We start from the raw sequence: 72,089 nt of genomic DNA, 5'->3' as shown, positions 1-72,089 counted from the left end.
ATCGGTAACCAGGCAATTGGTTTGCCGGTTGTCTCGTTGCCCCCGCCGTTCATGGATCGCGGCAACCTTTCCAGCCTTTCCACTCTGACTCGCCGACTATCGGCCGGCAATTACTTCATTCCCTCCATAGTACAGCTTCGCTGGTCTTCCTTCTCACCAGAGTGGAAAGGCTGAAAGTTTGTTGAATAAGATTACGATGGAATAAGATATATTGTTGTTTTTCTCGGTCGATTAGTATATTGGTCATCGAATAACTTATGATATTTTAGATATTCTCCAACAACGGTGAATTGGAGTCAGATCCTCAGTAGTTGGTTTTCTACTTTAGATTCTGCATGTGGTCATAATGGCGTAGCAAAACTGAGGTGCATTTTGCACAGCCGCTTGACAGAGCGAGTTCGTCTAATAAAAACGTCTACCTTCTTTTCCCTGCTTTGTCAGCACAACACTCGTGGCCCTTTCTTCACCAAGCGAAAAACGATCTGCTTGCTAGTGAATTCACAAAGCAAAGTAGTTACGTCAATCCCCCAACCACTCCTTGGTAATGCAGTCGTCCTGGGGAAAAAAGACTAAATGTATCAACCTACACAACATACACTCCTCTGGGTATCTTTCTGTCTTGTTTCACTAGAGCGGCAAATGTATTTGAGCCTTTTATTGATCTCGTCAAAGAACCTGGCACGTTTTGTTCATGTAAAGCACAGGGTCGAAACATCGTCTGGCACTAAGCGGTGCTACATGTTTTATGAGAGCCAGAAGGCCGAACATGTCGACGTACCGAGAACTCCTGCTGCAGTATTGATTGTCACGTTATAAAGCCATTGCCCTGGATCCACTACAGGGAATCTTGATTTATTATCGGTTCGGTTTCCAAGTCTCTCTCACTCGGATGTAGTAAGCTACTGAACGCATTATCTATTCATTCCCATAAAGGCCGCGATTACTCAACTTCAACTTCCTTTTTACTTTCTAGAAGAAGAAAGGGAAGAAGAAAAATAAGAACTCAAACGAATGTCGCCCCACGAAGCTTGTTCCTTCCAGCAAGTAATTGAAATACCATACACCTCACTTCTTATTACCAATAAATTAAATTTAAAAAAAAACAGGAAACAGTATATGCAAACGAAAAAATAGTCAGAGTGCAGGCGAGTTGGTGTAATTTGAACATGATTGTAAACCTGAGACTGGGGCAGGAAGAGAACACAACAGAAGGTAGTAAAAGAGGAGGCAACGTCTCAAATGTGAGATAAAACACGAAACAATTTATTCCAAAATGGTCCTATGTAAAATGGACACATTTTTAACTAGGAAAACAAAAACACGAATATTGTGTCTGGCTGTATTTAAAACATATATTCCATGAATACGAATGGTATAAAACATTTGAAAAAAAATATTTGGCATTTTCATTTGGGTATTTTCTAGAGCGAGGCGTTGACCAAATGTTAACATGGCGGCTAGAATTGCTATACACCTTACACTTTATGATAATAATAGTCAGAAAAGCAAGCTGATTTTGTTTAACAGTCATTTGAAACACGAACTATCTATGAGCGTAATTTCCCTCACTGACAATATAGTATTTCTTATTTAATTCCAGCTGCCTATAAGTATTACGTTTCACAAGGCATATAATACGAATTACGATTTTCTTCTAAAGTTGTAAGTAGTGCATCATGTCACAGAGGTGTTCCGCATACACGGAAGCAGTAATTGTAGCATGAATAAAACAGAGCGATGTACAAAAATATTCTTAAAGTATTATAACATTTAAAAAAGGTATAAATTAAAAAAAAATCATACCAATCCATGTATTCATTAAACAAAACAGGTTTATTCACACTTTGCACAAGATCACTATCGTTTCCTCCTAAAAAAATGCAATTTGTTACAGGTAAAATGTATTTTTGGCATGAAAATGTACGGTCATTATCTTGTTTGTTTTGTCCGCTATAAAAGCTAATCACCGGGAAATTCCATCAACTTAAGCTACTTGTGCATTAACTGCAGGCGACATTTCAGCATTTGCTGAACTCAGCAGAACAATTACTGGCTTTTGCGAAGCGAGGAATCTCGCTTCGCAGAGGCCAGTAATTTTTAAGTTTTAATTTTTCTACGCCGAATCGGCGAAGAAAATTTTAATTATCCCGCTTAATATCTCTGCTTAAATAAATGCTAAAATTGGGTATTTCGGTGCCTGCGAAATATATTTATTTCATCGCTGCTTGTCTTTTTCGTGATCATAGCCCTGACTGAAATTATAACAGTTGACACATTCTGGAGTGTTCCGCCGGAAACTCTCCGGATTGGCTCATTTGGCATTCTGTATTTTGGTTTCCTTAGGACCAGACTGACCCTGTTATCTGTACAAGAACGTGAGTTCACCGAAAGTACGAAGGCTTCTTAAGCCAAAATTAAAGTTTCTTTTAATGATCGTGCGATATTTGAGTAACCAATTAGCGAGAGAGCAAACAACTTAAACACAACGTCTATTACCGAAAACCTGCGCTGATTGGACGCGACGGCCCCCTAAGCGTTCTGCTGCGTCTTGTATTCTCGGTGATTGGGCACGATTCCAAGCCGTACGTCGCGCAGCACAAACGACTAACCTGCGCCACACGCATGAGTACGGTAGGTGACATAAAAAAAAATCCGGTACTACAGTCTTGTTTTCAAGAAGAAAGCTTCTTCGTCCCGGTTACCCTGTTCCAAATGCGCTGTTTACCATGCGCAAAGCAATTTCATGCACTTCGAAAAGGCACTGGATATAATCTATCGCAAGCTATTGCTGCTAAAGCTGAAAAAAAAAAAGAAAAACCTACGCACTAAGAGGGCTGGAAGGCAGAGACAGAGTATAGACCCCGCAGTCGTCTTTATTCCGCCATATCTTTTGACGCTTTTAGCGCGGAACGAATCACTCGTTACGATGTTTTCTGTCTATCTATTCGCATTTTTAGCTGCGCAATATTATTCGTCTTGCGTTAAGCTCATCAATTATTTTTGTTCTCAGGAGTAATGTCAGGGCACCCGAGTTATTTCAAATTTATATCACCCTCCACTGACGTAATGTGTGATCAACTAAGTGACCCCTTGCAGATGTCACAAAATTTAACATAAGATACGACAATCTTAAACACGTGAAATGTGAGCCAACGATTCCACTATCATTTCTTATGCCTAATAAAAGTAAACATAAATAATTGCGAATAACGTATTTTCTAACGGAAATATGACGTTTATTTCAGTTTCCGTCGGTGCATTTTAAGCCTCCATGCGACTCATATGCAACTTTTTAGAGCACAGCAACTACGCGCCCGTCTCCGGCTTAAGTGGCGTCGCCGTCGGCGTAACCGCACGTTGCGTTACGGATAAATTTCCTCGCTAAATTTAGCGGAAAAATTTCCCCGTTATATTTACCGAAAAACATTCCCGCAAAAATTTTGAGAAAAATTGTACCCGCTAGCTTAAAAAGTTTCCCGCTAAATTTTGCGAAAAATTCCCCGCTAAATAGAGCGGAAACAATGACACGAAAAATTTTGCTAAAAATGTTTCCGCTAAATTTTTCTGTAAATTTTTGCCCCTAACTTTACAGAATAATTTCCCTATTAAATTTAGGAAACATTTTTTCCGCTGAGATTTGCGGAAAATTGGACCCGCTAAATCTAACGGAAAAGTTTTCACACTAAATTTAGCGGAAATATTTCCAAAACAAATTTAGCGGAAAAACGTCCCCGCTAAATTTAACGGGGAATTTCTTCCGCTAAATGGGAAAGGAGCAGGAGAGGAGGAGGGGAAGGTACGAAGGGGGAGGACGGGCATAATCTCCCCACCTACTCCTCAAGAGCTGCGCTCTAATTTGGCATTACAGAGAATTGTAAACGTCTTTCATTTTTTCTATAAGAATAGCCCTTAAAGGGGTACTCCGGCGTTTTTCGAGCTACCTCAACTAACTATATTTTCTGACTCCCCGGCCTTTACCCTTTCCGGTATGCTATTTCGTATTGTGAAATTTATAATAGTTATTGCGAAATCGGCAAATGAAAATGATGCAAAAACCAACATTCAAATATACCCGCAGTTTTCAGTGCCATAACGTCACTGGAAGGCAAGCTTGCCAGTCGAGCGAGCGGTCTAAAAAATAGAATATGCCAATCATTTGCTCCGTGCTGGAGCGCGGGAACTTGAGTGAGCTTCCAAAGCATTTATTTGACACCATGAAACTGCTTCGAATCAGTTGGGAACAAATTCTACAGTCCAAAGAGTGAACCCCTGCACTTCCACTGACGTCACTTTTTCGTTGTTGCCAGTAGAGACTTTGAGTTTGAAAAACACGGTGAGGACCAAAATTGTAAATTCAATAACTTCGTGAAAAAAAAATTATTTTGGCCCAATATTTTAGATACTATTTTGGCGATGTTGTTTGCGAGTTTAGCAAAGTTTCAAGCAAATCGGGGACCATGAAGAAATCGCCGGAGTCACCACGGGTTGTAATGCTTGTTCGATTCATTGACAAGAATGTTAAACTTGCTCTTGCTTGAGCATATACTGCAGTCAAAATACGCACGTACGGGCTTTATTCTGCACCGAATAGCACGAATAAGTAGGAGACACTTATTATCTTCGTACAGCCAGTGCAACATCCATGAAATCAAGCTTTGGTATTAGTATTGGTATTTATTGCGTGCCCCAAACACCGTGAAGGCTTTGATATTGGTGCCCATAAAATCACAATGAGTTGAACATGCAAAGACGTGAAATACAGGAGTCACACGTCAGTCATAATAAAACAAATGACAGACACAACTCGGTATTCAAAGTAAAATAAGGCATGGAAAAGAAATCATGCTGTAAAAGGCTATTACAAAAATGTTGAATTCCATGCATTGGTGACCCTTCAATCTACTTGTCAGGAAAAAACGTATCGCAGAGTCGCGTACGTTTAGCTGGCACACGTAAGCTTGTACTACTCAAAAGATGAGGTACGTCGGAACGACCTTGTATGAGTTTCTGTAAAAACACCACATCTCGACAATGCCTGCAGTCAATTAGGGTTCTGAAGTTAAAAACTTTAACAAGAAAATTATACTCGAAATAGAGTCTCCTGTTAAAATGCCTATCGTATCGTAGCTTATCTTTACTTTTTTATTATAATGCAATTAAATGCAAAGGTGCAAGCGAGCTGAACAAGGACGACGAAAATAATTCCTGGAGAAGGGGAACAGGAGGGACAAAGGACAAAGAGAAATCTCCAAACACAGCTAGGTGACTGGTGCGTGACCGAAAAAATCCGCCTGGTCCGGTTATAGAACCCGGGACCTCTTCATTTCCAGTTGAGCCCTCTACCGACTGAGCTAACCAGGGATTAGACGTCAGTAGAAGATGGTGGCAGCTGATAAAACCCGTTTGCTCTACTGACGTCGAACTCCTGGTTAGCTCAGTTACTAGAGCGCTCTACTGGAAATGGAGAGGTCCCGGGTTCTATAACCGGACCAGGCGGATTTTTTCGGTCGCGCGCCAGTCACCTAGCTGTGTTTGGAGATTTCTGTTTGCCCTTTGTCCCTCCTGTTTCCATTCTCCAGGGATTATTAACGTCCTCTATCTTTACCTCTTCTTTTGTTGCGCCGTAAATATTCTAGACTATGCCTCTCTTACAAAATAATCACCCCAAATCTAACCTAAGAGAAATACTACATTCTAAAAAAGACCTGCGCGTGTACTCACCCGCAAAACGCTCGAAGAGCCAATCTCTGCAATCTACGGAATCAGCTCAGCGAATGATGAGTCTGCGCTGTAGCATTACGCAATGCAAAGGGTCATGCTTACATTGTGTAATGCCACAGGGAAGACTTAATTTTGAGGTCTGAACTGACGTTCCGCCTCATTATTCGCTGAGCTGATTTTGTAGATCGCAGAGATTGGCCCTTCGAATATTTTGCAGGTAAGTAGACGTGCAGGCACTCCTCAGTCTACTCTTGAACCCATCTTACATTTCTTCACAAATCGATCATCAGTTTAAAGTTGAAGTCCCTTAGTGCCGTACTTCTGCCTATCTTGATTCCTTCATTCACAGAACATCAACAGAGCGGAACCTCTTACCAACATTTTTAACATCAATATCTTCATTTCATTTGTTTGAAACGACTATTACTAAGTATGTTTTTGAAAATGTCTCTTGACTTTCTATAGTTCTTTTGTGTATCCCTCTAGGTTTATGCTTTTGTTATGTTTTCTGTGTGTGTGATTATGTGCCCACACCTAGGTAATGCCCGTAAGGCCATGAGGGTATTGAAATAAAATAAATAAATATACCAATTTTTTCCTTTTAATCAGCCGCATATAGAATCTATTAATGAAACCACAGTGCTGCCAATAGACCGAAAGATGCGGTAATGTGTCTCGTCAACTGATGACAGTTCCAGTTTCTAGCTGATCGAAGCTCTTGAGAGCAAACATGTCTGGTCACTAAAGTTTAACCTTCTATGAAAACCGCACATTTAGTATGGCCTTGATCACTCTAAGTGAGTTAGAAAACAGAAACCGACATGTTCGTTTTTATTTCCCCAATTCTCTATACAAGTATTACGTGAGAACTTAGAAGATTTGTATGTTCATTTATTGATATTGTTAGTCCTACGTAAGGCTCTTAAAGATGTGGTAATATATGCACAAAAAAAAACATTCATGTAAACATGAAAAATCAGGCATCAATAGAGACGAGTAGCATATAATTCATATATTTGTGGCGTACTGTCAAGCCCTGTGCTCCTTATATCTTTAACAAAATCACTGATATTTGTAATGAAGTGGTCTAATTCGAAAGTTTCTACTATTACCTAATTGCCCTTGGAAAAAAAAATTTTTAAAAGTACTTTTTAACGGCTGGATTCCTAATGTACTATCCGGTATGAATAAAATGCAAACAGCCAAGTCCGTGGCCTTGGAAACATGTTGCGCAGCCCAGAGGCCACTAGGTACTTATAGAGCTACGCAGTGGAGAGGGTGACTACGGAGGCATGCACATCGGAGCAGGTGCGCAACCTCTCAGCCCTCTCCACCCCGTAGCTACATCACTTCTTAGTTGCCCCTTTACGTAGTTCAGCGCGTATCGTAGGGCTTGTGGTCTCCTGCTTGCTATTCATGCATATTCGATAGTACAGTTTATGACAGCGTCGCGTTTCGTTCCTCGGCGAGTAGAGAGTTCATTTGCAATTGCAGTCCCGATGCTCTCGTCAGTGCTTCAGGACATATCCGAAATGTGTGAGCTAAATGTTTGTTGCTTATAACGGCCCATTCACTTGAATATCAAGGAAAGCTAAATTGCTAATACCATCTATAGTTTAGCGAATAAAGACGCCACTTCCGTGTTCATTTAGTTATACTTATATTTTCATAAGCCCATGTTTTGCGGTCAAGAGATGACAACTTGTTCACGACTCCTCCCGCGATGACCAATTGGATTCAATTGAAGTATGAAGACAAACCTACTTATAAACGAGATGGAGAGGGCATCAAATGTATATCTTATTCTAGTGGTGTAAGCACAACCCTCACAAAAATAAAATGTTATCATTTGTGCCACTAACAATTTATAACACATTGATATTAATAACAGAACTAAACGAACTGGACTCGTGGCTTTCTCTAGTATTGTTCTCTTATGACTTACACAGTTTGTATTTACATCCTTATCATACACTGGTTTACGCACAGATATGTACCCACTTTTCACGTTCCTGCTCAAAAGACCCCCCAATGATACGTACCGACTCCTATCGTAGCATACGATATTTCGCGTCTCTCTGTTCCGCCTTGGTTTTAGTTTCGGAACGCTTTTTTTTCTGGTTCTTTTTACCTACTCGCTTTATTTAATTAGAAAAGGTCAGAAATGAGGGCATTCTTCCCAACATACCTATAATATGCAGTTCGTAAGAGCGTCTTCGTAATTCATTGCACATTTTGCTTTTATACCTGCAACTTAAATGGGCGGCCTTTCCAGCTGTCATGCCATGAGTCCAAATGGCTTGCAGACTTTAACTGACAAAGAAACATAAACAAAACAAAATTCGCGTACTCCAACGGAGCGAGGCGGAACAAGAAAGTTGAGAATACTCAACACAGTATATGTTGCTCAGTGATTAGGCTAGCTAGATACGTTGAAATTTTTCCTTATCTTATTTGTGCGTTTAAATTACCCCCAGAGCGAATGCGCGTCTTCACAAGAGCGCGCTGCTTAGACCCGCGCTCAAAACTTAGATTCCCTCCGTCATTAAGTGTAATTCGGTACATTTACCTCTTTCCCTTTCTTTCCTTTTCTTTCGCAGCCTAGCGTAATTACGTGATATTGAGAGTTAAAATCGCATTGAAAATAAATTATACGAAAAGAGCAAAGAAGACCTAAATGAACCCTAACTTACAAGCTATGTTCCCGTTAGGGTGCATTAGCGTTAGCAGAAAAGAGACAAAATCTCCACTGAGCGATATGCTGAACATGTAAAAAAGGCAAGTGATGCTCAATTATGCAGGAACTGCATCTTTGCTGGCTTTGATCCTGATGAGCCGAGCATTACTGAATTTGGCTTTGATCCCTTCGTTTAAGGACTTCAGAGCAAATATGAAAGCAGCCAAAAAGAGCAAATATGAAAACAACCTAAAAAGAAACACCGCAATTAAAAACAAAAATACCTTAGATTTGGTAATAAAAATATGGTTTTGCATAAATATCAAAGCCAGCTGACATGCAAACCTCCAAAAGACACGGGTTTAATATATTGATTGCTTTCATCAGAGGTCAGCAGGAAAAGGCTTAGTGCCTATCGTATTTCGCTGAATCGACCTTTTTGAATTGCTAGAAAAAATATGGCCGTATGCGTTATTGCATGTTCTGGCGATCATAGACTTTGGCTATGTTTTTTTTTTTTCTAGATCAGCTCTATGTTTGGTTTAAGCCAGGGTTAAAAGCAATACTATTATTTCTATATACCCTTTCTTTTTTGTTTATTGTAGCTGTCCCATTTATTGCAACCCAATTAATCTGTAAAATAACCAAGTCATTTTACACAACACTTATAAGAGTCCTAGTTCTGCCAAGCTAGCAGGCCGCAAACACATTTATGGTATATAAGAACGTTCTCAAATTGGCAAATCACCTAATACCTTAAACTAGAAGAATATCCTATTTTCTTTCAAAATGGAATATATCTGTGTTTTTTATTGAAAACATCCAGTGATGTTTTTGACTGTATATATCGCGGCTAATAATCAACAGAACATCATTTTGACAGACTCATGATCAACAACACCAATCAATGTAGGATTTAAGCACTTGAAAAGCTTGACGTTTAAGGTTTCTCATTCCCCCAATTGCACAGCTTGCCTGCCACCAGTCTCAAGATCTCAGTTTTAAAACTACATCAACTTTTCTTGAAGAACTCAAGAAAAAGGTATGAAGGTTACACATGAAACACACTTATGTCTGGGGAAAGATACAGCTATAAACACCACAAAGACTTTTTAATCATTTGTTTCCGGTTTATAAGCATTACTAGTTGCCTAGAATTTAAATAAAACCTGCATTTGAGACCAATCCGAGATGTTGTGTGAAATCGTAGTCGTGTTTTTTCATGCCTTGATCGTATCAATGCTCGAGCCCCAAACGCTTCAACCTACTCTGCTGTAATTATACAAAAATCGCTTATCGTTGCTTTGTTGTTCTTAAAGACATTTTCGTTTGTAAGGCAGATAATAATTTCAAAGGTAGGTTTTGAGTAGAAAGGCATTACTTAAATACTTTTGATCGGCTCATTATGAAGTATGACTGGAAGGAACTGTTATATGCATAAAACAACATGTAGATGCACTCTATGCTCATTAAAATTATTGGAAATTGCCGAACCCGAAATTTCTGAGCATCCTTGAAACTACCGCGCGGGTCAAATAAATATTTAGTCTTTCAAAAAAGGACCAATAGATGCTAATGTTTTTTCTTCATCAATTTAAAAAAAAACAAGCTAACTTATTTGAGTAAATACAAACAAAGTAAGGACATGAACTATCGACCAACGGCGGCCGTCTGCTAAAAAAAGATGTCTGAATGGCGCAACGGCCGATCGATTGAGGAAGGTAAGAGCGAGGGTGCAAACACTGATATCTGATAGAGGACGATGTTTCAGAGATAAATGCTGCTCGAGATTTTTTGGTGTACTTCATGTTTTTTTTTCATTTATAAAACATACTTAACGGGCGAAAAACCAACAAAAATTATTCTTTTGTTGAGTTACTTCGTCTATGTCAACATCTGCATCCACCTCTCGGCTGTTTTACCACACACAGATGTCTTACATCTGCAGACCGACATAGAAGGTAACGAATACGCCCTCCTAATGTTTTATTCTTTACCCATATAATTTCATTTATTGTAATCACTTAATGCACAATCTTCAGCCACATCTGTCTAAGCCCTTGCCTCAAATAACAAGTCGATTTATGAGCTTCATAACGTGAGGCTAAGCTTGAAAGAAAGTAAAAATAGTTTTTACTAGACAAATGAAGTAGAAGCTTCGCGTGATAATTTGAGCTCAATGAAAGTTCAAAACATAAGTCCACTGGATCTTTGAGTACTCCGTGATTATTCTTAGCGTTGTTAGATCGACCGTCAAACTGGGAACTATATTTTGTGGCCCTTATTGGCGGGTGCCGTTTTGTGTTAGTTGAAACACAGGTCATCCGTGAATGACAAACTTATTCAGTGCTGTTCATGTGTACCTGACATTTCTGTGAAATCGATAATTATGTCAGGTTAGTGCGCGGCTGTAAATTAAAGGTTCGCTAAAGCAAAGATTACTTATTTATTTATTTATTTCATTACCGTAAGGACCCACAGGGCATCACCCAGGTGGTGGGGCATACTATAATTCACTCAAAATACAACCTAGAAAGCAGTGATGAAAATACGCACAAATCGATGAGTATCGACAAAAGTGACTAGTTAGTGCTTTTTTAAGCAAGTCAAATGATGAGGTAGATACTAAATGTTCTTGAAAGTGGTTCCACTCCGAAGACATTCTTGCTATGAAGGCGTCGTTGTATGCTGATGTTTTACTCAAAGGAATGCTGACCTTCAAACGATGATCGATGCGTGAAGAAATTTATGATTGGTTAAGGAATAATTTATGTTTAGAGAAACGTTAGAATGACACATTTCGTGCAAAAGATAAGGACGAGATATTTTTCGTCGCAGAGACAATGAGGCTTCCATAGATGATACACTGGTGGTGCGATGATAGTTACAATAAATAAAACCTACTCTGCAATTTTGAAGGGCTTCTAGGTTGGTCACAAGCGTTGTATGTACGGGGTCCCAGATTGATGAGGTGTACTCTAAATATAATCGAACTAAAGTTTTGTACAAAAGTAACTTTAGTGATATTGGAGCTAAACGAAATTTTCTTTTTAAATCCGAGCATAGACTGAGCGTTAGCGATAATATGGCTTTTCTATGCGTTGACGATAGTATGGCTTTTCCATGAAAAGTTAAAAGCAATGTAAACACCAATATATTTATAAGACGTCACGGACTACAGAAGAGTGTTAGAAACTGAGAATGGTGAAATGGACGTGTTCCGACGTGAAACCCTTATGAATTTACATTTGTTCATGTCAAAAGTCAGTTTCCACAAGTTACGCCATTCGGATGCAGAACACAGGTCACGTTGAAGATCACATTGAAGGTCATATTGAAGGTCACGATAAATTAGACAGTCATCAGCAAAAACCTAATGGAGGATGATACACTTATTGCTAAGTCATTTATGTAAATAAGGAAAAAAAGAGGTTCCAAAATGGACCGCTCTGGAACACCAGAGGTGAGAGGACTAAGGGAAGAATTAGTTTCGTTAGCATTGGCATACTGGGATCGATTATTTAATAAACTTGCAATTGACGACAAGACGTTAGCATCGGTGTTGAGTTTGCCAAGTTTAATAAAGTAAGAGTTTATGGGAAACTATATTAAACGCCTTTTCGAAATGAAGAAAAACACAGTCAGCTGGAACCCACGGTCAGGAATGGAAGGTAGGTTGTAAGTGAGACAAAAGCTGGGCTCTACATGAAAGAGACGTGCGAAAACCATGTTTTGAAAGTGAAAAGAAAGAATTAGACTTTAAAAAGTTAACTAAATAAGAATAAATGATGTGTTCTAAAATTTTACACGCGGTGCTGGTTTTCCAAATGGGTCTGCAATTCGAGGATAGTGTTTGTTACTTGATTTGTGAAGTGGAACCACCTTTCCTTTTTTCCAACCATCCGGTAAGACACCAAGCTTCAGTGATTCCTCAAAAGTTTAGTGACAATAATTGACAGGTGATGTGTATTACTCTTAAGAAATTTAGCGGTAATGTTCTCAACTCCACACAAGGAAATCTTCAAATTATCGATCATCTTTAAAATCCCATCGTAATCAAAAACCACTGAATCCATGGGGAACAAGGCATAGGTTAAATACGAAGTGTGATCAGAAAGTTCCGGGACTGATTCTGTAGCGTAAAAAGAGAAGGCAGCACAGTCGAAGGAACGGATCTTTGTGTCTCATTTTACTAAAGGGCGCCGATCTATGAACATTTCGAGCTGTGTTTCACGAGTTTTCGTGACCACGTGCATGGGCACAATGGCGATTTCACTATAGACAACAAACCAGAGCGACAGCGAACATCAATTTTGCGTCAAACTCGACAAATATAAAGCAAAAACCTTCGATATAATTCAGCAGGCTTGTCTAAAAAAGCTATGAATTTCGCAAAGATTTATAAGTGGCACTGGCGCTTCAGGAACGGCAGAACATCGCTGGAAGACGAAGAGCGGTAGGGCGACTTTATCCGACCTCTCCTTGACTTAGGCGACGTTCTGCCATTCTCGAGGCACGGGTGCCACTCAAAACACCTCGCACACCTCACTTTTTTTTTTTTTACTAAATCCTTCTAAATTATATTAGTGGTGTCTGTTTTATGTTTGCTAAGCTTGACACTCCCAAAAAATTTAGCACTGTTGATAACACCGATGAAAGCGTAACATTAACACAAAAAAAAACAGTTTTGCTTCCTTGAAGGCTGTTTTATTAGCATTTGCAACAGATTTATAAAGCTCCCAGCGCTCAGTGAGGCCACAGAACGTTGCAGCACGAAAAGGCATTTTTGTTTTTGTTTTTAATTAGGATAACGTTTAAACGTTGTATTAAACTAAGGAGACGTGTTGTTGGATCCAATAAAAATACAAGGGTAGAGGAATTATTAAGATAAGTTATTTGTTTTTAACATGCTCCAATCGGTCTCGACAGTGCATCCTGAAAGCGCAGGCAGAAATTCGTCATGAAAGTAGGGCAACTCGTTATTTATTGCGTCAAAGTTTGCTTTGCTATAATCTAGAAAGTGTTTTGTAGATTTACTAGAAACACACGCTGTATTAAGCACGTTGAGATTCAAAATAGCATGGTAGCTAATACCAGGCAAATAAATTATAGAAGAAGCGAGATTCGGGTCAGTTGTAAGAATAAGGTCTAACAGATTGGCTGTTGTATCAGTTATCCGAGTCGGCTCAGTGACACATTTTCTAAAATAAAAATTGATACAAAGACTGAGAAAATCAGAGTAATCCGTAGAACTGCAAGATGAAACAGGAAGTAGTCCATAAAAGTTTATTAAAGGAAGATTAAAATCTCGTAGTAAAAACGTAGGTGCAAAAGGAAACCTTGAACAAATCATATTTAAAACATCATTCAGATCTGAGCAAAAATTTTGGAAGAGCGTTGGGAGGGCTGTAACAAGCGCACAAAATAATATTTTTATAAGCACATTGCAGACGTACACAAACAAATTCCAACGAGGAAACAATATTTACGTGATAACATTCAATAACTTTATTCACAGTGATAAGGACACCTCCCCAACGCCTATCTGCTCTGTCACACCGATAAAAGTTGCGGGTGGCAGACGCTGGGCATTGTCATTTGCTTTCATGAAACTTGTGTCCTCCGTGAATATCGATACTATCGCTCATTAATCGCCTTGGTAGAAAAAAAGAATTATCTCGAACCTCTTCAACAGAAGGTTTTTGTTGTTTTTAATCACATATTTTAATATTCAATGCGTCGCGCTGCTGTTAATATGTTTTAAATTTCCGCCGCACTCATGCGAGCAGTGCAGAGAGTTCATCGTATATCCACGTATTAGAAACGCCTTCCTCGGCGTGCCATTACAGTGACTTACAGCTGGAGAGGCGCAGGACATGGCGGACCTCGAGCAGCCAATGGGATTGCGACCTCAGCGCCGAACAACCAATTGCGAAGCCAGAACTTTGATCATATAATAGCCCTCCCTTTCTTGAACTCTCGGTGACTACAAAGCAAGCAACCTAAGAAAAGTAATTTACTCGAGTAATAGTCGCACTGTTTATGAAGAAAACCTAAGGGTTCGCTTTTCCGCGGAGCACGCAGATTGCCAATCATCGCGATCGACAGCATGATTACAGCTGTTTACCGGAAAGAGATGTCAGTTAATATTTCTGCGGAACACAAATGCAGCCAATCGTGACAAACAACAGAGGGATCAGAAAAACAATTACGAAAATCGTAATACGAATAGATCGAAAAACACCGCGATATACGCCGAGGCAATCAGCGAGGGAAACGTCATGCTCGTTTTCTCCACGCGCGTCGCTTTTTCGTTTGTTTTTTTGTTTTTCAGAGTCATATCTAGTGTTATTTTTATTAAATTTCAGTGGTATAGTTTCATTTCCAATATAATGCACTAGTACATAAGAAGGCATCCATAACTAGCTTGTATTATCAATCATATCAGGACAGTATTTACAATCTTTCAAAAGCACCTGCCGCATGTACTAGCTAAAGGCAAAATATATAAACATTGCATAAGACAGTAGTCCCTCGATTTTTCCGTCTGGCATTCGCCACCAAACTTAAAGGCGAAGATTTGAACATTTTACGGAAAATAAAAGTGGGGACTTCTCTCTTCGAATTGAACAAGAGCAACGCGGAATATCGTTTCGCAGCCGGGACGTGCGCCCCGAGACTGAGCTTGAGGCAGCACTGAATAAACAGCTCAGACAGAAGATAGCACGGCCGCTCCGTAAGAGACTCGGTGCAATAAAAATAATAAGGCCCGAACTTGGATGGAAATGTACTCTCACTACAAGATGGTGATCCCCCCGTTTAACTACCACGGTTTGACTCGCAGGTCGTTTCAGAAGGCGACGAAACCTAAAGCAGCAGAGTGCAAACTTTGAAAACAAAATTGAAGTTCCTTGCTGCGCTCTTGGACTAGGCACTGGTAGCAGCCATTTATCTTGCTATCATACGATTTTGAGTTTAAAAGAAAACTCCTCAGGGGGAACTAATTTCAGATTTGTCTTTAACCTCTTCGCCACGCTGGGTATGAATGTTCGCCTTTTTTATGCCATAAAGCAGGGGTCTTGAAACGTTTTCCCCGTGGCCAGATTGGGAGTGTGTTTCTGTTTCGAGGGCCGGAAAAAATAATAATATAAAAGAGGGAGTACTAAATAAATAAACCTAAATAAACATATAAATACACAAACTAAAATTATATAAAAAATTTAGAGAACGTAAGAGGGGTGACTACACATACGTCATTTTTAAAATCAATCTTGCGATAATTATGACAAAATAAAGTAATTGTTAACCAGAAACCGTACCAGGCGTAAATCAAAGTGCATAGAAACTTATCCATATACACACCGTGCAGAATACTCGTAAGAATGACAGACCTCGTCATGACATTACGCAATAATTATGATCGAGGGCACTAAGTCCGATACAGATGAAAACGCGAGGTACTTTTAACATGGCGACACATGCACAAAACAAGGGATCATGAATTTTACGTCGGTGACGGCAACGTAAAATAAATATCAGGGCAAGAAAAGCCGCATTTCGAGGTGCCAATTCTTTGTTTTTTCATTATTTTTGATATTTTACTTGAGCTTTTGCTGCGCGTCGCGGCGGCATTTTTTTTTTTTCAAACGCTTATACGGGGTGTCTCATATAGCGGTCAGGCTCTTTAAATCGACTGACAGAATCGTAGAACCTATCGTTCTACGATTCTGTGCAGCGTTGCCCACAGGTGTTGCATTTGTTCTATAAAATTTGCAAAGAGCGAACTTACCTGAGGAAAAAAATGAAAAAGGATTAACTCCTATTGCAACCAGCAAAGCCGCCGTACCGGAAGGCACTGCCCCCAGTGTCGTTGTACCAACGGAGCCAGAGACGCAAGACGATGACGCAAGTCAGCTGGTTACTATTAGGAACAAAAAATGACGCCGTACGATGGTAATGCAGGATTCAGAACGACATTATGACAGCGGAAAATAGAGGCGACAAACTGTCATCCTGAGATTAACCAACCGCACCAGCGCGGTGCAACTTCAAAACAATGTGTTGCGTGCCGCCATCACAGAGAGGCAAGGCAGCAACCCGTCTAGAGACAGCTATCGAATGGACCTACACCTGAGCGCCAAAATCTTCGACATTTATTTGAAGGAACGCTCGATCATACCGAGGCACTTAAAGCTCTAAACAGTCCACGCAGAAAGTATTGCGATGGAGATCTACGTATACGACGCCATTGAGAACTCACTGACTCGAGGCATCACCTACGAGATCGACGTTTTTGGAGAACCTAAAGACGATCCAGCAATGCCGAACAGACAAGGTCGTCAATGCCCGGTCATTAGACGTCAAAAAAAAAAAGGCAGCGCTCCACAAGTTTAAGAGCTCAGGATTTCCTGGTATGTCAAATGCTACGCTTGCCTCGCACAAATCATCCCATACTAACCCTGAGGCGTCATGTGGCGGTCTTGATATCAACTTGAACGAAAGCAAGACATCTGCCCGAAGCAAGAACAGTGCTGCTTGAAGTGCGGGCGGGTGCACTACGACGCTATGTAAGACTGCGCTGAAGACAACCCCCGTAAGTTCCGCAATTGTGGCTGTCCCCGCCTTGCACCGACAACATCACGCCACGGTCCGAAGCGAGCTTTACCCGTCACCGGAGAAGACGTCATGCATGGTTGTAGCCAACAAAAAAATACCCGCCAAGTCGCGGTTCTCGGACTTGCGAATGACGATGCCCACGCAGCGTCCTCCTAGTTCAACCAGCTATTCAAACGTGAGTATTAAAACAGCGCAAAGGACAAAAGACCGGATAAATAAAAACACAGCCCTGGTTCACAACTAATATATCTCTTATTGATCGCAAGATCGCAGCACATGTTTGTTCAGTCAATGGCGAAAAAGAAGAAAACCATATGCCTAAAAAACATATAACATGAAAAACACCAATATTGAGCCGTACATGGCGTGCGCACAAAACACGCAAGTTAATATACAACGAAATCATTCTCTTTGACAGGGTAATTTAAGGCCTGCTGACACACGCAGCACTTAATCTTGATATCTCTAGGGCATCGAGGGCTTATGAACCGCGCGCCGGCAAGCCACTGTTGTCCTTTGAGTTTGCACACTTAAAAGTTGTAAAACGGCCGGTTGCCACGCCTTTGTATACACATGTTCCGCTGTCTCAAAATTCAACGTAGCTTTTATAAGTAAACTGAACGCCTCACAGCGACTGGATTCCCTTCCCACGTGTTGATAGCGGTAACAAAGCCTCTCCTCAAATAAATGAAAATCGGTCCTGTGACGATCGGAAAAACTTCCAACAGCAAAAATATGATTGGAAAAAAGAAAGTTTGTTATCATTACCATATTCACGTGTTGGCCCATATCCTCTAACTAATAGCAGGCAAATGTGACCTGGACGTGTTTATTTTTTTTTCCGCGCCTGACGGAACTGTTAAGATTGGGCAGAGCCGTCAATCGCTCTGTTAGGGAGGCCAGGGTTTCCAAGACGAAAAGTCGTGATCGTTTCGTCACATGTGTTGAAGAGGTAGTTTATTCACTCCTGTATTGTGAGAAGCCTTATGTGGGCCAAACGAGCCTCTTTCTCGATGGGCAAGTTCCAGCGAATATAGAGGGCGCTATAGAAATCAAAGATGCTGGTGAAGAGAGAGATCGGTTCCTCTTGGGCATCACAATTCATCAGAATCGAAGGATTGTGATGCCCACGGCGTCAAAATTTATGATTCATTTAGCAGCGACATTGGTCTTTGCTAAATGAAAGAATGTGGATGTCCGTGAAAGTCTTTCGTGTTTTATTATTTCTATCTTAAGTATTCATAATCACAACACGATCGCCTTAACCAGTCGAATCAATCAACGTGCTTTGCGACATATAATACATTGCGATCGATTCAAGTATTTCATTAAACCGTTATTCTTTTGTTTCCTTTTTTTAGGATGAACGGGCAGTTAGTCACAGATTCGAAAACACCATTTAGCTAAAGGTCACGCAACGCAAGGATGCAAAATGTCGACACTGGCAAGGTCGAAAAGGGGATCGTATCGCTATGGGCACTGCGCTTCAGCACTCTCCCGACACGAAGTGTCAGGGGATGGGCAGTCGATTTTTGATTTATAACGCACAGCCATCCAGATAATTGAGGACACCCACCAGTGACTGGTCGCAGAGTGTAAGCATAAAAAATTAGCGCCGCGACCTTTTTGATACGATTCTATTTACCAGTGCCTCTCACGAATAATAAAAAAAGCCGCCGCTGAGTTAAAAGAGCTTTATATTATACCACGATTTGTTTTAAGTGGTAAGCATTGATGGCCAACGAGCAATAGAGTAGAAAAGACGACAAGCAGTCGCAGACATCGCGCGAGACGAGCGAACAAAGCTTAGTCAATGTCCTCTTCGGGTAAGCGCCGAAAACGTACAAAAGCAACGAACCGGACAACCAGGTTAAGGTCATTTTAATTTTGTGAATGTTTTTCAAATATTTATTTTGTTTACACACATATTACGATTCGATAGACCGAACCTCGGTCGCTACATGCCTACTTTGCAAAACACGAAAAGCTCTACAGAAGCCCTGAATCATTCGCGTACCTTTGGCTCGGTACCACAACCATTATGTGCGCTACGCACGGCCAAAGATTGGACTCATGTGAAGTCCTTGTACATTGGCCCAAAAATAACGAAGAATCAATTCGTAAAGAAAAGCCCTTTATTTAACGTCAAACAATAATTTCAAGTCTCTAGGGGGATAGTTATGCTACGCTCTGAATCGAGAGCGGCAGCGATAGCGCTTCGATCAATACGTTTCTGAACTCGTATGCAATCAAAATGAAACCCTAATAAAACAACGCCGGCAATCGCGAAATTAATTGAAAGAAACACGCCAGCTATAAGCTTACGGACAAAAGCGATGGAGCAGAATTGCACCAACTTAACCTGGATCCCAAATTTCTTATCTGGCTTTAACGGTTTCTGGCTAACCGTTAGCAGTTCATTGTAGCTAATAATCATCTCCCTCAGCCGAGTGGCGTTCACTCCGGTGCGCCACAAGGCTCTGTGCTCGGACTACTTCTTTTTCTTATATACATTAATGATCTACCCACTTCTATCTCTTCCTATATTCATTTGTTTACCGATGACTGTGCTGTATTTAGGAAAATAACTTGTGGAAATGACATTAACACGCTCCAGTCTGATCTTACCACTATTTCTGTTTGGTGCAGAACGTGGTTCGTCAAACTGAACATTAACAATCGTAAATTTATGCGCCTGTCCAGGAAAATTTATAATCTAGCTGTTTACCATCTTCATAACTCGCACCAAGACCCTGTGACGAGTTATACATATCTTGGTATTCTCATCACACCAAATCTCACTTGGACAGTTCATATCGCATATATAATTAATAACGCTAACCACATGTTGGGGTATTGGGGTTGTGTGTATGTTTATACAGCCTAGAACTTGGTCTGCCTCACAGGGGCGACGAGTCTCCTAGCTGTAGATGAGCAATTTAGTTAGTGCAGTACAACCGCTAGCCTAGGGTCTTTAACGTGCACCACACAGTAGTGATACACGACCGCACGCCGGTACGATGCTCATCCAGATCGAAACGGGCAGGGGTGGGGATTGATATGTTGGGGTATCTTCGACGTAATTTTGCAAAAGTTCCCCTCATCTCTTAAACTGCTACTTTACAAAGCAGTGATGTGACTGCTGCGCCAATCACGCCAAGCTGCGCAACTGGCTAACCCTGCTACATCCTGCTACATTTTGCCAAAATACAGATAACTTGCGCCAAGCATGCATAAAAAAAAAAAAAATTTCGTTCGCTTTTCAAAACCGAAACTAAACTTCGCAGCGTATTTAGCTTGCGTGTGTTGTGTGGCGCAAGTGGCCAACCGACACAAGTACCCTGCATCAATTGTCCATCCGGTCCTGCATGGTTTTCCCGCCATCTGGGGTTTCGCACTCTCGTCGTCCTGTGGATCTCGTCTCGCGTATTTTTTTATTATATATATATACATATATATATATATATATATATATATATATATATATATATATATATATATATATATATATATATATATATATTCAACTATAGACGCGGGTGCGTGCGAAGGCTCCGACGCTATAGCGTACCGGGTACCAGCCACGCCGTCCTGCTGTGAAACGAAACCGCGTTTTTGCGCGGCAAGAGTTACTTTGTGAACTGAAGCACTCGCTCCTGAAAGCAACAGTCGTGAGAAAACTATAGGAAGCGAGCAAGCCGGCCGTGTCGCGGCGGTCGCCTATTGTTCGCCGCGACCTGGCGGTAGCCGCCGCAGGAGCATCGGGCAGCAATGGCGACGAACAGCACGGCGGACAGCGTCCACGTCGTGATTACGACGGAATTTAAGGCAGTTACGAGTTCGGAAAGTTCCTTCGGAAGCCGGTGCCGCCGGCTCAGAATCATCGCGAAGTAATAGCAACGAACAGCACAGAGGACAGTGGGCGACTACGAATCCGGAAAGCTTCTTCGGTAGCCGGTGCAGAATCATCGGGGGGAAGCAGTGGCGATTAGCAGCACAGCGGACAGTGTTCCCGGGGTGATTACGACGGGGTTTAAGGCGGTTACGAATCCAGAAAGCTTCTTCCGTGGTGCCAATATGACGAAGAGAAAACTTTTTCATGAATCTGGCCGCGTGTACGACGTGAAGGAGGTCCGTTTCGACGGACAAGTGGATGTCACGGAGCGCCGTACTCTCCAAACAAAATTAAGCGCGCCCGCAAAAAAATTTAGTTGGCGTTGATTGGACTGCTGTAATTATGTACGTTTATTTCCGAATCAGCTTGACAATAACTGGGCGATTTTTTTTTCGCGCCGTTCCGCGATTCTCTTTACCATCTTCCTGTAGGCTGATGGAAACATCCAAGAGTAGGCTTAGGAGGGCGACCGCATTCCGCTTCTCGATTCCGGTGAAGTATTTGCTGCATAGAGTTTGCCGTCGGTGTCGATGCTGTTCTATCGTCGCTAGAAGAGAAAAGAAGGTAACTGTATTATACGTCAGCAGCTTAAACAAAGCACGAACTGGAAGGTAAGAAACACCACTAACCTGTATGGACGCACAAGTCGTACCCAGGTCGCGCAGTACTCCGCCTCGTACGGCTTCGAAGGGACGATGTAGTACTACGTGCCGTGCGCGATCTTCGACGTACTGTTTCAGCCGACCAGGCAGCACTTGTTGCGGCTTTCTTGGTGCGGAATAGTCATCTCAGAAATTACAGCGCTAACCGGCTAACCCACTACAACGCACAACCAACGCAGCGACTGGCAGAAGATGCCCGATGCAACGGACCCGTTTGCCGCTAGGGGCGCCCTGGTCGGGGCTTGAATTAGATTTGCACGGTTCCTATACATTTGGTCCCTGACTTCTAGTCACCGTGGTCGCACGACGTCGGGTGTTGCCATCCCCACGTCGCCGCAGATATGACGCTTTCTATAATGAAACTAAGCACCCCCGCATGTTAATCAAGATTCCTGTCCTTCTTTTAATCCTACATTGCTACGAAAATCCCTCTTCAACTCAGACTGCTGTGTTGAAGTATTGATTACCTAGGTTTCTCTCGGTGGGCTTTCTTTCGAGAGGGATTCCGGTACGTGAAAAATCTGCTGCGAAAAAAAGTTGGTGAAGAGAAGTAGCTAAAACAAGGAAGGCAATATATGCACGCTGAACTCGCACAACGCGCTTGTTTGACTCGAGTTCAGTCGTTGCGAAAAGCGCTCCAAAAACTTTTTGACCCTGGCTTGCGATGCGTTGCATCGATGCGTTCTGGTACCTTTTTTGCTTTTTTTATGTGTTTAGCTTGTGCCTTGTTTGCCTGCCTGACAAGAACGCGCGGCTGGCATGTTTCTCGTCGTATGCTCGACACTTTTATTTTGCATAAACTTTCGGGAACGAGTAGGTGACGGAGCGGAGTGACATGATTTCGGTTTCGATCAAACAGCCGTTGTCTCCGCTCGCGCGACGATGCACGCGCAACTGCAAGCCTGCTGAAGTTGCCCTCACGTGTTTGTGAACTTGATTGCACGGCAGAGGCACCAGCCAAAACGCTTGCAATCCATTTTTTTTTTTACGTTTGCTTTTTTTAGACAAAAATCTGGTACGCCGGGAACCAGTAAACGGTAACAAGCGTTTTTTTTTGTTTGTTTGTTTTTTTTGTTTCGGGGGGGGGGGGGGGGGGGGGGATTTGCTCGTCAACGCCTACAGCACTGTACACTTGTTGGATGTCTCAGCAGTAAAAACACAAGCAGGAACTTCCTTCACAACACGTCACATTAGAAGACTACAGAAGTCAAAACGCAAAGTGCCCTCCATTTGTACAGCGTTTTAAACATATATTTTTATTCTTCTAAGAATATCTGCTCCAAAAGCCACTTTTGCTGCTCCAAAACACTGTTTTGGCTGCTCCGAAAGGTGCTCCGAAATGGCTTAGGCCAATCACATCACTGAAAGCACTAAAAATTGTTCAGAAAAACTCTGTTCGTTTTATTTTGTCCAACTATAACAGAACATCGAGCATAACCCCAATCAAATCCAGCCTCGACTTACCGTCTTTGGCATGTCGTCGTAAAAACTTTCGTCTTTGCCTCTTTCCCAAGTTGTTTTATCACCCCCATCTCCGGGCCAAACTTATTTTACCTCCCCAGTACGTTTCATCCTTAATAGACCACGCCCCTGACGTCGGTGTCCCATCGTGCAGGACTAATGCCTTTTTTCAGTCATATCTCCCACGCACATCAGAAGAGTGAAATCGTTTTCCCGTACCAACAGCCTCGATCAATGGCCTTCAACTGTTCAAGAACGCCTTCGCCAATCCCGTAGAAATAGACGCCATTTTTTCGAACTTCTACTAAATACCTTCTTTTACTTCATCATCATTTATTTTTGTAACCACTCCCCTCTTCAATACCAAAGGCCCTGAGGGTACATGTAAAAAGTAAATACATATATAAAGTGGGCTTATTGCACCTGAGAAACATCGGCACCTTAAATGAAAAAAATATCCCCAGCAATAGGACAAGACACTGTGAGAGCGATGCACATAAATACATACTCAGATAAAAATAAATGAGCAGAATACATGTTTCGCCTTATTTGTTCGGATCCAAATGGATCCTCCTGGAGGCATAAGAATGGCAACATCCATTTCGCTCAAATAATTTACACCAGATGTTAGAGGAAAAAAAATAATTGAAAACAGTGTTGTTGTTTTCTTTACCGCAAGGCAAAGCTACGTATTTCCCAATGCTTACTTTACGGTCAAGTGCGGAGAATGAGCGGTCTGGACCAGATGCCAGAGTTCCACAGCTTGTCATTTTTAAGTTTCAAGTTTCACTTTCCGAATAAAAAAAAAAAAGCAACTTCTGCCACCTTCGCATCTAAACTTCACCACTAGCGCTATATTTGGGCAGAGACTGAGCGTTTAAGTTACAGAATGCTCAGTATCCAACTGAAAGCGGCGCTAGTAGTAGGACCAGACACCATACACTTCGATATTCTAATACTGCTAGACCGCTAAGTCCCCAGAAAATGGGGGTACAGAGCACAATGACGAAGACGCAATCATACCCGTGAAAACACAGGTTATTTTTAAAACGTCATTAAGTATCATGTCAGCTTCATACAATATATATTAGGTGCTCAGCTATGAACACCTTCTTTCGATAGGCCATTCCATTCCATTATTGTTCTTGGATCAAAATAAATTACAAAGAGTCTGGCAATACCTTATTGTAGAGGACTTAGCATTACCTGGTTTCAAAGTGGAGGGCCACTTTCAGAAATGCTCCATAAGGAATTAGGCCCGTGTTTGGAAGCATTCAAAATATAATTTATGTATTTGTATTTACCTTTTCTTTGGTTACCATTTTCTCAATGAAAATTTCCGAAAATAGTTGATAACTTGGTAGTTACCGTAGCCGTAGGTCCCTAAGCTTTCAAGTTGTGTCCGAAATACTATCGCTGCATTCGGAGATACCCAGTTTATTTTTTTCTTTGGAAAGTAACAGGGTGCGAGTTTCTCTCAGTCTGTAGATCACAGCCTTTAATATAGTAATCCGAGTGATAATTTCCATTCCAATCCGTATGAATGAATTGATTATTAGAGTATTCCATAAAGAAGCAGAAGTTTTGATGTGGCAAACTAGGATGCAAAACATTTTATTAATGTGACAAAGGCATCAAATAATATTTATAATGAAACAAAAATGTTTTCGAAATCTTCGACAATAAGTTAGAAACGGGAACGTCATTCAACCAAAGGCACCTGCCGTTGCTCTAAAACCAACAGCACCACAACGGTTTCTTTTTCTTTTGTTCTAACCAGAACGTCGTAGGCTCATTTGAAAAAAAATTCAGTAAACTTCCACAATACGAAAACTAATCAAGAGAATAAGTATAAAAAAGAAACCCTCAGGGCGGGTTTTATTATTGAGACATTCCCGATTTTGTTAAAAATTTAATCTCCACCTCATTAAAAAAACGTTTTTTTTTATTTATTCGCTTATTTACGCTCGAAGCAACTCCGCTCAGCAAGCCTCATTAAGTTCCAAAAAAATGTCTAGACGGTGATTTTAAAAGCGCTTTTAAAACCACCGTCTAGATGTTCAACCAACTAGCCCCCCAATTAATTCTGATCCATACAATTTTTTCAAGCCTTCGCGAGCCGACCCGTGCACGTGAGTATGCTCCTCGTACAAGTCCGTTGACCCCACCCTATATAACGACGGTCATCCACAACAGATCCTCGTGTTGTAGTTAACATAGTTGCCCTCTTGTTCGCAGAAGAGCAGCATTCTCTCCGAAGCGGCTTTGCACCCGCAAAGCTCGGGAAAATTAAGTTTATCCCGAGTGACCGCCCGTGCCCGACGACAGACCGTCTAATTAGGGTACGTGCGGTCGGTCTGCCTGCTCGCCTTCGTGGACTGCACTTTGTTTCACCTTAGGATGGAGCGCAGCGCTGCGAACGCGTCACTTGACTGCACGACCAGGCGTGTCTGCTCTTCTCCCGACGTTAGACTTACGTGGGATTGGATTGGCTTCGATGGTTCGTGGCCTGCTCTGTGGTCCATCGTAGGGAGAATCGGAGTATAGCTACGAAGCGCTGATGGATATAGTGTTCGCGCGGCATTCACCTGACGCAGGTTGCGGGAATCGCCGCCGGGCCTTGCCTCATTCGATGCCGCAATCAACGGGTGCCGGTCCGAAGATTTTGGAGGTTAGGAATTCCGTGGCACGACATTCTTGCCTTTTATAAAGTAGCGAGCGGGGTGGAGAGCTGCGTTGTTAGGAGTGCGCCCATAACATCAGATCCTAAACATGGAACAAAACACACAAATAAAACATTGTTCCTTCGCTCCCTCTCTCTATCTCTCTTGCTTCTATTGCCCTTCTTACGAGTGTGCGAGTGGTGAATATATATAAAATATTAACATTAATTATTTATTTTGTGCCGAGTATAATAGTACAACAACAAGACAACACAAGCTGCAATCACCAAGCTGTCTATGGCCCGATACCTTCACATTTTTTTTAGATTCCTTAGCTTCCATTCAACAGCTGAAGAAGATTCACAGTCTGATGTGCCCCTGAGCTGCCTCAGAACCTTCCGCGGGATTTGACGTCGAGATGGTTGAGTGCCCAGTGGTTTGGAACAAACATATTTTTAAAGGATGCAATAACAGCAGGTCTTCAGGTAACACTGAGTGATGCACGCAGACACCCCCCGAAAAATAAACATTAAAGAAACGCCACTAACCACGAACACACCAACGCCCGCAGTAATAAACAACGTGACGTCGTAATACCAATAGCCTCAAAAATGGCGCGCGAGGTGATTTCGACAAGGTTCAGAAGCGCCTTCGATGGGCTTCGCAAACAGGCAGTTTCATAGGGATCGGCTTCCAATATGCCAATAAAGAACGTTCACTGCTTGCGTCGCGTCCACTCTTCTTGCGCTCTTTCTTTTTTCCCGGTGGGCAGTTTTTCTATCCGTAGAAACACCGATGGTCGACTGGCTATTAACCACTCACCAACCCCACACCCCTGCGTCTGGCTCCTTTTTTTCCTGCTCGACTCTCCTCCTGGCACTCAGCATAGCTCGGTTGCCTGTCTCTACCGGACGCAGCTCGCTGCAACGTCGCACCAACGTCACACGCACGCACGCCCTGACAACCGCACTTACGCACCGTACCTTCCTTCTTCACAGGGAACAAGAGACCAGGTCGTCGCACTCGCTCACTCAAGAAAACAATTTTTGAACAAATAAAAGAAGATACTTTGGTGGATCTTCAGGGATTGCGTTGGCATTACCCTTGAGAAACGCCAAGCACGTCCCCGTTTGGCAAACGCTAAGGCTGATCCCTTCACTTTTCTGTTTTTGCTTTCTCATTTGCTTCCTGTATTTTCGTTCTCTTTTTAACCTCGTTACGGGTCAGTCTTAGCGTTTCCTAAACGGGTCGTGTGTGGCGTTTACTAAGGGTCATGCGCATCCCCTAAGGATCCACCAATGTTTCTTCTTTTGAATTTTTTTTTTCAATCTTTGTAGGCTTCCTTTGAAAATATCTTTTGGAAGATTGTTTTGTTTACGTATGCTCTGTATCTTTTTTGTAGGAATGCCTTCACCAACTCAATGCGCGTGCGGACTAGACACAACTCGACCTCGGAACTTACTTTCGAGTACATGGATCTTACTGACTGGAATTTAATCCAAATCTAGCTTTTGCCAAAGGCGTGCGCAGACAGAGCAATCAAACCCGAACGGATTCTCTGGGAATTGTTTCGTGAACACCTTGTTGGCACCGTCGTGACGTGCTCTCTACAGTTTCAACTCCGCCTCTCGCTCTGCCTACCGCTGAGCCCTCCTGGTTGTCACCTCAGCCTTGCGAGTTTCGGCATAGGCTCGTCGAGCCCGCTTCGCCACAGCCTCTGTCGCACGCAGACCCGCGTTGGCTTGCGGCGTCTTGCGCCGCATGTCGGCCAGCCAAAGTATATGCGCTGCTTCCGCTCCACTGTCTCGTTCGACCCCTTACACGCTTAGCAGTGCCATCCGCTGGCTGACGTTGCTTTCTCTGTTCCCCGGTTTCGGCAACCCGTCTCATTTGTTCACAATCAGTGTTATTTTGCCACCTGCTTGAACCAGTGCTAGTACTTTGCTCACACTCCATTTTTTAGCCCAAACCAAGGCATACGCGCTTCGCACAACTGCAAGTTCAGACTCGACACAGCATCCGCACGCGCATTGGCTTCCGCCCCGTGACGTCGCCTCCCTCTCGCCTCGCCGCGCAGCGCGCGCATTGGCTTCCGCCCCGTGACGTCGTATCCCTCTCGCCGTTGTCCTTCACCACTGTCCAACTTCTTACGCGAAACGCTTCGCTTTCCACTGTTTTCTCCACAGACGGACGCCGTCAGATTTTTCCTGTTATGTGAGTATAAACGAAAGCGCATAAAAATTCCAACAAGGAACAGACACAAACACTGACACAATATTTATTTATTTATTAAACCTCGAATGCCCCAAATAAGGGGTATTACATGAGGGTAGTACGAAGCATCAAAACATTTCTTTGATGAATGCCTTGAAATGGGCGGGGTCGGAGTGGAGCACGGCGTCAGTGGGCAGATCGTTCCAATCCTTTGCTGTCTGGCAGAAAAATGAAAAAAAGATGAGCAGTGCAGCGGGCATGGGGGGGATAGACAGCTTCCTGATGACTGATGCGGCATGAAACGCGGTGAGCTGGTGCGATAACAGAGCTGCCAAGTGATGAGTCATAAAACTTGTGAAAAAGATAGAGCCTGTAAATTTTGCACCCTGATTCGAGGTTAAGAATATTAGCTTGAGATTTAAGCGCTGTGACACTACTATCATAAGAGTAGTATGAGTAGATGAATCTTCCTGCGCGATTTTGCACGGCTTCGAGCGTTTTAGTAAGATTAGATTGATGTGGGTCCCAAACAGCAGATGCATATCCTAGTTTGGGTCGGACTAGTGAGTGGAAATATAGTAGCTTTACCGATGGAGGGGCTAAGCGTAGGTTGCGACGTAGAAAGCCAAGAACGCGATTCGCGTCATTAGCTATGTTCGTTATGTGAGATTAACAAGTTAAATCGTTTGAAAAGGTAATGCCTAGGTGTTTATATGATGGTACAGGAGATATGAGTGAACCACAAATTACGTAGTTAGGAGATGGGTAAAATTGCCTACGATGAAAAGAAACAAGGGATGCTTTGTTAGCATTTAAAGACATTAGCCATCTAGCACACCAGGCCTCAATATGGTGAAGATCAGACTGCAGAGCGTGAACGTCAGTGCTCCTATTATAGGACGATAAACAACGCAGTCGTCCGCGAATAAGCGTATGTTAGATGAAATATTAGCAGGTAGGTCATTTATGTAAATTAAGAAAAGTAGGGGACCGAGAACAGTGCCCTGGGGCACTCCAGAAGTAACCGGAGATCGGGGCGAAGAGTGGTTATTAGCATGAACGAATTGTTGTCGGTTTGACAAGAAGTTACGAATCCAGTTACAGATTTGAGGGTCGAGGTTTAAAAAAAAATGGAGGGGGCGGAGAACACTCACAAGGAACTGAGAGGAACGAAGAGTTCGCAATCGAAACAAAACACGAGTGACAGTGGCAAACAGGGAACTTAGACGGTCCCACACTGCACAAGCCTCACACCTAATCAGGGATCCCGCAAAGATCAATCAAAACCAAGCAAAAATTTCAGAAAAATAAAAATTCTGCGCAATCCACAGGCTTCACTGCTGTTCACTGCACCGATAATTCATCGCGCATTGATCACGCAGGCGTACCCCCTGACGGCTGGCTAACTGAGCCACGGCCCCTCAAAGCGTCGAGTTGTTCCTCGACGGGAATGGTTTCTGACGCACAGCCGCCGTGCAGGGTGGCGACATTTCCTTCAAGAGTCTATGAACTATGAGCTCACTGGTTCTCTCGTTTCCCAACGCCGTCTCTTTCGTCGTTCCCTGAGCGCCAGGTTTCCCTTACACGCGGGCTGCATAGGCGCGATTCTCGACATCCCCTGCTCCCTCCACACTATCCAGAGTCACATCATGGCAGGAATATTTCATCCCAGCGCCGTACCTCCTAATACGGTTCGCGTTAATTGTATTTTGCTCGCCCGTTCGGGTATTTTTAATCATGACGGTGACTGCCGATAACACCCCGACGATTCGAAACGGGCCGGCCCGCTTGGACTGTAGTTTTCTAGCAAGCCCCGTTACACCGGCCGAGTCACTGACACAGACTACATCTCCAACGGCGAATTCGGTAGCGTCTGCGCCTCCATCGAAGAGCTGCTTGCGTGCCTCCGCTGAGTCAGCCAGTGCCTGACGCGCAAACTCATGGCTGGTGAAAACATGCTGGAACAACTCCTTCCTCTAGCTCTCCAGAGTGCCGTAACTGCCCGTCGGCGACTGGTATTAGGGCTAACAGCATCTCGGAATAGCTGCTTCGTCGTGTTTTCGTGGGTTGCCGAGCTGTACATGGATGTTGCATTAGGCACCCAGACGTCCAAGTCTGGCTGGTCCCGCGCCATACAGACCGTTCCATTTAGCGCTCTCAAGGCGGCGCCATTTTTTTAGACCGCACCGACCTCTCCACACATCCGGGAAGTTCAGCAGGTTCGGCGGGGTAAAACGAGAGAGGGGGCACGCGCCCGACTCTGCTAGCAGACGACAAACCTGTAGGTTGCCATTCTCCACCTTTGGGCTGTACCGGCGGGCAGTACCGAACATCGAACTCTCGCTCGTGGCTGCCGTTATGAAGTGGCTCGCGTTCTTATATTTATGGCTACTCCAAAATCAGCCTTTAGCGCTCTGTTGTTTTATTTCGGTAAATGATCAACTAGCGTATCTTTGTTCCCTTACTTCAGTAGCAGTGGAGTCAGCCGGCGACTCAACCACTGCGTCTATTGCGCCAGGAGAGCGTTTTTATTTAATAATACAGACTTCCACTCACTGTCGCAAAAGGCCTGCACCAGTACGAACTTCGTAGAGTAAAATAGCTACAGCAACCGGATTTTTTTTTCGCCGGAGCGTCCGGCCTCTCTGACACAGTTTTTCCATTTTTTTTATTCGCACGCAGGTAACATCGCAATTAAACTCGGTTAGTCTTTTTATTGAGCATAACATTACACGATAACTTGTATATCAAAATCCGCGCATCTGCGCTTGAAATGTCCAAAATGACGCGATTATAAACCGAATTTGAAGGTTAGCCGGATGTTAGGTACAGCCCACTCGCCATAGCAGACGACGCGCGGGGTGAGAGGGGGAGGGCATTTTTTTCACTCTCCTCTCTTCCCTGTGAAACGATCTATAGTGACCCAGCCGCTGGTGGTTTCGTTCAGACGCTCGACAGCTTCATACACTGGTGTTGGTATGCTGTTGTTAGTAGCTTTTGGATACCTAGGAACTGGGAAACGTCTCGTAGAAGATTGGATGTGAACTTTTCTTCTCTATCTGTCAATAGTTAATGAACTGTCCCGTGACCATTGCAATTTGTTCAGCAAAAGGCGTGCCACGGCCTCCGAACGTTGATCCGGCATAAGAATCACCTCAGTATATCGGGTAAGATGTTCAACAAACACAATCAGGTAGCAATTAGTCTGAGCTGACAGAGGAAAGGGCTCCGTCTATTGACGTCCGTTGAAAGGACTTCGACGCCTCATCAAATATCCGCAGAAATGCAGGCCTGCGGCCTTTCGGTGCTTCTTCCACATAGCACAATACTAACAGTGATCGCAATGCAACCCTGACGTCCTCTCTCATGTGCGACCAGTACTGGTCGCGAGCAAGCTTTTCCACCTTCTTGCGTGCCCCCGAAATTCCCGGCGTTCGGTGCGTCGTGCGTTATCCTCAGTAGCTCCCCTCGTAGTGATCTGAGAACGAGAACGCGGCTTCGCGAAGGCTTAAGCCTCGTTCCTGCCACTTTCAGCAAAGCAGTCCCTTTCCGTCAAGAAAAGGCGTTCTCGGTTTGCCGTATCAACTCTGTCAACTCTTTCAACTCATCATCTTTTCGTTGTTCCTGCTAGAAGCGTTCCAGGTCTAACATTGCCAGAAGTCTGCCAAGCCACGAGGGACCGCCTGACTTAGCGCGTCGGCATTCTGGTTCAACCTACCAGCTTGACGCGCTATCTCGATGTAATGCTCCGGAACCAGCAAGGTGTACCTCGCAAGGCGTGAGTTTGGGTCACGGACGGATATCAGCCATTTGAGGAGGCTACGGTCAGTAACAATGCGAAAACGGCGTCCGAAAAGATAGCAGCAAAAATACCTCCTACAGGGCCCACCGACGGCCAGGCGCTCATGTTCAGTTGTGCCGTAGCGGGCCTCCGCGTCTAAACTTACAGCGATCGCGCTGATTAAAGAAAACAAATTTTCGATACTGAAAGGAGTAAGTAATTTGTATCTCAATATGCATCCCAAAAAGAAGGTGTCGTCACTGTCAAAGAAGCACTTCGAAACGGTTAACATTGTCGTCTCTTCGGGTAGTTTCTTCATGAACAAAAGAGGTCATCCGCTATTTTCCGCTATAGCTGCCATGTTTTCTTTTTGCCGCAACCTAAGACAAAACCAATCCGCATAGTACCCAGGTGATTAGGATTTGTAACATAGCCCCTGTGTGCTTCTGTGAGAAGAAACAGTAGTGACGATATCGCTTTTGCTTGGTTAGAGGTTCAAATGACGAAAGTTATATATGCAAATGTCGGCGGAGACGGGTAAACCGAGGCCGGAAGGACGAAACTTTGACATATCGATTCCTTGCAGTTTAATCTGAAAGGGGAACGACTCCGTCGATTGTGTTTTTCGGCGTGAAACCGATTGACTTTGTCTCATTTTACTAATGGGTGACTTTTTCTAACGGGAAAACGGCCAAATTGTGTTTATTAGTGTGTGACATAAATGAGGAATAATTTACAAGTGTCTGCCGCTGGTAAAAGACGCTTCAAAATAGATTGTGCTACCGCGCTTGTCGAGAGCGCAGTGGCGAGGACGGCGAAGCTGCGACGGCAACGTTTTTGTTCTGCGGACCGTGCTCGTTTTACCATAGTTACGATTATTCAAACAAGGCTGTGTTGTTGTCGTGTTGATACAGCATCGTTTGTGAATTCTACCGAAACCGGCGAAATACCCAGCGTGGCGTCGTCTCGGTAGTACTACGCCGTGTTGACGTTGGGACACATCGAGATCAGCGTGAATCCTGTGCTCGGGTTTACACTCGTGGTAACTTCTACCACTTCTGCAAATGAGTTACCGGCAATCCATCAGTGTTACGACCACGGTACGCGAATTTCTTTTTTGTCTTTAGTGCTAGTGGTCTAGCCGTGAGCAGAGAGCCTATCAAAATTACGTCGTCCAACTTATGTTGTTTTGCTCCAGTCCTAATGATAACAGCAATAATACCCATCGTTGCTTGACATATCCGTATCCGAGTGCGAACATGGCTTGTGCACAGCTATGAATAGAGATTGAGCCCACATCCACGTCGGTCCGAATAAATTTATGACGTAATGCGGGTGGTGCTTTTAGCGTACCTTCTCGCTTGCTGTTGAATCTTGAAAATTAGGTGCTGTCGAATGTGTCATTTTAAGCTCAGTTTGTTGCAGTGAAAATCTCGCTAACGCGTACTATCGCGGTGCACACTTGCTTGATATGCCCCAATTTTAGGGCCTCCGAAGTGCTTTACATCTATTTTATTCTTCGTGTCCTCAACCCGTGCAGCACGCCAGCAACATTGAGAATATATCAGATATGTCTGGTGGAAGATCTAGATGGCACAGTATTGTCGGACTGTGAAAGTTGCACGAAAACCAAGCGTAAACATCATGGGCCCTGCTCAGGGTTTTAGCTTGAACTAGTTACACATCATTTTTGATGAAACTTCTAAATAATTTTGCAGGTTACGATAGTGATTCCCCTTCTTGGAATCCGTCCCAAGTCTTGTACCTGTATTGTGTAAAAAACCTTGCTGTTGGCGTGTCACACTTTCTACGGACTGAACCACCCCACCCCCATCCCCCTTTCATTCTGAAATGTCAATTCCCAGTCGTATGTGAATGTCGGACTAACACTTTTTGCCGCTTGATAATTTCACCAAGACTGCGTGCGCTTTGACAGGTGGCTGTGGTGTAGCAGTGGCGACAGCACCAGCCATTAATGCAGCCGTCTTTTACGCCTGGAATAAATTAGGGTATACCAATTCTGGGTTTTGTTTTATTTCAAAGTTTCTGTTAATTGTTTTGATTTGCTTGCAAGTACCTTGTCTCTCCAAGGATCCGGTGAAGGTTTCTTGGTTTCACTCCTATCGCACAACGAAGCACCTAAGTTCACGAAATATGTGCACTTTGAGGTGAATAGCTTGAAGCGATTCCTGGCCCAACACAGTTTAAAGCTCCAGACGGTCAAGGAATGGTGACCACAAACTGGAGCTTGAATATCTGCCCGAAGACTTGAACCTTGTACGTCTCCCTGTCACGCTGTCTGGGATATCACGCAGGTTGAAATACCTGTACGACATAGGAATTATTGACTTACACAGTGTAGAGAAATTAAACTTTTTTTAAGCTTCAAGTAACAGACGTGATTATGTGTACATCCCTGATGGAGTAGTCAGCATATTATAGCAAAACTGAATGGAGCTTCACACAGCTCGTACTGGCAAACCTAATATACAGTAATTATTTTCTATACAAGGTCACTCAAATATTTGTGAATAACGTAGCAATGTCATTAATCTTTCTACGGTCCTCGCCGTATATTCACTGCGGTGATTACATATTTGAAAGTGCCCGCCTAAACGCGGGACTGCGGACACCGCAGGAGGTGCTACTATTTATTATGTCATTGGTGAACAAGGAATATTATATTCCCGCGTTTTTTCAAATTCCTCTGGCTAGTTATAGTTTTCAAATTAGACGATCCGCTCACGGGACGCTACTTCTCATACCGGCTGCTTTGGCGATAGTGGCCATCCCTGGAAGGAGGCACTGACGCTTCAGATTCAGACTTCTAACACTTTTCAGTTATAAATTGAAAGGATGGGACCTCATCATCCGACGGGAAAGTTGTGTAAAGTACCTCCGGTTAGGAATCTGAAGCAGCAGGGCCCGTTTGCTCGAACAGCTAACCGCGGCTAAAGTTAGCCGCAGTACCTAGGAGAGGGATTATTAGTCACGTGACTGGCTCGGTAGGGATACGGGGAGCTACGCATTGCCCCGTCGCGTCGTTCGACAAAATGGCTGCGGCGTACGCAGTTTCCGCGGTCGCGATCGCATTGGTGTTTGTCTTCAGAGCGATGATTTAGGTTCCGTGTTCTAAGTTAAGAGTGTACAAGTATCCTACGTGCGCCTTAAAGAAACTGACATTTCGAGGGGACTGCGACAGAAGTCGACGGCAGCAGCCCGTCGACAAACAGTGGCTCAGAGTCACCGATTTGTAGAAGTACAGTGGCCCGGAGTCGCCGACTGTCGAAGCTTCGCATCGGCTTCATTGAAGCACGGCAAGAATCATGCATCGCAGCGCCGAAATGTGGGATGCGTTCCAAGGAACACGATAGCCGAGTACGACAAGCGTTTTACGGTGAGCACCAAAACATTTCGCGATAGGGTTGTGATGAGGCCAGCCTCATACTCACGTTATGTTGAGCGCTGTGAAACTAACTTCAAGCAGGAGCAGGATCAGAATACGTTTATTGAAAGCAAGCATTACGGAGAGTTGCCTTTTGAGTAGCGATTGCGGTTTATTGAAAGTAGTCACGCCGGGAAAATTTCTGTTCAGGGTGTCCATTTTGTACAAAATCCTCGTATTCTGCTTACAGTGCGACTGCAGCTGCAGCATCAACCGTTCTGCAGATAAACGGCGGACAGAGGCTCAACGGTCCAATGGATTTTAGCAGTGATGAGTAGCAGAACTTTCTCTGGGTTTAGTGAAATGCTACGTTGTCCATAAAAGACCAATGACCTGCCGATCGTTCAATTCACTCGCCCTCCAAGAAAGCCGGTTCATGCAGTTTTTCCGAATCAACTCCGTTGTGCCGTCTGCGAAAGTTGTAGAACCGAGAAATAAACAATACTGAAGTTGTTGGAAATGCCCTTGTTTGTTATTTCGCGTTGCTTCTGAAAAAATATTTTACGTTTAGCAGGAATAATGTTGCAATTGTGTAGATAAACAAACCAAGGTAGCAGACGATCATGCTCCTTCTGCAAACGAAAATGAACCGAGCGACTACCTCAAAGGGGACCGCGCCGCTGCGTCAAAAGAATTGGACCCTAGATGAAAAATTGGAATTAGTCCGGGAAGTTGAGGCTCGAAAATACCAAATCCTGGAAAAATTCGGCCCTACCGTGACTACTAAAACCAAAAGACGCGCCTGGGACCAAGTCGCCAATTCCATGACCCGCCGCTACCAAGTTCCGCGTTCAGTGAAACAACTTCAAGAAGCATGGAGAAAATTACTTAAAAAGTGCCGAACTTTGTACAGATTGGACAAAGAACATGACCAACGGACAGGTAAGTTCTAATATTTGCGCTACAAAAACAGAAAAAAGGGCGATATTTGTAAAATCTTTATTGGAAACTTTGGGTGCACTGTACAAATTTCTTAGAGAGTGATATATTAGCCCCTCAAATTTTTGGGGCAAATATCTCATCTGAAGACCCCATTCAATGCGCGACAACTAACATCTCGCTCAATATCGTGAGAGGGCAAGCCCAAAGATTAATTAGCTCTTACTCGCACAAGTTTCAACACAGTGGCACTAACACAGAATTAGCCCCAAAGCACCTTGGATCCTGTTCCACGCAGTGGGCCTGCGTAATTTCTCAAAATTAATGTCCAAATTTTGCTTGCCAAAAACATTGTCTTTAGCACTGTAAACAATGTAGACACTATTGTTCAACTAAACACAGAAGAAAAATGTATGTAGGCAAGTAGCGTGGGAACAAGGGCAGGGGGGCTTCAGACCCCCTTCCCCTTCCTCCCCCCCCCCCTTGAAATTTCAGACAGCTGCGGTAAACAATGCTGAAAAAGGGGGCGGGGTTAAGCTCAGAGGCCCCGTCGCCCCTCCACGTTTCAAACACTTCCGACGCAACCGATTCAGGCACAGAGTGGGCCAGGCTAGCCGGTAGCTGGCAACAGTGAGTTTGCTGTCAAACAAACAAAAAAAAAGAAATAAATTGCCCAACATCACATATTACCCGAGACCGGATAATAGGAACCTGAGGGTGAAAAAAAAAAACGAAGGTAAGAAAAAAATCTTATCATTATTGGCAATTACATGTTTACGCGTTTTCTGTTCATTCGCACATTGATACTATGTGAAATAATGAACACCCTGTCTCGCCTCCCCCACCTTTAATTGTGCTTACATCCTAGTAAACAAAATAAGTGTACTTCAATTCATTGGTGCTGGTCCCAACCCCCATCAGCTGACACCACTTGTCGAGACTGTTTTAAATGTGATCGGGGACGATTCCCCGACGATCTGTGGGATTGACGTCATCATCGGTGACACCGAAAAGTAGGTAACATTTCATAGGCCATGCTGTGTATGCTATGCTCCTGTTGATACTTTATACATTACAATACTAAAGTTGTAGGTATGAGCACGTGGCTTCGTCAATCACCTTACTTGTGCTAATTGAATGGCCCACCCTTACGCCTACAAGTTTGATATCGTTGCACACTGTATGTAGACTGTGACAGTGGAGGCGATAGTACAGTGGAAGCTCTGCACCCAGTTACAGCTTACTAGCCCTGACAGCACAAGGATGCACAAGCAGCAGAAGAGAATGAGCACGCGCTGAAGGTGCATTCTTTTTCTGTTCTGCTCGTCAGATTATGAGTACTTCCACAAGATGATAGTTATGAAACTGGTGATAGGGATGTTCTGCTGTCACTGATGATAGGTATGAAACTGAGCACAGACACAAGGCATATCAAAAGTCACCAATTGTTGGCATGCTCTTAGAAAACATTGATGAGCATAGGGAACAGTTTGGATTGTCATAAAAGAATATATTGGTTTTCCATCTCAAAGTGGACATGTCAGTTGCATAACACTACTGCTGCGTGCCCTTACATAGATACCAACTTCATGAAGCAAAACGACAATATTAGGAGCACGAGTCAAAACCTGTCCAGTAGAGAACAGAACACAGCACAAGGACACCACCTTCACATATTTAGCCATTTCTGCACTGCTGAAAAAGTGCCAATGAAACCATTTATTAGGGTAAATGCAGTAAAACTCACAGTTTGAAACTATTTGTACCACAAAATTACAAAGAAATATTTACATCATAATCAACAAAGCTATGGTAGTCTTTCAAGTTGAGATCACCTATTTTCTTCTAAGTCAGGTCACTCAATACCCAAATGTTTCCACTGTCAGTGGAAATGTTTTTGCATGATCTTCGTACATGCCTGCTAACGTAGCAAAAATCCATTCTTTTTTGGTAACTTTTATGAGATTAAGTTGAGAATGCACCAATGACTTATTCGATGCTGATCTGTGCCAACAAAATCTGAAAAAGTATCAATGTCCCAGTTAGCCGGACAGTGCTTGGGTACACAATAATCACATATGACGGCTGGTGTGAGTGTGCCACATCTACTTGTTTTAAATCTTGTACAAATGTCTATATGGCGACTCTACCAACCGCCTATGAAACGAAGTTGTGGGGTTAGGCACTCCAGTCTGTTGTACCACCAACATATGTGGTAAAATTATGACAAGTGTTACTGTCACATCTGGATTAAGGTTGCCGCACGTTGCACTCAGTTCTGCCACACATATATGTACCCTGATCCAGGATGACGTCAAAAATGTCATGCACTGCAGCCCTCATGCATCACTTGGAGAGATAGAGGACGGAGAGAATCATGTCACGGAGGACGTACGTGCACGAGTATGGTGTCTAGTCACAATCCTTTGCTTCAATGCTCTGAGCAGCTCTCTGGAGCTGTAGCCCTTGCAGTTTGCCAAGTTATGCTGAAATTTACAAGTTCACTCCTGCCCAACAATAGCCCTCTGTGAGCTGCCATTTTTCTCACTGCGCATGCTCAGAACACGTCCCGAGCATTAACTTTACGCAGGACAATATTGTACCTCGGGCTGCCATCCACAGCCAGTCAGTGACTTGGGTTTTTAAGTTTGCTGATAATCGTTGTAAAGGCTTATGCGTTAAAGGGATACCTCAACGAAATTAAAAATATACCCGTCGTGTTCAAAAATAGGTTGAATATGATCCACTGTATCCCTAATGACAATCGCACGTTTGTATTTTGAACCTGGTGGCTATAGTTTTCGTTACAAACGGCCCACTCTGACAAGCGCTCGGAGAACAGCCAGCAGAGAGCATGTGACACCCAACGCAATCGTGACGTAGTTCGTCTCGGGACGAGCAAAGCTGCGACGAGGCTGACGTCGAGATGATGGCCTAGTCGTTCCAGCCACCAAAGCTGCTGCTTTTGTATGAATTTTGTGTGACGGGTTAATCTTTTATAATATTGTAGGGGGACAATAGCAACTTCTGGGACATACAAAAAGGATTCTTTGGAAGAGGAGAGTTCCTCCTTCCCCTCTTCTATTGTGGTAGCCGGAGGCGAGACAGTTACCGTCACTAGCTGTCAAGGTTCTTAGACTGGCATTACAAACGAGGCGTTAGCGATATCCACCTGGTGCTCTTTGCCAACCGCTTAATTCGTTTTAAAATTCCTTTTCGTGACTTTTTTAACAAGATATTGTTGTGTTCGATGTGATGCTGCTCCTTCGAACACATATTGACCAAAAAATGAAACCCCAAATTTTGTTGTAGTATCCCTTTAACCTCAAACAATTTCCTGGTCATGCGTGTCACTACAGCAGCTGCACGGAAAGGGTGACGACGCCGCCACCCTCGTCATCTGGCGGCAGTACAGTTGAAGACGACGCAGCACAGAGAACACTGGCCTCTCCTGTTGTGCAGCACAACCAGCGCTGGACCCGTGAGGCTGCACAGCAGTACCAGAGAAGGGCCGAGCGACAGAAGGATCTGGAGCATGAGAATATACTCCTTGAGAGAAAGTACACAAATGGGGCCATACAGGCTGCAAACGCAACCCTCGCTGCAGCAGATGCTGCATGGAGTTTCTATGCTATAGGGGAGGAAGTGCTCAGGGAGCAAAGAGAACTCATTAGACTTGAAACCACCCGAGCACAGCTGCAAATTGAACTGATAAAAAGACAATTAGGACAAGATTAACTCATGTAATGAGCCACTTGCATTGTTTGTCGCTGTGTTGTATACATATTTTGCGTTTTTTCTGACCTACATACTTGTTTGCACGATTATAACGCTCACATTTTTTTTGCCAAAATGGGTGCCTAAAATTAGATGCACTTACAATTGAAACCAAAACTCAAAAGAAAAACGCAAGGCAGCTAGCCCAATCGCCTTTGTGACCGTTTGTTTACATTCGATATTTTGGTATCCGTATCGCACGTTCTTTCGCCTTTATGTCATCACACTGACGGGAAACGATAACCACGGAGCGACACTGCGTAGCCTCACAATCCCAGCGACCCAATGAGCTCGCGAAGTGTTGTATGAAAAAAAAAAAGTGAAGGCCATTTACAACTCTGTAACGCCGAATTAGAGCGCAGCTCTTGAGGAGGAGTAGGGAAGGGTACTGAGGGGGAGGGGGGTCACGTGACCTCGGGGGGTCACGTGACCCCCAGGTCACATGACCCCGCAAAGAAATTTTTCCGCTAGGTTTAGCGGACAAATTTTTCCGCTATATTTAGCGGGGAAATTTTGTCACTAGATTTAGCGGAGAAATTTTTCCGCTAGATTTAGCGGAGAAATTTACCCATCATGCATCGGCGGTTACGACGACGGCGACGGCGACGCCGCTCAAGCCGGAAACGAGCGCCTAAGAGCTGCACTCTAAAACGTCCCTCTAAGAGGCAACGGTCGCGCACTCGTTCAAGCGCAAGAAGAACGGCACCTCAAACGCTTTAGACGGAAGCAAGGATGACCTTCTGCAGTCTGTGGACAGCGAAGACCAATTGCCAGATTCCGACAACAGAAACTTGTGCGCGGTATTTATTTTGTGTATTGCCGTGCGTTTCCTAAAATTGGTTTTATGAGGTATGGGTGTTCAAAGTGCATTACTTTACCTGCGTGGTGGAATCGGCAGCCATTAAATTTTTCGATATCTGGGAGCTAAAATTGCCTGCATGTAAGTATCGGGGGCTCGTTAGAATCGTGCAAACACGGTATGTTTGACACTTCATTTATTTTATGCATGCTATCTACAAGGGAAGCTTGCACACAATCTTTTCCATATCGTTGACTATCCCTACACTAGACCAGCGTGGTTGTTCTGATCGCAATATTTTACGCTGTGGTTAAGTAAGCAACAGAATATCATACTGGCAGTATGGCACCCAGGCTTTCGACGCCCCGTAGGTGGCACATAATTTACATGGATACCTTAAATAAAAATATGGGTTAAGCTCAAAGGCAGATGTATAATTCCTTCTTTCCTATATCCCTTCACATGTTTCCCTTTCATAACGCGGCTCCCCGTCACAGCTCAAGAGAGGAGGTCGCCAAGACGATTAGCCTCCCGGCAGAAGACCAAGGTCGAGTTTCTGTTTTTTAAGAAAATGTTCGAGTAATCGATGAGTGGACCACAGACACTTTCTGACTTGCATCTGCAAATATTCCTTCTGCTTTTAAGATAAAGGCTCTTTCTGCCTGTATATGCTCCTGCGACCTATGGACTGTGTGCTGCTTATGTACGAAAAAGTTCATACTAAGAATATCCCGAAACTCAGGAACAGAAAAAGGGATCAAACACAACACTACATCATTTTGTTGCGTGTGTCACCTTTTGGGGCCCCGGGTCTTCAACTCTTATTACTTTGAATCGTCACCACTTAACTTGTTCTTTATGTATTTATTTATTTATTTATTTATTTATTTATTTATTTATTTATTTTATTTAAAGAGTACCTTCATCGCCTCGAGGGCATTATTGTAGGAGGGGTGGGAAATAACACACATACATAAAAACACAAAGTGATCACTTGTCCGCACAGAATAGATATACAACCGAGAAAAAAATACACTGTTATCCAACACAACAGTTTTTGGAGCTGAAATCTACTTGCTGCTTGTACGTAGGCTCGCGATAATTCGAACTCGGATATTTCGTACTTCCAGTTAATTCAAGCAGGTTTAAAAATTTTGGTTGTCCCGCTAAGCTTTTTTATGTATTTATAAGCCACTTAATTCGAATGGCGTTTTCGCTTAATTCATAGTTTTTTGCTCTCGTGGCCCTGTTGAGTGCGCTTCTTTCCGAGCACCGGTGCACCGCAGAGAAGCAATACCTGCGGAGCTTGCTTTTGCGAGTGTTGCTTCTCCGCAGTGTACCAGTGGTCGGAAAGAAGCGCAGTCAACGGGGCCGCGAGAACAAAAAACTATGAATTAAGCGAAAACGGCACACATGAACGGAAAACGGCGTTCAAATTATGTGCTTCAAGACTAGCAATGATGACCAAGACGACAACGAGGACGAGGCACAGCTCACTGGCATCATGATTTCTGGCCTTGAAACACGTAATGTGAACGCCGTGCAGGCGAAATATACTAGTCTTGACGACGATGTGTGTGTTTGTCATAATGACTCATTAGAGGACATAGTATGGAAACTAATGCCAGCACAGTGCAGCAGTGACAGTGAAGATGACGATGAAGAAATGGATGACCCACTACGAACTGTCACAGCCGCAGAGGCCTTTGAGCACATCGCTCAGCTCCGGAAGTTTCTGTCCGCAAAGGAAAAGTCCCGTAAAGAGCTACTTGCGTTGGCTGGCATTGAAAATTTTGTTTTGAGATCTCATGTGCTGACTAAACAGTCCACAATTGACGACTTTTTTGCCGGATGAATGAACTTAGTCACAGTTCTTTCACAAATGTGTTATGCCTGTACTTGCTTATAGTTATGCATTAACTATAAGCAAGCTACTGTGCTATGTAGAGGAAACTGGCCAAAATCTGCTTTGTATATATCGCTATCCATGTAACAAATCATAATGTTGTCTAGTATTATATATATCCAACTAAAATATGTGACCTTCTGGAGTTTGAATTAATGAGAGTGTAGTATGTACAATAAAGCTCCTCTCTGGACAATGCCCTACTAAAAATAAATGTTTTGCAAATGATGTTATCATGCCATCCAGGATGAAGAAAATATGAACTAACCCTAGGAGGTTTGTGAAAAATAAGAGAAAAGCTTTGCAGGTTGGAAAAACCTGTGAAAGGTGTTATGACTCAACACTCAGAAGCGTACACTATGTAAATCCTATGAGCTAGTAACCATGAGTATGCAGTGAAAAATGAACATTCTATGGGGTAGTATATATAATTTGTACTGATAGCTTTGAAATTGGTATCAAATGAACATTGTTTCACTATACTCTCCTATTCATGCTCCTGTACCCATTAAATAGTATCAGTTTGTAGATATTGAATGGGAAAATAACTGTCTTCTTCAGTTTATTCATTATAAACTGTGCACACATAGTCTGTTATAGGGCTGACTTCAGCACTTCCCATAAAGCATCCGTCGGTGTGGGAAATGTATTACAAAAAATAATGACAGTATAAAAAGAGAGCTCCAGAGAGTGCGAAGAAGTGCACAAATTTGAAGAAGCATCCCTCGCGTCATTAGTTAGAAGTTTGAAAAGTGCATTGTTATGAACTCCGGGAATTAAATACAAAATCTTTTAGTTTAAGAGAGCCCGTGTGTGCCTATGCTTATAGCTCTGCGAGAGTGCAGGAGTTGATGGGGAGGAGACCAAAGCAGTAACAAGCAGTTGAGCTGCAGCGTGCGATTGCAGGAGTGTTGGACATTGCACTGCACTCCCGTTTGACCAATAGCTTCGGCAGGGATTTTTTTCGAGCACACTCTTTCCAACAAGCTAATTATAAGTGCCTCAAATGACACATTTCGAGCTATCAAAGCCTTTGCGACAATAATGCGGGTGAAAATAATCCCTGGAGAAGGGGAACAAGAGGGACAAGGGACAAACATAAATCTCCAAACACAGCTAGGTGACTGGTGAGCGACGGAAAAAAAAGAAAATTTTTTTTCATTACTTATTTCGTCGCTCATGCTGCAATTTACACGTACTGCTATGGAAGCAACAGGTATAAGGGGATGTCCATCAATCATTCTTTACATTTCTATCATCCAAATTTCGAAACTCTATGTGGGATATCTGCAAGCACTACCCAAATTGATCTGTGCAAGAGTGATATATGCATTGCTGGAATGTCATTGTCATGTTGGTAACACACTTTCAGCATTGTCACATGTGTCACACTCCTTTATGGGTTATTTTGGGTAGAACTTATGATAATCTTACATCCAGTTAGATCATACAAAAAAAGCTTAAAATAAAATTAATCAATATCTCAAAGCTGTTGGCTTCTTGCTAACTGTGCAGCACGGTTGAGCCCCTAACTGTTGCAGTTTCCAAAAATACAATTGATGTTTAAGTAGCAAAACAATAAATGTTATTTCAAGCAATTATTTGATCTAGTTAGACAACTGTCTGACATAATTTTCTTATAATTATCTGCAAAGCCTGATAACAAAAGGTGAAAGCAATAGCCACGATCATAACAAAGCATCTTGCATTAGAAATGGACAGCCAGAAGATACCTATCCAGACACTTACACTTAGCCGAAGAAATGGTTGACAATAAATTCTCGGGCCTCGTTGCTCTCAGCACGGTTGGCTGCTACGGGCTCAACGGGAACCTCAGCGGGGATGGCGGCCACGGGTGTCCTGCTGGGGTACCTCTTGGCCAGGTTGTGGAGGGCACAGCACGCGACAATGATGTCGCAGCACCGTTCTGGAGCCATTCGGAGCTCAGCGTGAAGGCAATGGAACCTCCGCTTGAGTTGGCCGATTGTCCTGTACAGAGCGCATGGATCAAAACCACATGTTATTCCTTCCCAGAAATCCAATAGCAAAATCGGACAACAGCGTGGAACGCAAATACTCAAGAGGATGACACGCAACAAGGACAAATTTACAGCTGAATTCGAATCGCAAATTGGCTGCCGTGCCCGATATCACACCTCCTAATTTTTCCAGCCCAAGCTCCAGCCCATTGCTCCAGGATATCGAAATCTGGGCATTATGCATACCATTTTATTTTCCTTCCACATTATTTTTACACTGCGTTCACATCCGGGGTCACCTGAGGTTAGCCTGTGCAATGTGTTTTATAGAAAGCAACAAGCAAAGTGCAGCTTTATGCAAGCGCTATCCTCAAAGGGTTTCGTGGATATGCTTCCAAGCAAACACCTGCATATGCACAGGCCAATATGTTAGAATTTTTTGCTACCTGATTGCTGCCAACGCTGTAAGAATTAACTTGTAACCAAGCTTTATACTGCAACAAATACAGTACCATCAAAATTTCATTCTACATGTTACTTGTGAGACAGAGTGAAAGGAGAAAGAGAGCCAGACTCTTGTCTTGTTGAGCCTTTCCCCTTCCACTCTCCAGGAATAGATGTTCGTGGTAGCGCAACCCATCTACTTTTGTCATTGATCAATAAGAATCCGTCTTGTAAGTCTGGGAGATGTAAGACGTAAAGCACTTGAAATAACGCCTTATCCAAGTACTCCTACCCTTTGATTTAGCCGCTAGTGTTCCTATTGTTAGTGGTCCACGCACCACCATTTCTGAATCAAGTGGAAGCTCCTGGACGCTTACAGCAAAAGTTTTGGTAGAGGGTCTTATGGCGCTTTCACAACGGAATCCCAAGCAAGATTTGCCTGAACATTTGAGATTGCAGCGACTCATCATCAGTCGTGAATGACGTGTAAGATGGTGTCTAGAGACTATTTGTGGAAACTTGTTATTGCATGCTCAACTTCAACATTGTCCAAAATGATGCCTTGGCACTACTCTTAAATCCATCGATGAGAGCAGAATAGGTCAAGCTAGGCATGTACTCTTGGCCAATCGGTCAAGACGGTCAGCAACACACAATTGTTTGCGACTTACAGCGATGTGCCGCTATTTTTGGATCACACGCATCTTAGCACGCACGAGCTTAGCTGTACTTGTGCACTCAATATGAGTACATACATATCTAGCACGTTTAGTTAGTTTCCATTAAACAGCCCGAAACTGACATTTCAAAAAGTAGACATATGAAAGTGCCAAGGCACAGTGTTACTTCCACTGCTGTGTCTAGGAAAAAAATTCCATTGTCATTAATGCTTCTTTTTGTCCAATTAACAAAATATCAACTTCTGTCCGGGTCTTGCGTAGCACTGGCACCTGAGGTGAGTTTAGTGCTTTTCCCCATTATTGCCAGTCCTGGGGACCTAAGACATAACTGAGTTTCTGCATTTTCAGTCTCAAGCGATAAAACCCAATAAAGTGTGGTGAGGTAAGTTTCGAAAGTTTGATTTTAAACCTAAATGGTCAGTACTTTAGACCATTACAGGTGCATGTGACCGAGTAAACAGAGTATAGAAGCATATGACCGAGTAGTCAACTATCTTATCTCCGTGCTTTCAAACTATTCTGTTGGAAGCACACTTTAGGAAGTATTTGGGTTTGTCATCGATGCAATTTGCGTTCCTTTGTCCATCAAGTTTGCTGTGGTCGTCTAGAGGGCGGATTTGGAGCGTTTTCATTGTTTGTCAAGCCATTTGGTCTTACTTTTGATCTGGGAGGAATGGAATGTCATTGTGTTCCTATTGTAGGGAGCCTAAAAAAAAGCCAAAGCTGTTTAAACAGCCTCTCTCAAGGTGCTATCTGGTTAGAGGAAAGCAGCTTTAATAGTCCTCCACATGTGAAGAACAAAGAAGCGTGCCAAGAATTACGTTTGCGAATTTTGCGATTAAGAATTTGTCGTCACAGCACATGTATAACCAAGGTTACGTTTGCCATGTCCGCAAGTGTTGCCGCTTGACGAATAACTCAGATATGAACCTAATCTACTGCATTCTCGACAAACCTGCTTGAAAAAAAACATAACTGGTCAATAGATATCGACCGGAAAAAGGCAGTAAGCTTTCGACTAAAAATATTCATCGATAAAAACTGAAAATTTCATACAATAACAACCGAAAAAAGTATGCCGATTCCAGAAAAATAAAAACTGAAACCGCAGAACCCTAGGCAGCTATTATAAGTTGTATTGATTCGTAATCTCAGAATACTACTTTCATCTTGCTTACATAAGATCACGGTATCTTATGCTTCGTTAGATTAATATAAAAATTTGTATGAATATTTTTATGCCATAACGAATAGCAATAGACGTAAGGAGCATGCACGTGTTGCACGTATTACGTCAAGACAGCTAGTCGTCTCGAAATGTCTTGCATGAATATCTCTGTGCCCTTCAGAATATATGGCCTAGATTTACCGTTCAACAATGCTTCTTGTCGTCGTGTGTGCCGTATTGTATGCTACCTCGGCTGCTGATGACGGCGACAGGAATGGCGTCATCAGCCATGGTTGACAGGAGTAGACGCTGTCACCAAGCAGCAGGCCGTCGTACTCTCCACTGGCCAGATTGACTGCCAAGGTGCTCTCCGTGAAGATCCGAGAGTCGTGGGTGCTTCCAGGCCACCTTGCAACCACGTTGCGAATCCGAGAAGAGGCGTCAACGACCACCTGTACGTTGATGGAATGGTATCCATGGCGGTTGACGTACGCCTCCTCGTGCACATGGGGTGCCTGGATCCGGACATGGGTACCGTCAACAGCACCCACGACCAAAGGAAAGCCGGCCATGTCGTAGAACTTGTGCTGCAAGGCTGCCCCCTCCGCAGCGTCAGGCCATCTGCGTCGTTGATCCCCTCAGCAATTAAACCACATATAGCAAACCTACAGCTACAATGCTTATGAATACATTTTTAATGAGGAATGCTAAGGACTTTGGCTGTGCCCTTCAAGTATGTGGTAGCAGTAAAGTGCCTCAGTAGCACCTATTCAATAGTGAAGTTTGCATGTTTTCATAGGATCCCTTTTTATTTTCGTTCAGTTACCGAGACCTATAAAGTGACTGTGATTCGGTGCAAGTCCTTACCAAAAGTGCAAACGGGTCGCTTTCTGAGGTTTCTCAGAAAAATGGCGTGCCCGGGCCCTTTCCAATCAGGCAAGTAGGCCGCTTACGGCCGTAATCATTTTTTTTTCTATTGAAAAGGGGGGGGGGGGGAGGGCTAGTTACCAGTAGGTAGAATATTACTGCCATAAAAAGGCAACCTACAAAACATCCCTATCACCAGCAATTCAGATATATTTTTAGTGTATTTACTTTACTTCAATACGGCTGGCAAACTACAATTAAAAGGGAAAAAAAAGGACCCTTACCGTATAAAGTCTTGTGCTCGACGAGCCAGCGCTACGGTGACTTGCTTCACAGCCCGTGAAGCACTTGACACATGCACGCGGATGTAGTCGCCTGCAGTGATCAGAAAGTTCCCAGTTGCGTAGAACTGCAAGGCGATGATCGCTTGCTGCTCCGCAGAGAGGGCGCGGCTACGACGTGTACGGCGCTCCAAGTCCGGACGCAGTGTGTCGGCGAGAAACATTATGCCCGCTCTTCCAAATCGGAACCGTTGCTGCAGCCCATCCTCGTCGAAATCCTCAAAGGGGTTCAGGCGGTCCCGCAGCACACGCTGTCGCCTCATCATTGCCGCTGCGTACTGCGCGTCCGTGCGGTCTCTTGTGTGTCGGCGATTCCTTGCGTTGGACATTCTGCCCGGTAGCAATGTCGGAAATCGGTCCGCAAATCTTATCAGTCAGTCCGTAGCCTGTCGGAGGGTTTGTCGGTGGGTCGGTCGGTCGAAGGGCAGAATACAGACAGGAAAACTCAGATGATAACCGAAAACGAGAAACGCGCGTTGCGTGCAACGAGGCGAAACTGGTTGTATCACTGATCTTTATGTCTATTTGCTGGATCGCGTTTGACCAGCTCCTCCTATGGACCGAAATGCGGTCACTGGCGGCCATCTTTAGGTAGAGTTATATCATCTCTAGCCATCATAGTAATATGGCGGACAGCGCAATGGCGGCAGGCTGCCATAAAATAGCCGTAGATCTAGTATACTGTACCGTGGGTGACATTTCGTGCTTGATTGAAGTTGTTCGACGAAGCAGATTCTTGAAACCCGGCGTGAACGGTAGCCTCATCTTTGAGGACCCGGTAAACGTTCTACGAAAGCGCAGCACCGGGGGAAAGTAGCGCAGCTCGCATCAAAAGCAGACTCCATACCGTCGTCTGCTTTCGATGCTTCTTTCGATGCGGTTTTCGATACGTGCTGTGCTGCTTTTCTCCCGGTGCTGCGATTTTGTGAAACTTTCACCGGGTCCTCAAAACCGGACTACTGTTCACGCCGGGTTTCAAAAACATGTTTCGTCAAATAATTTTAATCAAGCACGCAATATCACCCACGCTATTTTGATCGCAGCCTGCCAACCCATTTGCCAAAATGCTATCTGCCATGGAGGGATGATAGCGGCTGCAGCAGCTTACATTGGCTAGAGGTGATATAACTCTACCTAAAGATGGCCGCCAGTGACCGCATTCGCGGAGCGGGCAAACGCGATCCAGCATTTGTCATAGAGATCAGTGGGTTGTATAAACAAACGCCGTGCACGCGACACGGTACACACGGCGTTGCCAGACTTGGAAGCGACGGTCGACGCACTTGCTTTTTGCAAGACACGACAACGGAAAACTGCAAAGCACTTTGACTAGGTGTCTTGTCTACGCTTCCACACTTCGAAAGAAAGAATTTCGATGCAGAAAAGAAACTATCCTTTTTCTTTTCAATTGAGCAAACGTTTCTTGCAAGTTACAACTAGATTCAGCCGAAAACGGTTCCCATAAAGCAAACGTTGTATCATAAAAAAATAACGATTTATTTTTTTCAGCACAAGGTGGCGCAGGCTCCAGCCCAATAATAAAGGACGGATTTGTTTTATGTCCAGCCATTAAAGTTTCGTAGTAGGTACAACGTAGGTACAACTAGGTACTTTCGGTACCTACTAGGGACTTTGGCCAACGCTAACCGCGGTTAGCTCTTCGAGCAAACGGGCCCTGGAGTGCTGCAGAAGCGGACGCGCTAAAATTAAAGCGAATGGAAGGAAGACTAAAAATATTAATTCCTGGAGAGAGGAAACAAGGGGGACAAAAGACAAAAACAAATCTCAAAACACAACTAGGTGACTGATGCACGACTGAAAACACCTGCCTGGCCCTGGTATCGAACCAGGGACCTCTTCATTTTTAGTGGAGCGCTCTACAGACTGAGTTAGACCAGGACCTTTTTTTTTTCTTTATTGGACACGTTTGTACAGTTTATTCAACACTCATTCGTCGCAAATACATGCGATGTCAAGAATTTACCGCCCAGCCTCTTGCGGTTGCACTAAAATTCCTTCATATTTAGATCATCGAACAGTGATGCCCAAACGGGCGATGTTTCTTCAAACCGACAGAACACTGATTTAACTTGCGCAACCACCTCGATGAAATACGCTCTTACTGTTTTGAGTTCTACATCTGCATGTCTGTGGGTCATACGGGATTTCCGTATGGAATAGAGGCCTAATGCAAGGAACATGTTGTAAGGCACTTGATCGTTGTTGTCTATAGGAAGGTAATGAATCGTATGGGGCGTACCACATAACTCTTTCATTAGCGTCCGCTGCAACACGTCCCAGAAGTACATTGCGTCCCAGCATATTATAAACACATGTTCCACTGTTTCTGGTTGCTTGCACAATATGCAGTCAACAGACCAAGGAAAAAATATGCCTCTGCCTCTGAGCCATGTCTTCACACGTAAGGTGTTACTGTGAAGCTTAAAGAAAAACTTTTCACGGCTGGAGGAGGAACAGACATATTCTTGACACGGCAGAGAACGTCCTGACCAGGCCTGTCACTATACAGCGAGCGATACAGCGGTGGGGGGAACAGTATTTCGATAAGGTCTTAGGACAGTTTCTTTCTAGTGACAGTGTTGAGGTATTCGATGAAAAATCTGGCCTAAAAACAGCGTTGCGTCTCGGACCTCTTTTAGAAATCCAAACCGGTGAGTGTTCTCATCGTGGTTGCTACTTACTATTACTGCTGGTAAAAAGCTCGCAAGTTCTGTTTGGATTATGGTTCGTATGAATGGGCGCGTCTGGTCTCGCAGAAAAACAAACCTTGACACAAGCTGTCGAACGAAAAGGTGCGGAAGTCCGACTCCGCCATCCTTCACCCGTCGGAACAGATCGTCTCGCTTCATTTTTTCCCAGCTTGACTTCCATAGGAAAGTCTCGACGACCCTGTGGAACCTTTGTACATTAGTGCGTGCACAATGCAGTACTTGTAAAACATACCATATCTTTGCTACCAAAAATTTATTGCATACCTCGCACAAATATTGAGAGGTCTCAGTTCGCCCATTTCGTAGCCTTTCTACTTAAACCTACTGCTTCGTCTGCCCAGTGCTGTAAGGTGTTCTTAAAATGTTGGAGTGAAACTCCTAGGTACTTGCACGGCGTGCTAGTCCAATTCATATTTTGGTATCTATCTTGTTTCGTCGCCCAATCTCCGTACCATATTCTGCAACGTTTTCCCCAATTGACAACAGCGCCTGTAATATTACAGAATTCATTAGTGGCTGCAACTGCTTCGTTGCCACTTTGTTTATCCGTACAAAATATGGCGACGTCGTTGGCATACGCCAGCAGCTGGATTTCCATTGATTCTAGTGCAATGCCGTGAATCATTTTACTCTCCTGAACGCTTCAACAAAGCGGTTTTATGTACAACGCAAACATCAATGGCGACAGTGGGCAACTTTGTCTTACGGAAAATAGGACCGGTATACTTTTAATTACTGAGTTATTTATAATTATTTGCGTTACGCAACCTTGGTAGGCCATCTGCACGCCCGTCGATATTATTGCGCCTACTTTGAGATGTGCTAGTATTTTAGCATTACATCATGCCACACGAACGCCTTTTCAAGATCGATCTGAATCATGGCAATTCGCCTCTCAGAGCCTGAGCAGCATTCCAAGATGATCCGCGCAACATGAACATTAGTTTGTATCGACCGACATTTTATGCCACACGTTTGATGGTCCCCTATGAGATTATTGATCACATTTTGAAGTCGTCTTGTTATGATTTTTTAGAATATTTTATAGTCACTGTTATAGACTGTTATCGGTCTGTACTCGCTCACTTGCCGCCGTATAGTTTCTTCTTCAGATTTCGGTATCAGTATTGTGTGTGTCCGCAGGCAGGGGTTCCCCCCCTCCAGTTCCTGGCGTCTCCTGCGCTGCTTCCTCGGATTCGTACTGATCCATTGCAAGCTCCATGTCTTCGTCGTTTATCGTCTCATTTACTGAAGCCGCGTATGTCTTTGTACAGTCTTCCTGGGTGTGCCCAAAACGTCTGCAACTGTCGCAACGTGGGACCCGGCACCCCTTTCGGATGTGCCCAGTCCTGCGACATCGCAAGCACAGCGGGGGTCGACTGGGGACGACAACGAGCACCATACCCCCTGCCAGACGAATCGGATGCGGGAGGTTCTCTGTGGTTTTGCCTTCCTTAAGAGTCAGGCGTGCCAACCTTGTCGTCGACTGGACGCCTTCAAACCCTTTCACATGCCACTTTTCTCTCGTGACTTCCTCGACTCTCCCGTAGGGCTCGAGCGCTGTCTTCGCGTTGTCATCGGTCACGTGGTAGGGGACCCAGTGGAGTCTCAGGCGTACCTCGGTCTTGTCCGGATCGATTACTAAGCAGCGCTTTTCTTTGACGAGAAGTTCCTTCGCACATGCCAGCTTGTGTGTGGCGGCTGGGGAATGCAGGGTAACCATCCAAACGTAGTTCATCTGGTACGAACCGCATGCCACAACCTCCTTGAAAACTCCGACGGTTTCCCAAACTGTTACTGAAGTCTTCGATGCGGTACGGCCACCCAGAAATATCACAGTGTAGAAACACAGAATTAAGCACGTCAACTCTCATTGGCAGCTGGGGCAAGATGATTAGGTAACCTTGTTCACGAGAGTCCGATGTAGCACCGCGGCTATCAGTACCCGTTGATAACGCTCCGCGGAAGCTCATGATTCCAGAATCCCGAGCTAACCAGAACCAGGCGAATTTTTTCAGTAGTGTACCGGTCACGCAGCTGTGTTTAGAGATTTGTGTTTGTCCTTTGTCCTCCTTGTTCCCCCTCTCCAGAGATTACTATATTTGTTCTTGTCCAGCTCGCTTGCACCTTTGCATTATTTCATTATCATCGATGGAAGGTGACAATATTTTGCCTTTAATATTTTCATCTGGTGATTCTAAACCTATAAACAGCCCCCGAGCGCTGTTGCTAAACAGCCTGTGCATTGACCCTTTCTTTATGCTATTCCTTTGCAAACAAAACTTGACCACTGTGAATCGTCTCTTGGGGAAACAAAACTTGACCGTCAAAGTTCTGGTAGATACTGTACAATAAAACAATGCTTTCGAGAGTAGTTTCTGGGAGGCACAATACCCATAGTTTGTGCATACGGCGCACGCTTTGCGAAGCGGCGAACACGGTCCTACGGCCGTGTTCGCCGCTTCGCAAAGCATGCTCCTTATGGACAAATTGTGGGCATTGCGCCTCCCAGAAACTTCTCACGAAAGCATTGTTGTTCTTGCACAGTAACTATTAAACCTTTTACGGTTAAGTTGTTTCGTTTTTCCCAAAATGCGATTCCCAGTGGTCAGGTTTTGTTTGCAAAGGAATAGCATAAAGAAAGGGTCAATGCACGGCCTGGCTATGTACGGTGCTTGAGGGCTGTTCAGGTTTAGAAGCACCAAATAAAAATATTGAAAGGAAGAAGTTGTCAACATTCTCGGATGATAATTAAATTAATGCAAATGCGCAAGCGAGCTGTACAAGAATAGCAATAATAATCCCTGGAGAGGGGAACGAAGGAGGACAAAGTACAAACACAAATCGTCAGAAACAACTGGGTGACTGGTGCACGACTGAAAAAATCCGCCTTGTTCTCGTATCAAACTCCTGGTTAGCTCAGTCGCTAGAGCACTCCACAGAAAATGGAGAACCCCCTGGTTCGATACCAGGATCAGGCAGATTTTTGCAGTTCTGCACAAGTCACCAAGTTGTGTTTGGATATTTGTGTTTGTACTTTGTCCCCCTTATTCCCTCTCTCTAGAGAATACTATTATTAGTCTCTCTTCCATTCACTTTGATTTTAGCGCATCCGCTTCTGCGACATTCCAACTGCTTCAGATTTATAAACGGAAGTGCTTACACAACTTCCCCGTCGTCTGATGAGGTCCTATTTTTTTTCAATTTATTACTGAAAAGTACTGGAAGTCTGAATCTGAAGCGCCAGTGCTTCCTTCCATGGATGGCCACTACCGCGAGAGCAGCCGGTATGAGACGCGAGCATCACGTGCGCGGAGCGTCTAATTTGAAAACTATAAATAGCCCAACAATGTGAAGCAACGTGGTACCACAATTTTTATTGTTTACCAAAGACAACAAATTGCAACACCTCCAGCGGTGTACGCAGTTTCGCGTTTAGGTGGGCACTTTCAAATATGTAATCACCGTAGTGCATATGCGGCGGCGAGCGTCAAAGGGTTAATAACATTGCTACGTCATCCACAAATATTTGAGTCACCTTGTATGGAAACTAATTACAATATACTGAGTTTGCTAGTACGAGCTGTGTGAAGCCCCATTCAGTTTTGGTATAATATTTTGACTACTCCATCAGGGATGTACACATGATCACGTCTGTAACTTGAAGTTTAAACAAGTTTAATTTCTCCACACTGTGTAAGTCGATAATTCCTTTGTCTTACAGGTATTTCAACCTGCCTGATAGCTCAGACAGCGTGACAGGGAGATATAAAAGCACAAGTCTTCAGCCAAAGATTCAAGCTCCAGTTGGTGGTCATCATCCATGGGCCGTCCGGAGCTTCAAACCCTGTTGGGCCAGTGATATCTTCGGGCTATTCACCTCAAAGTGTGCACATATTATGAATTTAGGTGCTCCGCTGTGGGATAGGAGTGAAACCAAGAAACCTTCACCGCATCCTTGAAGGGACAAGGTACTTGCAAGCAAAGCAAAAAAATTAACAGCCACTTTCTAATAAAACAATATCAAGCATTCGTATGCTCTCATTTATTTCGGACGTAACAGACGGCAGCTCTACTGGCTGGTGCAGTCGCTACTGTGACACCACAGCCTTCTGTCAAAATGCATGCACTGTTGGTAAACTCATCAATCGGACGACTGTAGACTTCTGAGAGCCGACATTTCAGAATGGGGGGAGGGTCTTCAGTCTGAGGGAAATTAGATACACCAACAGCAAGATCCTTTGCGCGACACCGGTCCGAGACTTTGGACGGATTCCAGCGAGGGCCATCACTGACGTAAGCTGCAAAATTAATTAGGAGACCTCAATCAGACAATGTCGTGTAGCCAGCTCAATCAGAAACCCTGAACAGGGACCATCGTGTTCGCGGATGGTTTTCATGCTATATTCACTGCCTGACAATGCTGTGTCATGTAGAACTTTTACCAGACATATATTTCAATGTTGCTGGTGTGCTGCAAGCACCTAGAACATGGAGAGAAAAATATATGCAGAGCGCATGGGGAGGCCCTAAAATTGCTGTATATTAAGCAAGCGTCCGCCAGGAGTGTACGAGTTTGTGAGATTTCACTGAAACGAACTGAGCGTAAAATGACCTATTTCACAGCAGCTAATTTACCGGATTGAACTGAAAGTTATAAAGTACACTAAAAGCACAACCCGTAGCACATCATAAATCCATTCGGATACACGCCAGAAGTGGAGGTGGAGTCATTCTTTATGCATAGCTGTGCATGAACCAAGTGAGCTCTCGTCTAGGCATATCTCAAGCAAACCTACTTATTATTAGGGATGCCGCGAACATTTTTCAAACCGAAGTTTCGATGATCGAATCAAGCGGTTCGAAATGTTCGAAAGATTTTGAATTTTCGATCTTTCTATATCGTAAAATTCAACAGAAGTCAAATTTTAGAACTTATTAAACGAAGATGTTCGACGCTTTTTGAACCGTCGAACTTATTACGCTAAAAAATTCGATCCTTTTCGAGCTTTCGAACTTATCACGCTGCAAAATTCGATACTTGTCGAACTTTCGAACTTGATAAACCAAAAAATATGATGATTTTCGAACTTCGAACTTCTTGCACTAAGTAGTTCAAACCTTTTCAAACTTTGGAACTTTCTGCGTTAAGGTTCCTCCAAAATAATCCTCGGCAATTTTAGCACGTTATGCGCTGTCGCGATAGGTCATCTGTGATTTCACTTAAAACAGCAGACAACGCTCAGATTGACGAATCTTATTGTGCCTCGATTTTTAACGAAGTGTTCATTAAGTCTTTTTCTAACCCTTTGAGCAACACTGACCCGACGTATCGTGTAAACACTCTCTCATTCATGGATCATGTCATCATTATCTTCAGCTACAGGCACAGATGAAATCCAATAAGTTCCTCAAAGCAACTAATCAGTACTCCTCTCTTATACTTGCGAAGATATTTCAACAGTCCCTCGACACCGAATTTTTACCTCATGACTATAAAACTGGAAAAGTTGTTCCTCTGCACAAAGCTGGTGACCAGCACTCCGCCTTCAATTACAGGCCTATCCCCTAACTAGCATTCCATGTAAAGTTTTCGAGCACATCACATATACGCACCTCGTTCATTTTCTTGAGTCCATTCTTCTCCTCAGCTCACCATGGGTTTAGAAAAATGTTTTCTTGTGAAACACAGCTACTCTGCATTACTAATGATTTTCATGTTGCTCTCGACCAGGGATCCCGGTTGGACTGCATTTTTCGTGATTTTTTGAAAGCGTTCGATAAGGTATCGCATAAACTTCTACTCCGAAAATTAAGCAGACTTAACATCGACCCTAACGTATTTCATTGGCTTGTAGCATTCTTAACGGATCATTCGGAATCTGTAACCTGCAATGGTGTTACCTCTGCCCCCCCCCCCCCCCCCCCCCCTCAAACTGTCTCTTTCAGGAATACTACAAGGGTTCATCCTAGGTCCGTTACTTTTTCTCATTCACATTAACGATCTGCCCAGTGTTGTCTTTTCCTCGATAAAATTATTTGCCGACGACTGCGCTGTCTACTGAATAACACCTAGTGATTCCGATTCCCAAGAATTACAGAATGATTTGGATTCTATATTTCTATGGTGGGAGCTTTGGTCAATGGAACTCAACATTAAAAAATGTAAGCTGATGCGCATAACCGTAAAGCTACCTTTACCTGCTACCTATAATCTTAATAACACACCATTAAGACTTGTAGACTCTTACAAATATTTGGGTGTGATACTTAGCTCCGATGTTTCCTGGAACCTGTAGGTAACTTACGTGATCAATAACGCTAGCCGCGTGCTTGGTTACCTTAAACGTAACTTTTTCCTGGCCCCTTCTTTGTTAAAACTATTTCTCTTATAAGACATTAGTACGCTCTAAGCTTGAATATGCAGCCTCCATCGGGGATCCCGGTACTACCTACATTACTGACTCAATCGAATCCGTTCAGAATAAATCCGCACGTTTTATTTTGGCTAATTATAACCGGACCGCAAGCGTGACATCAATGAAGGACATTTTATTTCTACCCAACCTCGCACATCGCCGCAAAATTACTAGCATTTGTCTTTTTCACAAAATATTCCACCACAACCCGGTTCTCAGAAATCAGCTATTCACCCCACCATCATTCCTTTTAGCTCGTCTAGATCAGCAGCACAAAGTAGGCGTTCCATCTTGCCGCTACAATAAATATTTTAACTCATTTATTCCGAGAGTCACAAAAGAATGGAATCAGTTACCTTCATCACTTGCATCAATTGTTGATTGTGCTCTGTTTCGTACAAGCGTTAGTAACCATGTTTTCCCCATTATCTAAGTTTTCTTCTACTGTTGTTCCATGTTGTCTCTTCTGTTTATTTCTACCACTCCCCTCTGTAATGCCCCTGGCACTGAGGGTAAAATAAATAAATAAATAAATAAAAGTAGGAATTCTATAATTTTCAAACTTTCAAACTTATTTATCAAAATAACTGCAAAACTTTCGAACTTTCGAATTTTAAAAACTCAAAAGTTCGACAAATTTCGAACTTTTAGGGTAAAAGTTTGACGTTCGTCGAACTTCGAAAGACCGGCGGGCGGTTTCCTTTGAATTCAAGTAGTAAGGTATATTCGTAATTTTTTTTCTCAAATTTTAGCATGCGGTGCTGCGTTTCTTAGGAAAGACAATGCTGCTTATTTCAATGTTCTGACTAGCTTAGTTTTAAAGAAATAAATTCCCGAAGGGGCGCGGAAGGACGACGGGTTTTTGACAATTGTCGTTTGTGCCATATTTGAAGCGTGCTATAGCCGAAGCTATTTATGGCAGAGATGTTAAACTTTTTGAGAATGATCTATTTATAGCCTAGGTAGGTGTCGTCTTAAGATGGGATTATTTTTATTCAAGGTGAGTTTCGAAGAAATGTCCAAACATGTATCTAAGGGCAATTATGCCTCAAGCTTGGTATTTATTTTCGTCTAAGTTGTTTGAGGTATAGCATCTAAATCAACACCACAGACAGTACATATCATTGCCATCTGCAGAATACAAAATAATGTATTTATTGTTTTTTGACGTTAAGGAATAAATTAACTCATGGGAGAAGATTTCTAATATTGTTCATGTTCAGCACGTTATTAAAGAAAACATTATTTTTCGCTTCACGTTCCTGGGACGTGTTTCTTTTAGCCTATACACATTTTGGTAGGAGAAACTTGTTTCGAAGTTCTGAGCCCCTGAATATGCAAGAATACAACAGATCCAGTAAATTCTTGGTGTTTTTTTTTTCTCTAGCTTTTTATCCCCGCATTTATTATGTTTATTTTTTTACACGAATGGGACAGTTATTCCGGACGAAAAGACATAATAACAGACTGAAGTCGAGCTAGTTGGGATATAATTTAGGTAAATGGTCAGCTAGGGCGATAGGGACAAAACACAGACAGGGAGAAACAGAGACATACGCACCGCTGACTATCAACTAAGAACTAAGACTTTATATTTCTTCTTCATCACTTTGACCCAAAGATTCACACCTAAAGTAATGCCAATGAATCGCTCTAAATCCTTACATTACAGTAATAAGTTAAAATACTAAATGAAATTATTGTATTAAATTAAATTACTAAATTTGGTCACTAACCCTCCCTGATCCAACCCACAGACCACCGCCGACACATATCCCTCTTATTCCCTTCCACGGGGCCGTGCCACACTGCAAAAACTGCCTTTCTTTCTGGTTGAGCGTGATGGAGGGCATGCTCACGCAGTCATCGGCGATTTGCTTAATGGCCAGGGCCTCGAGAATCTCGTGCGTAAAGACATTCCTGTGTCTTTTAATAATGGAGACGCTGCTAAAGCTTTGGGCATTGGACATTGGGCACTGGGCAATGGGCATTGGTCATTGGGTATTAGACGTTGGGCAGACGGGACGCTGCGTTAATGACAGAGTCAGGGAGCACGCGGCGTCGGTGCAGGGCACGGGAGCTGGGCACCTTATTGCAGCCCATGGCCGCACGTGCGTGTGCAGGCCAAGTTTTAGCAGCGTCTCCTTTATTAAAAGACTCGGAAATGCCTTTGCACGCGAGGTTCTCGAGGCCCTGGCCATCGAGCAACCCGCCGATGACTGCGTGAGCATGCTCTCCATCACGGTCAGCAAGAAACAAAGGGAGTTTTTGCAGTGTGGAAGGGCCCGTGAAAGGGAATAAGAGGGATATGTGTCGGGCAATGGTCGGTTGGGGCAGGGAGGTGTTAGTGATCAAATTTAGTAATTTAATGTAATTCATTAATTTTATCTAGTATTTTAATTTAGTAGTGCAATGTAAGGATTTAGGGTGATTTATTGGCATTATTTTAGGTGTGAATCTTTGGGTCGAAGTGATGAAGAATAAATATAGTCTTAGTTGATAGTCAGCGGTGTGTATGTCTCTGTTTCTCCCTGTCCGTGTTTTGTCCCTATTGTTCTAGCTGACCATTTATCGAAAAGACATATCTTTGAACTTCCGAACCACTAAGCATGTGAGAAGTAGTGTCTTCTGACAGCGAGTTTCCGACAATGACCATCTACGCGATATTTTATGCAGTGAAGAGCGACAGTAGCTATACATATGCACAGATCATTTCAGATTAAAATAAGCTCGACAACGCCCTCTTTCCCCGTATTGTTTTCTTTAACAATGCGAAATATATGGAAAGAGGGGGAGGGGGGGGGGGGGGCGAAGGGAGGCTAGAGCCCCCCCTCCCCCCTTCCCCCCTCCCCCGTTTTTCCTCTTCCGACGCCACCTGTATTGTAGAACGCTCCTCGACCTCGAGTTGTGTAGCCTTCTGTGCTTTTTGCGAGGCGATTCCTCCGTCCCGGAAAATAAACCTCCAGGACAATTACATACTCAACTTACTATATGCCAGCGTCGCTCGGGCGGCGTTCGATCGATCGCTAGAAAAGTTAAATACATGGAGTAGGTATAATGGGTTAAAAATAAATATGAATAAGACAAAGGCTGTTTTGTTTCGTCCGAAGGGTAAAATTGTTAACATAGACGAGGATATAATGTTCAATTCTTCTAAAATAGAAGTGGTACCAGCATTTAAAACTTTAGGTGTCTTTTTTTTTTTTCAGAACATGTCATGGGATGCTCATGTAAATTATGTTACATCAAAACTGTCTAGCATTGTTGGACTCGTCACAAAGATATTTTGCCTCTTAAAATAAAATTGCTAATATATAACTCGCTATTTTACTCCCAAATTAATTACGGTCATTTAATTTGGGGAACAACCAACCATACAAATCTACAAAAGATATTTTTATTTAAAAAAAATACTACGAACCATTTGCAATGTTTCACCGGAATTTCCAACCGAAAAATTATTTAGCCAGCTAGATGTAATTAAAAATTTTAACTTGTATCGATATCGCCTATGTGTTAAATATAAAGCTGAAATGAGTATGCATGTGCGGCATCTTGTGAACTTAGCTGACTTAAAAGAAAATGTGTATGCATATCCAACAAGAATCACAGAACCTTGGATAGTCCCATTTTTTAGAACTAATTACGGCCTTCAAACCGCGGCGTTTACTCTTCCAACCACCCTCAACTATTTTTGTGCGCAACACATCGAGCTTGAAAATATATCTGCAGATATCCTTAGGAACATAATAATTCTTAGCCAAACTGATCAAAAGTGAGTGGCATGTTTATATGTTCATTTTTTGTTATATATGTAGTACTGCTATTGTGACTTTTCTGTTTTGAACATCTTGTTGATGTATGATATGATTTTTCTGTTAACTTCTTTTTTTTTTCCACTGCTGATTTCTGGGGCTCGGGACCAGTCAAGCTGTTTCAGCAGCTTTTTTCCCGAGCCCCACCAACACTGTACCTCATTGTTGGAAATAAAGCTATTATTATTATTATTATTATTATTATTATTATTATTATTATTATTATTATTATTACTACTACTACTACTACTACAAGTCTGCAAGGGGTGGGTATTTGCCAGGTCGCTTCAAGGTTTTCCTGAGCCTCAACCTCCTGGATCAGTATCGGAAACAACTGGATAAGTATCGTAAAACAGTGCGTTCGTCTGATCACTCCTGCGTGATGCAAGTTAAAAACTCCCCCCCCCCCCTTGGGCTGGCGGTCACAATTACTGATCCATGGTCACACGTACTCTGCACTGGCAATGATTCCAACACATCCGGGATACTCGTCATTTCATTGAATTGCCTTACCAACTTCGCGGAGTCTTAAATATCACACCCTAACTTTTCTAAACCTCATTTCGTGAAATGAAAACCAGTGAGTCGTGAAAACGTTATTTGAAACTGAAACTGTGGAGGAACATGAAAACCAAACTTCGAACTTTGAAAACTTGGACTTGAAAGAAATTCAAAATCTTCGAAGCTTTTGTTTTCGAATTTAGCGTTAAAAGAGAATCAAAACCTTCGAACTTTTCGACCTTCATGTAGAAAGAAATTGGAAATCTTCGAATTTTTCTAACTTTATATCTATAAAAATTCGAAGCGTTCGAATTTTTCGTATTTTATATCCGAAGAATTTCGAAATCTTCGATTTTTTCGAACTTCAGATCCCAAGACATTCAAATTTTTCGAATATCTCAAGTTTCAAGTTAGGAAAGTTCGAAACCTTCGAATTTATCGAACCTCAAGTAAACCAAAAAAAAATATTCGAAACCGAAATTTTAGAAACAGTGAAAACTTTGAACTTTTCGAATTCGAAACTACACTGTGATCGAAAGTTGCGAATTTTTCTAATACGAACCTCGGTCGGTAAGAACATGTCAAAAATTTTCGATTTCGCTTCAAAAATATCGAAACCTTTTAAAATCGAACCTAAGGTGGTTCGCGACATCCCTACTTATTATTACTGTTATTATTAGGAGCATAGCAAAACAACGTAATAAGTTTGACAATATAATTTTTGTGTGCTCTCTGCCCACGGTAAAATCCATTACAAACCAAGCACGAAAAACGGAGAAGGATTACACGTCCCGTGGTCATAACGCTGGATTGAGAGTAACTTATTCGCAGAAGTGGCGAAAAGTTAGCACGAGTGTGAACCCAAGTCCACTGTCCACGACAATCTCAATGTGTCAACACGGCGTAGAAGGTGCACAACCGAGACGAAAGCGACACTGGGTGTTTCGACGGCTTCGCTGGATGTCATAATCGATGCGGTAAGAACACGACTCGAACACAGCTTTGTTTGCATGAAGGTAAATGGTGAAACGAGCACGACTCCGTAGAACACGAACCTTGCCGTCGCAGCCTCGCCGGCCTCGCCAAAGAGGTCTTGACGACGCGGTAGCACAATCCATTTTGAAGCGTTTTTTGCCAGCGGGACATACTCGTAAAATAATACTCATTGATGTCACACACACTAACAAAAATAACCGAGCCTTGTTCCCGGTATAAAAATGCACCCATCCCTAAAATGAGACGAACTATGTCGGTCTCACGCCGAAGGAGACCGTCGAAGGACTCGTCCCGTTTTCAAACGAAACAACAAGGAACCGAAACGTCGTTTGTTCTCCTCCACTTCTTTCCGCCCAGATTTTTAAAAAAAAAGAAATTTCTTCATTTTAGTCTCTATCCAATCAGACGAAATATCGTCACTTCCGTTTCATTTTAGGAGAAACGAAACAGTGTCGGACATAGCCTTCCAGGCCAACAGCACCTGGCCTTCTGGAAATGCCTTCGTTCTACGATTTCCAACAAGATGGTCATTTCATCTCTTCTCACCGATCAAAAAACTCATTCTCCTCTTTCGGTATTTTAGATGGCGCATTTCAGAGATTTGATTGCAAGAAAACGAGTATGCACAATTTGTAAACCAAAGCAAGAAATGCTATCGTAATATATTATATTTCTGCCTTCCTCTCGCATTCTTGTTAAAAATATTATTTCCCTCCTTACTTTCTGGATTTCTTTTTTTTTATTTAAACTTTTTTTTTTTAATTTTATTTGAGCCTTATCGACATGCGGAATGAAAATAGGTAATGCAAGTTCGGCTTCGCGAAGTATCTTTATGCGCGCAAACGCAGCGGTATATAGCATTCCACCATCTTTTACTAGGCCCAATTTTTTTGTTTCTTACATTCGTATTATTTTCATGTTAATATTTTACGTCGCTTTCTGTTAAAATGATGGTGCGTTCGTGTGTGTGTGTGTGTATGTGTGTGTGTGTATGTGTGTGTGTGTGTGTGTGTGTGTGTGTTTGTGTGTGTGTGTGTGTGTGTGTGTGTGTGTGTGTGTGTGTGTCCGTGCGTGTGCGTGTGCGTGCGTGTGCGTGTGAGTGCGTGTTTTTTTCTTCAGTCCACTCCTGATTCGGGAAACAGGCTTTTGCCCCAGGGAAACTTGTCAAAGCGGTGATAAACGACGAGTCTCGCTTTTGAGCCCCTCAGCAGGCTATCGGCGCTTGACTGCTCTCGCAGCAGGCGAATTGCCACCGCGAAAAACACGAACCAATGAAAAAAAAATCTTTGATAGATAGTTTTTTGTGGGGTTCATGCCACGATCATTTATCCTTGACCCAGCTATATGGGCGGAATAATTAAGGGTTCTGAGGGACCCGGCTAACAAGGCTCAACAACCGATAGCCCCTCGCTAGCTCTTATGTCCCGCAGGTTTTTGTTTCGACCCCATCCCGCATTATGGCGCTACGATTCAGCAGGCTGCCTGTTGACGTCATCAAAAATATAGTGCCCGTAATGAATTCAGGTTTTAGGCTCATTCGATGGCCATCCGGCACAAATACAGAAGCCGTTTTTATTTACATGGTAATTCGTATTACATTACAGGCTCAAGTAGAGCAATCCGTATAAGGCGCCAGAACAACGGAAATACATAAAAGCAATATATGTAAAGCGCGTCACAAACCTTCATAAAACCACATGCAACGGCTTTGGTTTTGTGTATTCCGGCAACGTGCTTTATTCATTTATTCATCATTACAAAATAAATAAATTAATACAAACTAATTATTTCAGCTCAATAAAGAGAGAAAACACACACAAAAAAAGCTTTCCATGAGACAGGGAGGCTTCAGTGTTATCACTATAGGTTCGGGAAGATCGTTCTAAGTTTGTGTGCCACGTGGAACAGCTAATTTAGTTAATCAGAAAAACATCAATTTTCACTGTTTGGGTCTGATCAACACATGTGTAATAATTGCCGTAAAGGAACAAATGAGTGCGGCGTAAATGAAAAATAGTTCCAGGCAAACTTGCACGTATTCCGTTACAAGTAACAAAATTACTTGTAATCCCTTAGATTTATCTGTTTTAGTAACGGATTATTTACATATTTTGTAAAGTAACATTAAAATAAATTAATTATTCACTTATGTAAGTGATTACTTGTAATTCATTACTTTTTTGTGACTTAAAAAAGGGGGACAGTTCGACGCAAATAAAACAAATGTAAAAAAAAACGTCAATTTCTGGAGAAAAAAGTTTATTCCGGTAAGCTCAACTGCAAACCTGCCGTAGCACGCAACGATAAGCACACGCGCACATACACATACACGCACAAAGAGATCTGGCATCGTTTTCCTTTGTATCGCCTAAGCCTAGAAGCGTTTTTTTTTTTGTTGTTTTTTTTAGTATTGCGATTTTTTTTATTGCTCTCTTAGGACGAGGGGAGCACACTGATAGAAAAAACCGGCCTTAGGAAGAAAACAATAAAAGGCCTTTTCAACAAGGGGTCAATACGGTTATAGCGGCAGCTATCGGCAGCGATCCAGCGCTTGAACGGCGCCAAGCTCACGGGACAGGCACGAGCTAAGGACACGAGGTGCCTGGACCACGAGCTGCACGGAATCTGGAATTCGGCGAAGGGCCCCTCGACGAGCTAGTCGAAAAGGACAGTGTAAATATTGTAAATAAATATGTAGAGTGTGATTTACCCAGCCTCCACACCTACATACTGGTGACCTCGGACCGAGCCACCCCCGACCACGCCCAGCTACACTGCCCTGAGCCCTGCACACTTAACTTTTTTACACCCTTTAAGGGTGCTAAAGCACCCTTTAGGTGTGCTGCAGGGGGTTTGCACCCTTCACTTAGCCGTCCAGCACCCTTTTTTATGCAGGGTTAGCACCTCTCATGACGAGCGCGAGGGTGCTTGGGCGCGAGCACCCTTCTGATACATTGCGAGGGGTGCTGAGTGCTGGAAGGGTGTTGGAAGGGTGCTCAGTTGTTCGGACAAGGGTGTTCTTTATTTTTAACAGCATAATTTAGAACAAAAAAGGAAGCGATAGATATCTCTATGTCGTCTTCAGTGTATCTAAGTGGGCTCAGCGTACATTAGATGAATTGATAAACGCCACAGTATATTTTTTATTTATTTTATTTTTATTATGTTTTATTTTTATTAATGACTAATTAAGCGAAATCTGTTATTTTTTATTACTTTAAGTGCCGATATTGCAATTGCAGCTTCAAACGGAACCATTCTTAAAGCCTAACTTATTTGAAACAATGCGTGAAAATGCAACAAGTCTTGAGATAGCAATCGACCTTTCCATCACAATTCAAAAACTGGAGCGTCTGATGTTGTGTTGACTTATATGACGTAGTCGTTTCTGTCTCACCGTGATCCCCTTAGTGAAAAAGAGCGGAATAAAAGTATACTCGAGATACTTGTAGTGTACTGTACGGCAGGGAGTGTAATAGAGTATTATAAAAAGTAGAGTAGTGGTATATGGCATGCAGGAGCCGTTCCATGATCCAAGTATACTTGCCAAGTATGTTAGATCAGATAACTATTAGCCTACTTCAAGTACGCTCTAAGCAACCGTAGACACTTCAAGTATAATTTAACAGCGCCATTAGTATTACTTAGGATTATAGAAGTGGCGCACTCCCGGTAAACACGGAAGCGTATTCAACGTACCTTCAAAGCGTGAGGCATCTAAACATTCTTAATCTTGTTCCACTTAGGTTCCAGTTAAATTTTGCATGAGGCTGGCGTTCCACTAATTTTGACTAAGTCCTTGCGAATCTTTAGCGGATCATACGGTTTTAAGTGGAACGCTTCTTTTCTTCTTTTTATAATTCTTTTTTTTAGATGGAACACGTGCACTTAGAGCAGGCTGATCACCTGTTCCGCCTAAATTTGTTCCAATTACTAAAAGCTTGTTCCACTTAAACCTTTCACAGTCGTTTTTTTTTTTTAATTAACATGCGACTTTGTTTTACTTATGTGGTGAGTTGCGGAGAAACACACCAGAAAAGAAGGAAGTGTTCGTTTTTTCAAAATTTACCACTTTGTTAAAGACTTGGACTGTTGTACGAGTCCCTCCTCTGTCTAAAACAGTACTATCGCAGACAATATGAGCTGAAACAGCGCTCCGGCCGGCGCACGGTACTACCTGCGCCGCCTGTCGCCTTGCTCCGCACACATGGCGCACCCTGAGTACGAGATAAATTCTCACTTGCGCTCGCTGCGCCACTGCGCTCTTCCGGCCGTCTGCAAGCGAGACGGCGGGTGCGACAGCGGGCATGTGTGTGGTAGGGCGGCGGGTAGAACAAAACATTACACTTGTCGTTCATCTTTTGGAATTAATTAACTTTACTCTATCACGCAGAATCCCGTAAAAAAACGCTGACTGGTGAAGAAAAAAATATTGAAGTGTCTTAAATTTCCGGTGCGATTATCGCTTTTGAAAGTCACATCAAAAGACGTTGGAGGTTGTTCTTGTTTGATCATAGGGGCATGCACAAAGTAGGACATCCTAAAATATAGACCAAAATCTGTATGCCGGACTTAGTTCGGCTCCAAGGTATTTACTTATTTTTTCTTTTTCATTGATCACAAATGTTTTAAAAAACGGTAAGCATACATGTTACTGAGAAGGTTTTGTAACCTTGATTGGTATGAAAAGGTTCAAAAATATAATTTCTTTATTGCTGGGCCCACCTGTTTGTTTCAAACAAAATCAAGTTGCTGACAAGATACTAGTTTTTTGTTTACAAATTCCTAGTCTTTATAAAGTGGGACAAACAGTCATATATTTTCCAGAAGAAGGAGATGTAAACTTAATCGAAAGAAAATTTCCAGACTACAATGTAAGACACAAAAGATTAATAGTCGGCGTGGAAGTTCAACTGCACTATACAAGAAGATCGGGATCAAGGAGTCACCACACAAAAGTATGCGTGGTTAACCGCGTTAAACAGTGTGTCGCAACCGTAGCATCAAGCTTTGTTCCAATCGGCAGAAGTCCGGTTCAGGGGGTCCTGAGGCATAGTAAAACTTGCAAAATAATTTAATACCGCGTCATTCTCCTATGACCCGCGACCACGGCTCTCATCCTGTCTGGTAAGAAATCATAGAGCGCGGCCACGAAGTCTGGCTCAGCCCGACGCCACTCCCATTCACCTCTGATTGCTTTCCACAATTTGTGGGCAGTGGCGCGGTGGAGGGGACGCCGTGACATGGCTACCTTGATGCGCCTCCAAATGTTTTCGATGATATTCAGATCGGCTCCTTTTGGGGGCCAAGGCAGCTTCGTCAGGCAGCGCTCCTCGAGGAGATACGAGCGTGACAATGCATTTTCCACTTCGGCGCTTTCATGAAATGCATTGAAATGCACGTTAGCTGAAAACGTAAACATTGGGCTACACGGCACACGCATCGTGATGGTGGTTCCGTCGACCAATATTTTCGCTAGCAGACGGCCGGAAGAGCGTAGCGGCGCAGTGAGCGCAAGTGAGAATTTATCTCGGCCTCAGGGTGCGCCGTGTTTACGGAGCGATGCGACAGGCGGCGCAGGTGGTACCGTGCGCAGGCCGGAGCGCTGTTTCAGCTCATATTGTCCGTGATAGTACCTCAGATTTCCACTTTATGTGCAAACGATTTTTATTGAAAATTGCACAAGTTGTATGTCGCCTGCTATACGGGCGCAAATCGTAGTCATACCATGTTTTTGAAAACAATTATCTGGTTGTAGCAGAATTTAAACTGTACATAGTGTAAACTGATCATATTGGTAATCAAACTGCTGAAATGGCGACAATCAAGGCGTCGGATATCTCGAGGAACGTTCGAAGCGAGATATGTAGAAGGGCCACGGATGTTCGCCCTATTCGTGGAAGTGGCCGATTGGCATCTGTCTCAACTTACGACCAGCAAAAATAAAGCTCAATCAATCAACTACTGTTTACTGCAGAGTGAAGGAAGAACTACTGGAGTTTGCACTGGCATATTTCAATAATTACAACAATAATAAAATTATTTTGCGTTTTTTTACAGTGTCCAGGGACATCCAATTGGTCTTCTTGCTGGCGTAGTTCAATAGAACGCATAAACAGATATGCTTGCGCGCGCACACACAAACACATGCACGCGCGCACGCGCGTACGCAAGCACGCACACGCGCAAACGCACGCATACATAGACGTACGCACAAACAACCACGCGGACGTATCCACGCGCACACACGAACACAGGCGCATGCACGCCCACGCGCACGGAAACGAATACGACGAACGAAACGTGATTGAGCTGTAGTTTCGGTTTCGTATTTAAAAAGAAAAAATATAGTTGAGATAAAATCTGAGATAGACTAAGTCTTTCTTAACTTTTTACAACATTATAGTGACACTATTAATAGTAAAATAATACTATTTTGTTTAGTTTTGGTTTAAAAAAAAATAGAGCCTTTTCAAGACTGCGCAAGTACCATTGCCACCATTGCTATTGCAATCGGCTTCGGTTTGTCGTTGGCACCATAGAGATCATACATACTAACTCTAGAGGAAAAGGTCCGCCATTTTCCCAAACATTCTGGCTGCCGCAAGCGGCGGATCATGCAGGCAGGCCCTCGGGGTCCCAAACGCGGTTACATCATCAGAGCAGTTTCGTGAACTTCAACAATCCACGAACTTACCGGTGGAAAGATATTCACGTTCCTTTCGAAGCTTTCTTGTTGCAAAGCGCGCAGATGTACGGCCTCGCGTTAACGCTAAACTAAGCCATATACCCGGCTTCGCCGGTGGGGCGCGGCTGGGCGCGGTTGAGGAATACGAAACTGCGCAACCACCAGATTTCCGAGATTTCGACAGAAGGGAAGTTAATGCAGCGTAATGACTTTATTGCTTTTTATAAGCGTTAGAATAGCTCAGGATTTAGTTTACAACGTTAAATTATCACTGCTTATATTGCTGAGAGTTTTCACTCTTCGCGTTTACCACAGCAACGTTGTTTTCTTTCTCTCGTGTTCTGTCGCTCTCTTTTGCGATTGTTCACTCGGGACCCCGGGTGTCGGCGCACGGGATTTGCCACTCCTCCTGACCCACCTTTACCCCCCTGGTTGGCACTGACCGTTGTGGTTACGCTGGCTACGAGAATCGCTTCCTTTTTGCGTTGTAGCCGTTTTAGCAGATATTTTAGATATCTTCCTTAGGAATACCATGTTCAAGAATAGCAAGCGATGACTGAGAGCTGGGAGACGCTGCGTCTTACCAAGGCAAGTTGCGGACACTCCATCAACGCTGCTGCAAACGCCGGTGAGCTATTTTGTTTCTGCAAAGTGCGTCCCTGTTTCAAACTTTGTCGTGTACCTTGTGCTTGCTAAGCTATGCTTGATTCTAGGAATACTTCTGGCCGGTGTTATTTCGTAATTTGAAAAGAGCGTACGTTGTTCAAAACCTATGGCTCGCTCCGCAGGGTGAGAGAGATTCGTGTGCGGCGGAGCCGAGAGACTGTTCTGGGCGCCGCTCTACGACGTTCGTCCGACGGCGCTTTTGCGGAGCATTTAAGTGCAGTCTGATGGCAGTTCAAGCAATCACAGGTAATGCTAGTTCTGCCATGTGGTCTCAACAGCCGCTCGCCACCGATTCGTTTCGTAAAGCGGGAGCGAGAAAAAACGTTCCGAGGGCGAGCAGCGTGATTTCTTGCCTATCCTTACGCCTGTGCCGCAGAGACGCGCGGTCTCCTTGCGTATCCGAAGCGGCACGCTTTTGAAGTTTCCGATTGTGTGATGTAAATAAAGTAAGTTTGGATATCACGTTTTTTAGTGGCAGCGAAAACCGCGACAAAAAACAGGGCAGCTAGAAAAAGTAAAGTATGAAAAAATGCGAAAAGATCCTGAATATTGGATGGTGTTGAAAGACTACCAACGTACCGACTCGCCCAGTTAATCTTTCTGTCAAAAAATAATAGCAAATAGTAATAAACGAAATAAATGACAACTTTTAATTGGTTATAAATTTGTAATTTATGCAGTACAGCATTCCCTGCTCTGTTGCTTTCATGATATCAGGCAGGCATGGGCAGTATTTCAAATACTTTGTGTATTTTGCATTTGTACTTAATTACAAATTGGGTATTGTATTTGACGTGTGTATTTAAATACTAAAACGTGGTATTTCAAATAAAATTGTAATTAAATACAATTTTGTGGGTGAAAATACATTCCTCGAATTTATTGTCACTGTCCAGAGCAGGAAGAAAACTACGTTCTGCACCGAGTGCAGCGTCTCTCAATCAAGCACAAGTGTTTAGTGACTTTGTGATTACGGTGCTATACTCCGCGACAACTTTTCTTGGCAATGCAGTGGAAGGTACAGGCCCGCGTCCCCTCTCCCATTTTGAGTGTACAAAGGCTCTCCTCCTCTCCCCGGAAATGGGGGAGGAGGAGAGCCTGCGTACACTCAAAATGGGAGAGGGGACGCGGGCCTGTACCTTCCACTGCATTGCCAAGAAAAGTTGTCGCGGAGTATAGTCCGGGGCAAGAATAGTGACGAAATCGACGTTCACAGGCAGACTGGCTGAATAAGGGCCTGTGACAACTTGTGATGCTTTCCAGCCTGATTTCCATGCATATTTTTGCCTGGAACATTCTAAATGCGCCAATCGTCCAGATTTTCGTAGGTGGTGCGAGTTGCGACAATTAAAAAGTCTCTAGCTAGTGCTGCGCGTCTTGATCGTCTCGGTTCTTTGTTGGTCTAAACCAAAATGTAATCGACAAAAAAAGCTGCTTGAAGCTCTGTACTTTTTTCGCCTTTTATGTCCAAGCTGATTACATTTTTTTGTGATTATATTTCTATTACGTTACTAGAGCCTCGCACACTAACTCCCGAGTGTGCGATGCAAAATTAAAATGAGATACCCATAAACCCGTTGCAGGTGCCCTGAAATCACTGACGCAAATTTTGAGGAACGTATTTGGAAAAGTATTTGGAGGAGACCAAATACGTTTGGTTGTATTTGTATCTTGTATTTACATGTTTTTTTTTGGAAATGTAATTAGATTTGTTATTAAATACATTTTTGACGAAGTATTTTGTATTTGTATTTCGATACATATTTGCATGTATTTTGCCGATCCCTGATATCAGGTAACGCGTAAATGTATAGGACAGTTCACAAAAAACAATTTATGTCCAACGCGGTTTATTGTATATTTTCTCTAAATGCTTGAAGTTATATAAAAAAAAAGCTCATCATAAATTAAGCCGCACCACTGGATGTACAATAGCTTGTGACTTTTATGTATGTTCCCAGTAAAAGAAAAAGATGCTTTTTAAAGGGCCAATTATTGCGTTTCCTCTCTATTAGAGTTTTTTTCAGGTACTAGCAAAACGTGGGTGTCTACGTCTAGAAGAGTAAAAATTGGCATTTCCCGCAGGGCTGGCAGGCCTGACTCAGTTTGGCTGGCAGCTTGCAACCTATGGGAACCTGGAGAAATGCACCACAAGAGTGAGAGTGACGCCCACCCTGCACTTCCTCAACGATGGCATCATAAAGAAGGGGGAGCTGCCCCCAAAGGGAATGAAATGGCAGATGGGTGTTACAGTGAACCCCCTTACAGGTGATACCAAACAGAAAATCCTTAAAAAT

This window comes from Ixodes scapularis, unplaced genomic scaffold (assembly GCF_016920785.2).
Source record: "Ixodes scapularis isolate PalLabHiFi unplaced genomic scaffold, ASM1692078v2 PGA_scaffold0__279_contigs__length_252992795, whole genome shotgun sequence".
Classification (NCBI taxonomy): Eukaryota; Metazoa; Arthropoda; class Arachnida; order Ixodida; family Ixodidae; genus Ixodes; species Ixodes scapularis.
Note: the sequence above shows the minus strand (reverse complement) of the source record.